The sequence below is a fragment of the Ictalurus furcatus genome, chromosome 18, assembly GCF_023375685.1.
Source record: "Ictalurus furcatus strain D&B chromosome 18, Billie_1.0, whole genome shotgun sequence".
Classification (NCBI taxonomy): domain Eukaryota; kingdom Metazoa; phylum Chordata; class Actinopteri; order Siluriformes; family Ictaluridae; genus Ictalurus; species Ictalurus furcatus.
The window spans coordinates 9,091,049-9,163,137 of record NC_071272.1 but is presented as its reverse complement, the minus strand read 5'-3'; the positions used below and the strand labels follow the sequence as shown (position 1 = coordinate 9,163,137).

At 39.2% G+C, this 72,089-nt stretch overlaps 1 protein-coding gene across 2 annotated transcripts; it reads right to left on the bottom strand.

Annotated features, from left to right (window-relative positions):
- Positions 1-16,293: 16,293 nt before the first annotated feature.
- On the bottom strand, positions 16,294-48,040 carry gabrg2 (gamma-aminobutyric acid type A receptor subunit gamma2). 2 transcript variants are annotated; one of them, XM_053648547.1, is made up of 9 exons: positions 47,869-48,040; positions 41,230-41,297; positions 34,752-34,972; positions 34,111-34,193; positions 32,541-32,678; positions 23,754-23,906; positions 22,418-22,623; positions 21,756-21,779; positions 16,294-17,893 (listed from the first exon to the last, which is right to left on the bottom strand). In XM_053648547.1, exons 2-9 carry the CDS (start codon positions 41,269-41,271, stop codon positions 17,612-17,614), a joined length of 1,149 nt encoding a protein of 382 aa, XP_053504522.1. In that variant the 5' UTR covers positions 41,272-41,297; positions 47,869-48,040; the 3' UTR covers positions 16,294-17,611. The 2 variants fall into 2 exon arrangements, with proteins under 2 accessions (XP_053504522.1, XP_053504523.1); XM_053648548.1 differs by lacking the exon at positions 21,756-21,779.
- Between the last annotated feature and the right edge of the window lie 24,049 nt (positions 48,041-72,089).

Sequence of the window (72,089 nt, the reverse complement as noted above, 5' to 3'; positions counted from 1 at the left end):
TTCCTTTTAAAGCAAACAGCAGCGTAGTTTTATCCCTCAGGCTGCTGACTGAGTGAATTTTAAACGAGCTGATCTGTATTCCGCAATGGAGAACCTCCTGGTCCGAGTTTGTTAATATTCACACCACCATCTGGAAGTCAGAGAGCGGGATTGGATGAGTGACGCGGAGTCAGCGAGGCCAGCTTCAGGGCCACGTACTTCTCCTCGCCTCTCATCAGGGGCAGAGCGATAAACTCAGTGCCGCGAGCCACAGCTGCTCCCAAATCAACATTCAGCCCGAGTCAAACGCATTACACCGGTAATAGCCGGGAGTGCTAACGATGGCTCGCCGTTTCACCACAGGTTTCCCGTCCAGCGCTGATGATTTATGGTGGATGGCGCCGTTCTACTCATGACTTGAAGTTCGCTCGAGTCTCGTCACATTGATCAACGTCAGCATCCAGACGTCAGCCATCCATTATCCTGCCACCGTTCTCCATCATTCCATTCAAAAACCAACATGGTGCTTGAAAGGAAAGGTCAAAACGACCGTAAAGAAAGAAAGGAAGGGAAAAAAATGGAACAAGTCCATATTAGATGAGAATGACACAAAAGTTCAAGGATGTAAAATCAAATTGTAATCCTAACCCTGTGTATGAGGAAAGAGTGGAAAGAGTTTTCTTGAAACCTGACATCAGTCACAGTAAAATGATCGAGTATGTCGAGCAGCGCTGGCTTTTTAAATATCATAAAAGGCATTTTAAATATGAATTAACTAGAGACTTCATTTCACTCTTTTACATTTTCAGCTCATTTCCATAGTGCACTAATCAATGTGTAGAAGACAATAACATCATACGTTCTGTGTAGAAGCCATCGAAATCTGACACGGTTTGATTTTCAAACATGTAATTAAGTATAATGCTTAATATTTAAAATATATATAAAACATTTGATTGATTTTCTTTTACATGAAATCCTTCATCTGTTCATGAAATCTAGCACTGGAACTTCCAAAAACCCAAAAACTGACGTCCTTGCTGGACTCCTAGGCTTTAGCCACGCCCCCAATAGTCATTTACTCCGCCCACATCTTCAGTGCACAATAAAACCAACATAACAGAATTCAGAGCTAAATGGTAACTTTTGCAAAAAAAAATTAATAAATAAAATAAGGTATAATAAATAAAACCAGAGTAAATCATGAAACTTCATGGTTTCTCAAGATGGTTGAACTTTTTGAAGGTATCAGTGATGTTCTAAACGAAAAGAATCAGGTGATACACTTCACCATTTAGCTAGCTAGATAAAGCCTTTATTTACATTGATTGTACGTAATGTAAGCTAGCTAGCTTGCTCCAAACCTCTAAACCTGTCCAAGAGCCTGGTTATAGAACAACGCTGACAGCAAGACAGGCTCAGTGCATTTAGCATTCGGCTAGCACACCACTCTAAACCTTCCAGACACACAAGCAGGAGGGATAAAAAGCAAAACGTCGCTCCTTAATCACCGCCAGTCTCACCGCTGCGTCGATCAATCAGACTGTGTGTGCTGGAGAAACCCCCGGGGGCATTCGACCTCAAACAACACCACTCTCATGCTGAAGAAATGCCACGAGAGTTAAAACAAAAGTCTATTTTCATTTCGTCACAATCCCGAGTCTCTCGCAAAAAAACATATACATAATAAAACTGAGAGAAATCCAAGTATTCCTCAAGCTCAGCTGGAAAAAGTGACAAGAATTCGGAACAAATATGTTTAAACAGTTTAAACCATATAGAAATAATTGGAGGTCATTTTCTGAAATATTGGAGCAATCTTCATCTATAAATGTAATATTTTTGTGATTTCGTTGATTATTGATCATCGAGCTTCAGTTTATTAACCATTCACTCAAAACGATCATTTTCTGTCTCTTCTATGTGCTTGATGAGAGAGCCTCCACACCTCCACATCATTTCACACCCTCATTCGTACGTCTTAAAGCTGAGGGAAATTCCTACGACTTTGATATGAGTTTTACTTTAAATATTTAGAGTTGTTTTTAGTGATGTTTTCCTATAATCATATACTAAATATAATCTTAGATCACCATGGATTTTTAAATAAAATAATACCATCAGCTAACAATATTTTAATAATCACTTACCACTTAAAAAATATAAAGAGTGGTAAGTGATCAATCAAATCATGTATGTTTTGTAATATGCAAATGAATGCATGCTAATGATCTGTTGCCTCATTTGCATATTTTTACACATGGCTGTTAGTTCCTCTCCAGTGCAACAGGTTTCAGTTTGTTTCATTGTTGTATGAATGAAAGAAAATAGAAGTCCATAAGTGTGTGTCTTTAATCTAGATTAAATTTAATGTTCTAGATGAATGAGAAGTTGTAATAAACCCTCCAACATATTGTTCAGGTTCACGTTCAACAGCACAGGAGTGGAAATAAACCTACAAAACCCTAAATTTTTATACAACCTGTCACGTTTTGAAGGCTCTGAAAGCAGGACCATCTGTACTGAGAAATTATGAAATTGACACTCAAAGCTGGAAAAAGACTCGACTAACACCAGGACCTCTCACGTCTTTTTATAGGACAGAAAACAGGAACGTCGGTCTCTCAGAGTCTCTCAAAGACATCTTCAGCTTTAAAGAGAAGTGACCAAACTCAGAGAGAAATCATGCTGGTAATTGGGTGAAGACTGAAATTGATCTGTGTGTTTTCACTGCAGCTTTGAAAGATGTAATTTATCGCCCTTTTGAAATGACACATGAGAAAAGTTCTCAAATCGTTGCGATCGATACTCGTTCTTCTAGTGTAGAACTTTATGTGTAAAGGCTGTGTGAGGTTTCTTCCCTTTGTGCAAAACTAAAATAAAGTTTGTTCATCTAACAAAAAAAAGTTCTCTGCCAAGGTTCATTCATCTCCCTGTGTCATGGTTGTTTTTTTTTCCCCAATCACAGCGACACATCAATCTGGTTCAGAAGCAGGAGAAACGTAGGGAAAGTGCAGGTGGTAGAGGGTAAACACAGGCAGGATGGAAACATCTCAGTCTTAATAAGACAGAAGAGTGAGAAAGTGGCGAGTGAAATGTTCCTGCTGCTCCACACGTCAATCACCGCTCAGCCCTGACTCCCGAGAGGAGAGACACGACGCTTCGCTGGGTTTTCTGTCACGGCATCGAGTTTGTCAGGACTGACGGACGTTCGTTCCTCTCCAGTGCCGTTCTAAACCAGTCCTGGTTTAACCCTTTCCTGTCCCATTCCTCTCACAAGTCCATGACCTTCTGCTTCACTCATCCACTTCATTCCATGAAATTTCAGTCTTTACACCACAGCGCTATTGAGTTCTGGATCGTGATTGGTCAAAAGGTGTTGATTAATTCTCTATAACAGCGGCTCTGACAGTAGCGGAGCTTCACCTCACAGGTTTATTTTTAATTAATGCGCTCGTTCTGATACGTTGTCGTTTCTATAGTAACAGCTCATTCACAGCTCAAAGGAGACGTTTATTTAACATTAAAATTCATGAAAGGAGTCTAAAGCTGTAACTTGACATTTTCCGACATCTTCCGGACAGAGGAGTTTAGAGAGGCTGGTGAGGGAAGGACTGTTTATAGCATCTATAACGTAAGTGATAACAGGAACTAGTTTTTTTCACTGACGTTCCACTCCATTAAATGCAACTATAAATGGAAATAAAGTACGACGTTCTATTTTTTGATCAATAAAAGCCTGGAATTGTTGGTAAATCGCTGTGGTACAGTATAAGAGGAATAAAACACTTGTGGATGTGCTGTTACTGTATAATATAACAGTGAGATCACTTCATCACATCAGTAAATGGAATAGAAAAAGTTTATTCCTATTTTAGCTCAGAAAAACTTCACCAACGTGAGAAAGCGAGAATCAATTTACAATAAATGTCCAGCAGGTACTGTTATGGACTTTGACAGTTACATCTTATTACATTTGACAGCAAAGAAGAAAAAAAAAATGCTATCTGTGTCTTCCGTCTGTATTTTCTAGCCCTTAGGTTTAAAGCTGAGTGTTTGTGTTTGAAGGCGGTGGTCTAGACGCTATTGATAAACCCTGTCTCGAGAAAAGTCTCAGAGGTGTGAATTGCATGCAGGTGATTTTAATATGAATTTAATCTGAATTTGGAGCTCAGAAGATCCACTTTAATCAGCCATGTTACCCGACTCTGAATACCAGGAACTTTCCCCATAAATATTGATGCCATTTTTCGGTCATTGTCTCTAAGGAATAATCAATCCTGGATCAAAACCCAAATAATTGAATGAGTCTGAAAGTCTGAGTAACAGGATTGAAAGTGGACTTATATGTGATGAATCCCAAACTAAAACCAAAACTCTAACTAAAGTTTTATGGAGCGGGTTTTAGAGGTACGGTTAGGTACACTTTGACTCTTCGGCTTCACAGGACCTGCAATTTAAAGGTGAATGGTTTCTGAAAAGATAATGAGAATATGACTCTGACTGTGTGCAGGAATTTCCTGTTACAACAGCAGGTATGAGATCACTGATGTTAACGTCAAAGACTGATCTTTAAAACTGAGCCGGCTTTGAAGAGGAAGCTGGTGACAGCTGATGAATTCAAGACTGATGAGTTCCTCCAGAGCTCGAGAGGAGAAAACACCCTCAGGATTTTTACCAAGTGAAGCTGTGACAGATTCCAGAGGGTGAGCAAATTCCATGATGACGTTTTGCTTAGTGATGCCGAGCTGGTCACGTGTTACAGACTCAGACTCGTTTCAGGGCAAAGTTGCAAATAGAGGCTAAAAAGTCAGTAGGAATTGGCAGATGACATCATAGACTAATTTGCATATTCACTGAATCATCATGATCATTTGCATTTTGAAGCGTGTCATTAGACATTATATTAGAACAGAAAAGAATTGATTATGAATGATTCTAGAATTTCTATCAAGAACGCGGACATTAAAGGGAATAATGGTGATCAGTGATTGGTTGTTGGGAATAATGGTGAATAAAGTTGGCATTACTGTGCTGGTCACTGCATGTGGCTTTAAATATTAAAATATATACCTATTAATAATTTAGCAAAACATATAACATCTTCCAATTCTGTACTCTTCCAGGTGATGATATATTCCATTAAAAGCACATGCACTGTGTTACAGACTCGCTTGGTGCTGTATTCTGAGTTGTTTTTTAAAAGAAGAGTTCAGTGATATTTAGTGAAGGTGATGGTGTTGAGTTCCTCCGGATCGAGCCTCTGGTGAAGAAATCTCACCCTCAGGATTTCCAACAAAGTGAAGCTTGCAAAGTAAGCTGGAAAATTACATCACACTCTCCACTCCCACGACATCTAGAGCAGACCACTAAGTTCTCACTCCACACTTCACTTTCCTCCTGAAAATTTACTCCTAATTTCATCATTGCTGATTCCCATTCGCTAGTTAAATCCCCTCAAGTGTTAGCTAACATCCAGGGAGATTCAAATCATCCTTCATCCGAGGTTATTAACATTCTTTCTAATGCAGTGTTCTATAGACTTAAAGGTTCTCCAGTTGTCCCTCTCAGAGAACCCTTAAAGGCTTGTCATGTTACAGTAAAACCGCAAAGAAGCGTAAACTCCTCTGTCCTGAAGAAAACTTACAGCTTTACCTCTGACAATGGAGACTCCTTCCATAAATGCTAAATAAACATTTTCTTTCTTCAAGAGAACTTCACCAGATCAACAACGGAGCATCGGCTGCACGTGTCCCTGTGAATGAGCCGTTACTATAGAAACAATAACGTATTAGAATGAGCGTGTTAATAAAATCCTGCGCTACTGTCAGAGCCGCTGTTCTAAAAATAGACAAACAAAGAGCTAGTGAAATAATTCCTGAAGGAGAAGTTATGTGCGGCCTTGCTGTAGATGTGCGAGCTGAAATGTAGCTGAAGGTGACGAGAGAAAGGCAGAAAAACTTGGTGTGGCGGCTGTGAGGATTTCTGCTATTTTTCCTCATGAATAAGTTGACCTTAAATCCCGCTCTGCAGATCAGAGAGTTACGTAAGAGAATAAAAGAGAAATGAGGAGGCGATCTGAGTGAACAGAGGCACATCTGTCCACTTTCTACAGTCTGATTGCGTTTTCCGTCTGTAATAGTGTCCTGGTTCTGAGACTGCGGTTCTGTAATGTTTATAAACGTTCCTGCAAGATCCAAAAGTGAACAAAGTGTTTCCATAGTGTTTGTTTTGTTTTGTTTGTTTTTGAGTTGCAATCAGAGTAAAAACTCATACATTTGGTTTGTTTGTTTTCATAATGTTACATTTTTATTTATTTTTATTATTTTTAAAAATAATTTAATTTTTTAAAAATTTTATTCATACTCACTGTTTTAAATTCTTCTTAATGTTATTTTTTGCCTTCTTGTGTTCCTTCTAATGTTATATTATTTCTATTATTATTTTTTCATATAGGCTATTTATACTTACAATTTTTTATTTCTTATTAATGTTGCATTATATTTCGTCATCTTGGTCTTATTCATTTTATTTTTGTCAGATTAATTTTACACTGGTTATTTTTTTGTCTTGGGACATTTTTACATAATCTTACGTTTTTATTTTATTTATGTTTATTATTGTTTGTTTATTTATTTAATACTTACTAGTTTTATTTATTATTCACGGTACATTTCTTGTCTATCTAGTGTTACATTATAATTTTTGTCTTCTTATTGCTGGATTTTTTTTTTTTTTTGGCCTCTTATTGTTACATTTTATTTAGTTTTTTGTCCTAATAATGTTACATTTGTAATTCTTGTTGTATTAATATTGCTTGTTATTTTTGTCTTCATGTTATGGTTATTTTTTTGTCTTATTAATGTTACAGTTTTATTTTGTGTGTGTGTGTGTGTGTGTGTGTGTGTGTGTGTGTGTGATTTTACAGTACATTGCTGAATGATTAGAAGAGCTAAAGCTCCACATGCTGCAGTTTTCACACCGTCACAGCAGCAGCTCAGCTGTCAGTGAGGACTCGAGCTGCTTCAGGGAGCAACAGGCCACAGAACAGGACACGGATGAAACAAACACACACTTCCTCACGGTCAAGCAGCCATCGGTGTGAACCCGCAGTACCTCACGTCTCCTCACCAGACCTGAGTGTGTGTGTGTGTGTGTGTGCGTGTGTGTGTGTGTGTTTGTGAGACGCTTCTGTAGCACAAAGGCCACAGAGATACACGCTGCTGCTGATTGTAAAACACAACCAGAGCAGAATAAAGTCACGTCCTGGAGTCTGAGAGAGCTACAGAGAAATGTGTTTATTCCAGCCGTGTTCAAAAAATTTATATCTCACACCGAAAACTCATCATCTTCCATTAAATAGTTAAAAAATAATAATAATACAGTGCTATATATATACTGTATATACTGTACACACACACACACACACACACACACACATACACACACACAGTACTGTGCAATAGTCTTAAGCACATATAAAAACGTGCCTAAGACAAGACGTCTTCAAATATAATGAAATGAAAAATGTTCTTCCTTTTAAAAAACACCATAAAAAGCAGTAAACAGTAAATAAAAATTAAAAAAACAAAGTTAGTATATGGTGTGAGGTCAGCAGTCTCAGGTACACTGTGTGCAGTTTTATAAGGAAACTAGCAGTAAGTTTTCCTCAGCATGTTGGAGATGTTTGGATCTGACACTACAGTCTGATCTTGTCTTTCCTCTCTGTATTAAAAATGTTGGAGTTTCTTTCCGTTCCTCATAAATTACATTTTAATCTGCTTAAGTAGAAGCGTTTCTGCAGTGATATAAATTCTGAGGATGTTAAACTGTACAAATGAGAGATATTATGAATTTAATATTACTGCAGGACTCACTGCAGAAAATCTGCTTTGCTTCTTTGTTATTTTAATTTTTTTTTTGCATGTAGTTAAAATGGAACTGAAGCGTATGGCCTCCAGTTTAGCATCATGGCGTATAAATAATCTGTTTTTATCCTCTATCAGGCAATATAGAGCTCACTTTTATCCATATGTGCAAAATAAAAATGTTGTAGATCAGATTCAGATTGTTAAAAAGGTCACAAACTATTTTATAACTGTTACTAGTAGTATAATGTTATGCTCGTTATATAATTCGGTGTGAGACGCGGATTAAACTTGCAGCCGTTGGTTATTTTTATTGTTATACATAGTTCAAGACAATTATGTTAAATTTGCGACCAAAAAGTAGAACAAAACAGAACAAACCCAGATTTTTAAAACTATTCATTTATGATTTAAAAAGACACTTAACTTGTTATGCTGATAGAAACATACGCTACGCGCTTTGTGTTGATTGTAGTTGTAATATTTGTTGTTTATGTTGGATCATGTGACTGATTAGCTGGTGATGGTGAAAGACTGTATATCACAGCATTTACACACAACTGGTTGTGACAGAGATGAAGTGTCTGTGAAACGATATAGAGAGATTATTGAAAGCCGTGCTGGAGCTAACGCTCTCAAAATGTCATGTTTTATCGATTTCTCCTGAGGCTTCAGCTCAACAACGCTACGACACTGACAACCTGCCGTGACAAACACTTCAACTTTATTTTATTGCTATTATTATATTACTTAAACTACACATTTTGTCAACCTGAACATTTAATATAATTGTAATATAATTGTTTTCTTGTTTTAAAAAAAATGTTTAAATTAGTGTATTAATGTGTTTTCTTGTCATTTAGTAGGAGTGATACAAACAGGACTAAAATTGCCAGATGCAGCGCCTCACTCATTTTCATTCACACCGGCGACGTGTTTGTCTCGTCTCATTGCTCTGCAGATTCGATTTGTGTTCCTGCAGCCACCACAGCAAGAGAAAGAGCAAGTGAGAGCGAGAGCGAGAGACAGATACAGTGAGAGAGAGATGGAACCTCATCTTATTTTCAGCTGAAGGAGGTGAAGCTTTTTCTGTCACTCGGGGTTCGAGAGTTCACCAATCGTCCCTGGGCTCGATGTGGCACTTTATCCAGAAACGATTTTGCGATGCAGTTGTTGTAAGAGTGTGTTAGTGTGAGTGTGTTAGTGTGAGTGTGTCAGTGTGAGTGTGTCAGTGTGTGTGTGTGAGTGTGTCAGTGTGAGTGTGTCAGTGTGTCAGTGTGTGTATGTGTGTGTGTGTGTATGAGTGTGTCAGTGTGAGTGTGTCAGTGTGTGTGTGTGAGTGTGTGTGAGTGCGTCAGTGTGTGTGTGTCAGTGTGTGTGTGAGTGTGTTAATGTGAGTGTGTCAGTGTGAGTGTGTCAGTGTGTGTGTTAGTGTGAGTGTGTCAGTGTGTGAGTGTGTCATTGTGAGTGTGTCAGTGTGAGTGTGTTAGTGTGAGTGTGTCAGTGTGAGTGTGTCAGTGTGTGTGTGTGAGTGTGTCAGTGTGAGTGTGTCAGTGTGTCAGTGTGTGTATGTGTGTGTGTGTGTATGAGTGTGTCAGTGTGAGTGTGTCAGTGTGTGTGTGTGAGTGTGTGTGAGTGCGTCAGTGTGTGTGTGTCAGTGTGTGTGTGAGTGTGTTAGTGTGAGTGTGTCAGTGTGAGTGTGTCAGTGTGAGTGTGTCAGTGTGAGTGTCAGTGTGTGTGTCAGTGTGTGTGTCAGTGTGTGTGTCAGTGTGTGTGTCAGTGTGTCAGTGTGAGTGTCACTGTGTGTGTGTCAGTCTGTGTGTGTCAGTGTGTCAGTGTGAGTGTGTCACTGTGTGTGTGTGTCAGTGTGTGTGTGTGAGTGTGTGTGAGTGTGTCAGTGTGAGTGTGTCAGTGTGTGTGTGAGTGTGTCAGTGTGTGTGTCAGTGTGTGTGTCAGTGTGTCAGTGTGAGTGTGTCACTGTGTGTGTGTGTCAGTCTGTGTGTGTCAGTGTGTCAGTGTGAGTGTGTCACTGTGTGTGTGTGTCAGTGTGTGTGTGTGAGTGTGTCAGTGTGAGTGTGTGTGAGTGTGTCAGTGTGAGTGTGTCAGTGTGTGTGTGTGAGTGTGTCAGTGTGAGTGTGTCAGTGTGAGTGTGTCAGTGTGAATGTGTCAGTGTGTGTGAATGTGTCAGTGTGTGTGTGTCAGTGTGTGTGTGAATGTGTCAGTGTGTGTGTGTCAGTGTGTGTGTGAGTGTGTTAGTGTGAGTGTGTCAGTGTGTGTGAGTGTGAGTGTGTGAGTGTGAGTGTGTCAGCTCTGTTTCCGAGCCAGTGGTTATTCAGTATTTATTGTCAGGTTACTGATCAGAAGGTCAGGGTCAGGGTTAGGGTTAACCAAACTGCCAATGTTGGGCCCTTGAGCAAGGCTCCTTAACTCTTTCTGCTCCATGGCTGAACCTGCACTCTGACCCCAGCTTCATGATAAAAAAAGTATTTCACTGTGCTGTAATTATATGTGACAAATAAAGAGGACAAGTGAATAAATAAAGGGGAATAAAGGGGAAGGGGGAATAAAGGGGAATAAAGGGGACTACAGGGGAAGGGGGAATAAAGGGGACTAAAAGGGAAGGGGGAATAAAGGGGACTAAAGGGGAAGGGGGAATAAAGGGGACTAAAGGGGAAGGGGAAATAAAGGGGACTAAAGGGGAAGGGGGAATAAAGGGGACTAAAGGGGAAGGGGAAATAAAGGGGACTAAAGGGGAAGGGGGAATAAAGGTGACTAAAGGGGAAGGGGGAATAAAGGGGACTAAAGGGGAAGCGGGAATACAGGGAAATAAAGGGAATAAAAGGGAAGGGGGAATAAAGGGGACTAAAGGGGAAGGGGGAATAAAGGGGACTAAAGGGGAAGGGGGAATAAAGGTGACTAAAGGGGAAGGGGGAATAAAGGGGACTAAAGGGGAAGGGGGAATAAAGGTGACTAAAGGGGAAGGGGGAATAAAGGGGACTAAAGGGGAAGGGGGAATAAAGGTGACTAAAGGGGAAGGGGGAATAAAGGGGACTAAAGGGGAAGGGGGAATAAAGGTGACTAAAGGGGAAGGGGGAATAAAGGGGACTAAAGGGGAAGGGGGAATAAAGGGAAATAAAGGGAATAAAAGGGAAGGGGGAATAAAGGGGACTAAAGGGGAAGGGGGAATAAAGGGGACTAAAGGGGAAGGGGGAATAAAGGGAAATAAAGGGAATAAAAGGGAAGGGGGAATAAAGGGGACTAAAGGGGAAGGGGGAATAAAGGGGACTAAAGGGGAAGGGGGAATAAAGGTGACTAAAGGGGAAGGGGGAATAAAGGGGACTAAAGGGGAAGGGGGAATAAAGGTGACTAAAGGGGAAGGGGGAATAAAGGGGACTAAAGGGGAAGGGGGAATAAAGGGAAATAAAGGGAATAAAAGGGAAGGGGGAATAAAGGGGACTAAAGGGGAAGGGGGAATAAAGGGGACTAAAGGGGAAGGGGGAATAAAGGTGACTAAAGGGGAAGGGGGAATAAAGGGGACTAAAGGGGAAGGGGGAATAAAGGTGACTAAAGGGGAAGGGGGAATAAAGGGGACTAAAGGGGAAGGGGGAATAAAGGGAAATAAAGGGAATAAAAGGGAAGGGGGAATAAAGGGGACTAAAGGGGAAGGGGGAATAAAGGGGACTAAAGGGGAAGGGGGAATAAAGGGAAATAAAGGGAATAAAAGGGAAGGGGGAATAAAGGGGACTAAAGGGGAAGGGGGAATAAAGGGAAATAAAGGGAATAAAAGGGAAGGGGGAATAAAGGGGACTAAAGGGGAAGGGGGAATAAAGGGAAATAAAGGGAATAAAAGGGAAGGGGGAATAAAGGGGACTAAAGGGGAAGGGGGAATAAAGGGGACTAAAGGGGAAGGGGGAATAAAGGGGAATAAAGGGGAAGGGGGAATAAAGGGGACTAAAGGGGACTAAAGGGGACTAAAGGGGAAGGGGGAATAAAGGGGAATAAAGGGGACTAAAGGGGACTAAAGGGGAAGGGGGAATAAAGGGGAATAAAGGGGACTAAAGGGGAAGGGGGAATAAAGGGGAATAAAGGGAATAAAGGGGAAGGGGGAATAAAGGGGATTAAAGGGGAAGGGGGAATAAAGGGGAATAAAGGGAATAAAGGGGAAGAGGGGAATAAAGGGGAATAAAGGGGAAGGGGGAATAAAGGGGAATAAAGGGGACTAAAGGGGAACGGGGAATAAAGGGGAATAAAGGGAATAAAGGGGAAGGGGGAATAAAGGGGACTAAAGGGGAAGGGGGAATAAAGGGGAATAAAGGGAATAAAGGGGAAGAGGGGAATAAAGGGGAATAAAGGGGAAGGGGGAATAAAGGGGATTAAAGGGGAAGGGGGAATAAAGGGGAATAAAGGGAATAAAGGGGAAGAGGGGAATAAAGGGGAATAAAAGGGAAGGGGGAATAAAGGGGAATAAAGGGGTCTAAAGGGGAACGGGGAATAAAGGGGAATAAAGGGAATAAGGGGGAATAAAGGGGACTAAAGGGGAAAGGGGAATAAAGGGAATAAAGGGGAAGAGGGGAATAAAGGGGAATAAAGGGGAAGGGGGAATAAAGGGGAATAAAGGGGACTAAAGGGGAATGGGGAATAAAGGGGAATAAAGGGGACTAAAGGGTAAGGGGGAATAAAGGGGAATAAAGGGAATAAAGGGGAAGGGGGAATAAAGGGGAATGAAGGGAATAAAGTCGAAGAAGGGAATAAAGGGAAATAAAGGGGAATAAAGGGGAAGTGGGGGATAAAGGGGAAGGGGGAATAAAAAGGAAAGAGGAATAAAGGAATAAAGGCACATTTATAATGGAGGGTTACTGTAGGAAGACTTACTGTGGGGATAGTTACTAGGGGAACAGTTACTAGGGGGAGGGTTACTAGGGGGAGGTGATGTTACAATGGGGAGGATTACTAGGGGAAGAGCTACTAGGGCAGGGTTACTAGGGGAAGAGTTACTAGGGGAGGGTTACTAGGGGGAGGTGACGTTACAATGGGGAGGGTTACTAGGGGAAGAGCTACTAGGGCAGGGTTCGTAGGGGAAGAGTTACTAACGGAGGGTTACTTAGGGGAGGGTTACTAGGGGGAGGGTTACTAGGGGAAGAGCTACTAGAGGAGGGTTACTAGGGGAGGGTTACTATGGGAGGGTTTGATTGACAGCAGAAGACTTACTTCACGTAAAGAATGTCATCTCGGATGCCTGGCCACTGACAGATGTTCAATATTACACAGCTAAAACTCATTTCAGTTCCACGAGCAGTCATTGTTAGCATTCCACTTTGTTCTTGTCAGTTCTCCTCACTGACCTCAGAGATCTGGAGCGCATCACCTCAGGCGTAACTCAGATAAATCGAGCTCACTGAGACATTTGCATCTCAATACAGTGAAGGAGTCATGTTGTAGTTTACTGGTTCACTGCGAGTCACATCTCTGCTTCTGTTAACATCACACAAGCAGAAATATTACACGACGCTGAATTCTGTCGTTCTGCTCTGGAGCCTCAGCTGCAGGGAAATCCCACTTTCTGCCTCATTTAGCTTTGTGTTCGGATAACCGCGCATGCCAATTTGACATGTTCAATCTGGATAATTCAAGGACAAACACCTGGGAAAAATCTACACACGCCTTCATGGTGGTTTGCTGCCTGTACAGTCACTACAATAAAAACAGAAATAAAGTTTTAAAAGGGCTGCATGTCAAATCACAAGCTATGACCGTGTACGTAAATGTGACTTAATTGTAAAACAGAGGAATTTGAAATAAATCTATAATTACAGCTAGCAAGAATATTTCCCCAAACACATAAGACAATACATTAGTCTTTAAACAAGAGGAAAAAAGATCAAACTAATTTCATCCTGTTAGACATCAAAGGTCTTACTACACTATAATCAAACAAATCAAATAATGAATTAATTTGGTTAGTTATCTTAGCTAGCACGTTTGACCCTCGGATGTTTTCAGTGTCTTAATCTTAATCTTATTAAATTAAATCTTGTCAAACTTTTAATCTTACTGAATTAATTTGATGTAAAGCACCTTGACAGTTGGACTTTTAAAAAATAAGATTTTTAAATTAAACCGAATTCATTTTTTAAAAATACATTTTAAAACGATTCGGATGAAACAAATCCTTGATAAGTGCCATAATAAATAAAAAATGAGACCAAGACATCCTCACAATAATTCCATACATGTGTTTATTTTCTTGTGTTAATATTTATAATAATTACGCTTCAGTTCAGAAAATCCATCCGTAGCTGAAATCGAAAAGTCTCTATTTTTCGTCCACGGCTACTCTCAATCCTCTTTAACATGTCCTCTTTGATGTCTCCGTGTCTCCATGTTGGTCGATTCTCCTTCGCCTTTGTAACCATTGTCAGTAAATGACGTTATCAGCTCGAGTAACAGTTCGTTAATGAAAACGGACTTGATATAAGCGTGCACAAATTACCCAGAATCCACTGTAGCAACCTATCAGCTTTTCAAAATAAAATACTTTTAAAATGATCACATTTGAGTTCATCAAATAGCGTGAGTTCAGGTTGGGTTTTTATTCCTCCGAGTCCTACGTGTTGTTCTGCTAGCTAGTTAGCAAGGTAGCTAATTAGCACAGCAGCTAGTTAGCAAAGGAAATACACTGTATTACCAAATACACTGTACTGTACCAGTAACACTGTTCAGGTACACACTTCTGTTTTGCTTTGCAAGGGAAAGTCAATAACGGCTTCATGTTAAAAACATTACGAAAAGGACCTTCGTGGTCCTTCCTGACATCACAAATACTGTCCCATTGGCTGAAATTCATCACATGGTTTCCTACAATGTTTAAATAAAAGTCCTGTCATACTGACGCGAGATGGAAAAATTTTATTCATTTCGATAAAATAGCTAACATTTAGGACGTGCCATTGATGTATGCTAGCTCAACATAAATCAAACGCTAGCTAATATCATAGTAAAATAAGGAAATATATACAGCTAGCTAACAAAAAAGCAACACATCTGGCTAGCCTGGTAGTTAGCTGCTATCACGAGTATTCAATAAAATACACACAGAACTGAAATCAACTTTGTAACCATTACGGTTCTCGAGTCCTTTTTGTAAAGATGATGTCAGGAAGGATGGCCACGCCCACAGGTTCCATATACAAACGAGAAAAAGTTCCTCCCAGACATCAAGAGCTGGAAATAAATAAAAAGTAAATGAGTTGTAAATATGAAATGCGTTCATGAGATCCAGACAATAAATTTGTTTTTCATTTTTCATTCACTTCATAATCGTTAATGGAAAACTGTTAAATATTTTCACTTTTTTTTTGAACGGTGCATGCAATAGATAATAAATAAATCACTACATTGTACAGTATTAAATATTTACATCCTTTGTACAGATCGTTGATTTTTACCAGCGGTCGTAAAACACGACAGCTAACGAACAGAAATAAATATTGAATAAATAAATTTCACATTTGATTTTTTTTGTGTGTAACTCTAAAATGATTGGTTACGCCACTTCAGAATAATCATGAATAATGTCCAAAGTGGGCACTTTGACTTGCTAATGACATCACTTCCTGTTTATTCAAAGGAATTCTGGGAACTCTAGACTAGACATGCAAATCTAAATACTTCACCGAGTCCCTGATAGAAGTGACAGAAGTGCTGTGTCGAAGCCCCGCCCCCAAAAATGTGTTGCTACAGCCTTCGCTTTGCTCACGACGACGCGACAATCAAATAAACACAACAACAAAGCCGGAAAACAGGTGTCTTACTTCATAATGCATTTGATATTTGATATGAATGTAAGAGTGATTAAAGCTATGAGCACTAGCCCTGCCTTTCATCATAGCCCCACCCACTTCTTTCATCTTAAACCAATCAGAAATTCAGCAGCTTTTCTCACTCATCTCAGAGTGCAACAGCAAAATAACATTAAAATGGGCCTTGTTCCAATCCTGCTCTCAGCGCACAGTCGCCGACTTCCCCTAGGTCAAATCCCCACTGCCATCTTAAGGGCTTTTAACCAATCAAATGTAATTTGTTAAATAAGACCAGGTCTCATCAGTCAAGTGGACTTCCCATTATCTAGTGGACAACATATCTTGGACAATATCATGGTCTAAACAATATCTCCCACTATATAGTGGACTACATCTAACACAATCTAGTGCACTAGCGCTCCCTCAATCTAGTGGACTACATTTCCCATACTCCAATGATATGCAAATAGTATTCCACTATCTAGTGACAAACCAAAGTTGAAGAGGCCAAGGTCAAGTAGACTAAATACCCCTATCCCCTCTTTAGTGGACTAGATCCCCTAATAACTAGCACTCAAGCACACTGGATCTCCCATCTAGTGGACTACATCTCCTACAATCTAGTGGACTATATCTACAAATTAGTGGACTGACTCATATCTACCATTTCTACCTGACTAGATCTCCCATTTTCTGGTGGACCACAACTGACACCAACTAGTTTACAACTCCCACTGTCTAGTCTACATCTCTCACTATCTAGTGGACTACACCTTCCACAATTCCAGTTAATAACCGTCACTGATATCTCCCACTACCTAGGGGACTAGGCAATCACAATCTAGAAGACTACAAATCCCAAAAATGTACCGAACTTGATCGTGTTCTACTATCTAGTGAACTGCATGTAGTGGACTACATCTCCCAAAATCCAGTGAAATTTAGTCCATAACTATCACTGAAATCATCCAGTATCTAGGGGACTAGATCAGCCACAATGTAGAGGACTACACATTCCAATATCTAGTGTACCTGATCTTCCATACTCTAGTGGACTCCATCAAACTATTTGTTTACATCTTGTTACTGAAATCTCTTATTATCCAGGGCTCTAAATAACCATCAATCTAGCGGACTTGCCCTGCCATTTTCTACCTGATTAGTTCTCCCAATATCCAGTAGACTACATCTCCCTCAGTCTAGTCGGATTTAGTCTATAAACATCATAGAGATATGCTACTACCTAGTGTACTACATCTAGTGAACGACACCTCCCACAATCCCATGCTATTTAGTCAATAACCATCATCACTCACAATCTAGGGGTCTAGAACTCATAATCTAGACGATAGCTTCCTCTTGTCTGCATCTCCCATTATCTCTTTTACTACAGTCCACATTTTAGTGGACTACACCTCCCTACAACTCCACTGTTTCTACTCCATAACCATCATTGATATCCCTCACTATCTAGGGGACTAGATTGCCCACAATATAGATGACTACACATCCCAATATCTAGTGGACTTGATCTATCATTATCGGCGCAAACCTTCTGACAATCTAGTGGACTACACCTCCCAGGACTGCAGTGTTTCTAGTCTTTAACCATTAGGGGACTAGATCACCAACAATCTAGAGGATTACACATCCAATAATCTAGAGGATTACATCCCACTATCTAGTGTTTTTAGTCCTGTAGAAGAAGTGCACAGTAGTGTAACACAGGTAAGGGGAAGTCGACAAGGGCACAGTGAATCAGGACGGAGGCGACAAGGAAATGTTAGCAATAAAGACTGTATTAAAAAAGCAGCGTTTGTACGATTAGCCTTATACTATATGACTAGCATTATGTAGTATGATTAGCATTACGCTATAGGATTAGCGGTATGTTGTATGATTAGCATTGTATGTTTAGCATTACATTGTATGGATAGCAATGTGCTGCAGGCGTAGCGGCAGCGCTCACAGGTACAGGTATGACACCCAGTATACGAGGTTGAAGAGGCCGAAGGCGGTGGGGAAGAAGATGCGTGCGTACGAGTCGATCTTGGAGACCCGGATGTGCAGGCGACCGTGACGCCATGCCCCGGAACGACAATCCTCAAAGCAGCAGAAGAAGCTTGTGCAGTCTTTCCCGTCCAGACACTCATAGCCGAACTCCTCGTCGCGCTCCTGCATGTGCGCGGCGTTGTTCATCTGGATCGCCGTAGCCGAGCGGGGACGAATATCCACCGTCGGGTTCTGCTTCATTGGGGACAAAAGGCCAACGATGTCCATTTATACACAAGCACATATACGACTTATATTAACACTAATGCTGAGAGAACTCATGCTAGTGCTGGGCAATGGTAATCACAAAATTTATTTTGTAATGCAAAAAAAAACTCCAAAAAACAAACAAACTCATGTATAGCTAATGTTAGCATTAATCTTAGCTGAACAATCAGCATAACACCAGCTTTAAGCTAACGCTCTGGTTTATCTCATTTGATCTGTCCAGCAGAAGGTTCTTGCTAAAACGCCAGTTAATGTTAGATCTACCAGGAGCGCAGTTGCTTAACATGCTAACTAACATTAAATAACCTACTGTAGCGACAGCTATAAATTGGGCCTAAATTCTGAACTGATTTAACTGTGCAGTGAAACTCTCAGTGTTTACAATAATGAACTCCAATAATAAACTCCAGCGTGCTGCAGATAAAGTTGAAGATGGTCAATAAATCTCTGTGGCCTTACAGTGCTATAATGAACTCTCAGCTGTAACCTCGCTTCACTCTCGCTAATCGCAGGACGTGACTTCGTCCGTTTCGCTGGTCCGCACCGTCACCTTCTCTGACATCTAAACCAGATGCTTTGTTTTCTTTAATCTCCTACACACACTTCCAGAGGGTTCCTCTGACCAAGTGCGTCTTTCTGTAGGTTTACACTCAGTTCACAGAGCTGACCTTTAAAACTCAGATGCAATGCATCATGGGTAAAGCTATCTGTGTGCTGGTATCACGTCCTCGCTCCGCAATAACATTGTAATAAAACTGTATGATATTATTGCTACACTCGATCCTATAATTATCACAAAAATGGGTTTAAAAGTTTGAATATAGTTTCTATATTCAATAATAGCAATAATAGCTGTTTATGAATATGGAAATTACAATCTTAAAAAAAACACCCTTTTTATTTGGTAAACTGATGCTGCGTGGCTCTCATTTGCATACTTGAACCTGATTGGCTCATATTTAATGACGCTTAAAATAAAAGTGTGATTAAATATTGCTAGTCTGTTAGTCACAATACTATACTTATACTATACTATACTTATACTACAACCCCAATTCCAAAAAAGTTGGGACGCTCTAAGGTCATTCTGAATTTGATGGCCGCAACACGTCTAAAAATTTGGGACAGGGCAACAAAAGGCTGGAAAAGTAAGTGTTAGGAAAAAGAAACAGCTGGAGGAACATTTTGTGATTAATTAGGTTAACAGGTCAGTAAGATGATTGGGTATAAAAAGAGTATCTTAGAGAGGCGGAGTCTCTCAGAAGTAAAGATGGGATGGAATCTGGATGGAAGCAGATGTTGATATATAAGATACCCTGTTTATACCCAATCATCTTACTGACCTGCTGAATTGGAGTTGTATATATATACTCTGTATTATACAACACTATATTCTGTACTAAACTGTATTCTACTATATTACACCGTACTGTACTGTACTATATTTTACTATAATATACAAAACTATACTGTACTATCCTAAACTGTACAACACTACACTATACTGCAATATACTGTACTATACTACACTATACTATACCCTATTGTATTACGCTGTACTATATTTTATATATATATATATATATATATATATATATATATATATATATATATATATTCTATATTATATTACATTATATACTGTACTATACTGTATTGTACTGTGTTATACCACAATGCTATGCTATACTATATTCTACTATAACATATTATACTATACAACACTACTATATTGTACTATACTACAGGTTAGTTTGCTACTTGCTTAGTGACTTGGAAGTTTGTGATTAGCGTATTAGCCATATAAGCTAGTCACTTTCCGTCTTATATCATTTTAGCTCGTTAATGTTAACAACTTCTAACACAAATACGCTACACTAATAATTTTGCACCACGCTTGTCTCGACATATGTTTGCTCGACACATGTTTGAGTGAAAAGAATCGATGCTACGATCAAATCAGGCTAATATAATATAATAATAATATAATGATCAAATCAGGCTAATATAATATAATAATAATATAATGATCAAATCAGGCTAATATAATATAATAATAATATAATGATCAAATCAGGCTAATATAATATAATAATAATATAATGAGCAAATCAGGCTAATATAAAGAACTTAATGGGACAGATTTTAATTTGTTAAGTTCTGATCAAAGACGCTGCTTTTCTCAGGTTTTACACTCATTTACATTCACACCAGCATGGTGAAGACTGAACACAAAACTTATCTCTTAGTCTTTAGGAATGTGTTTTGCCCAGCACTAGTTCCATTAAGGGTGCTTATAGGCCCTTATAAACAAAGTGCACTAGTTTCGGTTTAAGTTGCAGCCTAATTGCTTTGCTCAGGGTGACTCGGGTCATGTGACTCCATTCTCAAACAGCGTGTGCAGGAAAGCAGAAGGAAATAAAGAGCAATAAACACAACCTGCAGCTTTAACGGCGTGAAATGAGACAACACCGAGAGTGGAGAGTAAAAACATCTCTCTCTCTCTTTCATTTTTTATTCTAAATATTTCATATACTGTTTTTTTTAAGTTATTCTCCTTGTTTATTACCATGTTCCACATTTCCCCGCAAATTATTTACGGCACACACCTGGTTTTTAAAGTAGACCTTAAATATTTTTTGAGCTTTTTTAAGGCTTTAAACAAATAATTATTCTCTAGAGATGAAGAGAGAGTTAAAAAAAAGGTTTAGAAAAGTCTTATCAAAAACATATTTAAAAAATATTTTGTAAATCTGATTATATTAGGCTTAAAATGATTTTTTAAAAGTATTCGAGCTAAAAATATTTTTTTTTAATGTCGGAAGAATTAATTAAGTTTTAGAACACAAAATTGAAATCTCAATTAAAAATTTACTTCAGCCTGAAAATTATTTCATGTTAGCAAGTACAAATAACTTTGTTTTTACTTTTATAACTTAAAATTAAAGGAAAATTGCTTAATGACTATTTTAAAAGTTAAAATTATTGCCGAAAGATGCAAAAAATTAAAAAAAATAAATAAATAAAATAAAAAAACCTTAAATATTACTATTGAAAGATTGAAAGATAAAACAATTCACAGAAAAATATTTGGATTTTTAAAGGGTAAAAAGCTACAGTAAACAGAGTCATTTAAAAAAAAAAAACAAAAAAAAACAAATAAAAACACTTTTTTGAAAGCTGATGGGCTTTTCTTTTTTTCACTTTATTTAAATGTCTTTTTTTTTTACCTTATTATTATTATTATTATTATTATTATTATTACTATTCAGTCTCCTCTTGACCTGAAAGATATTTAATTACAGACTTGTGAAACTCTTTTTAAGACTTTTTAAAGCACGTTCAGGCTAAAGTGTGTTAGTGAAGTTGTCTTTTTCAGGCTGTTAAAGCTCTGCTGACTCCTTAAACAGTGTCAGGTTAAAGCATCACACACACACACACACACACACAAACACACACGCGAGCGCGCACACACACACACACACACACACACGGGCAGGTCAGTCAAGGAAAAGAGAAAGCCGCCATCTTTAATTAGCAAAACAACTGAGCTCGAACAGGAGAGGGAATTGAAGGTGTGTGTGTTGTGGTGTTTTAGAGGCCGCCTTCTTAGCGCAAGACATTTAGCAGTTATTAGCAGTAGCATGATGCTAATCATGCTTGTGAAAGGAAATATTATAGGTTAGCTTGAACAGAGACAGTGCACACACGAATACACACACACACACACACACACACACACACACACACACACATACACACACACATACACACACACATACACACACACACACACACACATGCAAAACTCGTACACAAGCAAAAATACCTTTGAGGAAAACAGCCGGAGGAGCTTTTGGTCCAAACAGGAAGAACAAAAAGAACACGTCGAATTAACAAAAAAAAAGAGAAGAAAAAAACAAAAAAGAACTCAAAACAAAATTAACTTACTGTACACACACACACACACACACACACACACACACACACACACACACACACAGCACAGACACTAATACGTTTAAAACACTTAAAACATTTCAAACATTTAAAACACACACGCAGGAGGAACATCTGAGAGTCGATCTGAAGATTTTACTCCAAAATCGACTCAAAATTGTTCAAAATTAAACATCCACAACGTCGCCTAGCAATGACATGAAAGGGTTTAGTGTGTGAAGGAAATATTTGAAAGCAGAAAATTATTTTTCCCCTCTAAAATTATTTCTATCTTTCTATTTTATTTCTATTTTTTTTTAAGTTCAAAGAATAGAGTAAAGACTAAAAGAGTTCAAGCTGAAAATAAAAATAATTTGGAATAAAAAAAGGAAAAATGTAAAAAAAAAAAAAAAAAAGAAAAGAAAAAATCGGTTTAAGGTTGTGGACGTTTCATTTTGCTCATTTCAAATTTTATGTTACTTTGAAGACCAACATGTTTTAATAAACGTATCTTAACTTATCTAGTCGTAAAACCCTGCGTCATTTCCTCACCGGGTTTTTCTTCTTCTTGTCTTTGTTCTTGCTCGGTTTGCGGTTGCTCACGAAGTAGTGCAGCGTCCCGTACTCGATCAGTGCCGCGAACACGAAGATGAAGCACACGGACACGAACAGGTCCATGGCCGTCACGTACGACACTTTGGGCAGCGACTTCCTGGCGATGGTGCTGAGCGTTGTCATGGTGAGCACTGTGGTGATTCCTGCACGGAAAGAAGGATAGAGTTAGCACACTTGCTAATGCTTGCTAATGCTAATGCTAATGTATTAGCATAATGTGAGCACGAGCTACACTAGCACAACTGAACTGCTGTCTGTGACCAGCCGTGCTAGCTTCTGCTCAGCAATGAGGTTAGCAAAAGTTTTATTACATCACACACAAGCATTTCTCTAGATGTTCATATTTTAACAAAATTAAATAAAAGACAGCATGTTGCTAATTGCAAGCCCAGAAATGTCTTCTGACGGCAAGCATAGAGAAGAACATCCACGAATTCCTCAGCTCCTCTTGGTAATATTCCGGCTAATCTGCACCTGAGTTAAACGCTGATGGAACCCTGCTGTACTGTATAATTAATGCCTCATTAAGGTATGCATGAGGAACCAGATCTCTGTGTGGCAGGGGAGCATTCACCGAGAAGAACCATCTGCTCCATCACTGAGAGGATCGAGAGCTCTGGGGCTCGAGACCTCTGCTGATATTTTATGAAGAAGAAGAAGAGTGTAATTAGCGAGAACCTTTGCTAATGAATTCGTAGAGAAGTTGGCTCGTTCGTTGATCAGAATCAATCGCTTTCCTCGAGTGCAGTGAGATTACAAATACAGAGAAGAACCAAATATCAGTATTTTTAATCTTGGTTTTCCAAACTTTAAATAAATTTGATACTCATTATAATTCAAGGAATGAACAAGATTACTTCAGTATAGTCTGGTCACTGTGCCATTCTGGACAGGAGCTGCAGTCTGATTGGCTGCCATGTGGGGCAGTGGGGGTGTGAACTGAAGTCCTTCTAGTAAAGGCTGTCCACTCGGCGGCCATCTTGGAAATCATCCCATTCAGTTGCTTCAGTCGTTTTTTGATATTCTCCCTAGTTTTAGTCTTTTGTTCCCACCCACCAGTCAGCTCTCTCCTATCAAATGGCAGCTACCAGTCGGGGAGGATGAAGGTGAGGGTTTTACCTATTTCCTCCGAGACACATGAAGCTAACAGCCTTAGCTTGAGGTTGCCATGTTTTGTTAAAAGTTTCAAATGTTATAAATTGTATTTAATAATAAAATCAAAATAACCAAAATATGCATTAACGATATATACAGAACAAATATATCTTGGTACCTAAGGATGTGCGAGCAGGGACAGCGTCCTTGTTGATCCAGAAGGAGACCCAGGAGAGGACGACGATCAGGGTGCAGGGGATGTAGGTCTGGATGGTGAAGTAGCCCATTCTCCTGCTCAGGTCGAAGAAGACGGTCAGCACCACATAGTCACCTACAAATAAAGAAATAACTGTTTGTCACGTCATTCCAGTTAGCATGTGATCATTTATGCTAAAATACTCAATGTAGAACAGTAGCTACTGTGGCTTATAATTTAGTTCATGCTAACAGAGACTACAGGCTCCGCCCACCTACCAGCACCTTCATTATACTTGAAGACTCGTTGCAGTTACATAGCAAAAAAAACAACAACAACAAAAAAAACACAACGAGATGTAATTAATGTATTCCTTTAAAAAGGTTAACAGGAAGATTCACGTCTTGACCTGAAATTCTTCATTACGCTGGTGCAGTTTGTAGTTTGTAGAGAACATCCTAAGTAGAACCTGAGCGCTCTACAGACTCGCCTCGGACACAATATTCTGTTTAAAGTTTAGAAGAACTTTTTTTTATCTAAAGAGGCCAGCAGGTCAGTGTACTGGAGAACATCTGAAGTTCTGCTCCGTGCTCTATTGACGATCCTGTGCCTGGAGCGCAAGGTGGTGCCAATAATCTACAATCATCTCAGCCTTCATCGCTCATCTCAGGAAGACTTTTATCTGAAACAATTCATGAGGGGGAAGAAGACAATCAGAGTTCAGAGCTGGGGGTTAGAGTTCCTGCTCTGGGTCTCAACAGTGGCTCTTACACTGGGATTTTAACTCCTGATGTTCTGGTCACTGCAGCAGAAATGGATCAAACTAGTTGAGACAGAGGGAGTTTTTGCACTACACATTTAGAAACAAGAACCAGATGGAACCCAAATGGTACCAGATGGAACTTGGAGTGTTTGGGTCATTCATATTGCAAAAGAAACTCTAAAAACTCAAAAACTCTAAGAACTTCAAAGGGGTCAATTTCATATAACAAAGAGAAAACTAACGTTATTAATGAGGTGGAATTCGGTGAGGTGAGTATTGAATTTTTTATTTTGTGTTTATCTAAATCAAATGACGCAACACAAGTAACCAATCAGCAATAAACGGTTCCGCTGGCCCCTCCCCCAAGTTACGAATTTCAGCAGGAACTAAAAACTCATCCGGTTGGAGAACGCTCTAAATTTCCCCCAGCGTGTTTTTCCTCAATCCTCACATCACTGGAAGTGAAGTGCCCTCACAGTGGCTATATGAACACACACATTATACTTTTATTCTGGCTTTTATTCTGCTGACTGAGCATCACTGCGCACCAAGGAATCTTCACCTCACCACTAACGAAGCTCTTCAGAAACATTTAATCCACAGACGAACTGTTAGACCTCAGACGGAGCAGATTCAGCAGAAATGAAAGGCCCAGAGTCCTTCAGCCATTATTAATAATGCTACCGTAGGGATCTGCCACACCTCGCTCTTCCCAGCACTCATTAGCTCCTGGCAGGAAGTGAGTGTCGGATAAATGGCTATCGACAAAAAACCCTCTATTAGGAGCTCGGCGTGTCAGGGAGGGTTTGATAGCGAGCTTGGGAAGTGGAGACATGATGATGCTAAGTGAGAACCTGAAGAACATGAAAAGAACACTTCAAGTTTAGCGAGGAATCGCAGTCTTCAGCGTTATAGTTCTGAATTTATTGTCCACAGAAAGAAAACGAAATTTTCACCTCAACGATCTTTTCTTCCTCTTACACTACAGCAAGTGACCAATGATTACGATTACAATCCTGTTCTGACTTACCTTATAGCAGTTATAAACATCAAACTTAATAAACAGTATAAACTGATAGGAAGTGACATTTAATCAGTATTAGATCAATTAGAGGCTATTAACATATAAGGAAGGAGTCTCCAGTGTGAGCGCTGTGGAACAGTCAGAGGTAAAGCTGTAGGTTTGAGTTTACAGACAGTCTTCAGGGTGGACTATGAGCTTTATAGATCGCTGATATCATCACTTTTTTTAATGAAGTAACACTAAACATTAACGACGTCACCTTTCATGGATTTTCCACTTCAGGGAAAGCAATGGAAAATGGCAGCGTTTTGATGTTCTGAAAGACAAAATGTCTCCGTCTGCAGCTCCTCCGGCATCTTTTCCGGCGCTAAAATGAAATATTGATCAGGACTCTCTGCTGCTCTGCCGTCGCCTTCCTGCAGACGGAGGGCTGAGTGAAGGAAAGAGTCGGGCTGCTTTTCTCTCCAAAACACATCAAACATCAAAGCTGCTCCGTGTTGTGTGGTTTTTTTTTTTAATGAGAAAGCAACCGGCACAACACCTAAAAGCCCGGAGATCTCATCTGTCAGCCGGCTTCCTCCTAATGGAACAAATGGTGGCAGTGATAAAAAAATGAATAATACATCACAAACCTTTCATCTTCACACGCCCACGGCATCTCAGAGTTCTCTGCTGGGAACTTTTCTTTTATTTCTTTTCTTTTTTTTTATTTTTCAGTTGCAAAGTGTTTGTGAAGCCTCTCAAGGCCATGAAAGGAAAGTGCTGGAAATCACTCCGGGTGTCAGTGTGAAGCGTTAAGGCCCGTTCACACCGGGGCATTTTTCGGTACGTCGAGGAGTTCGTTTGTTTGGGGTTTTTTTTTTGACGCGCCACGTTAAAAACTGCCCGACCAATGAGATTCACGCTTTTGTTCACGTGCTCAGAGCCTCTGAATTTACATAAAAGTACGACTTGATTGCGCTCAATACAAAACTGTTTGAAGAAGAAGCAGGAGAAGAAGATGCAAGGGCGTAGATGAATGTTGAGCTGCTGATGTCTTTGGTGTCTGAACGCCAAGAGCTTTATGTTAAATGCCACAGTGACTACACGAATGTTGATCAGAGGGAGTTGTTGTGGCAAGGAATATTGTATATTTGTATATATATTTATATACACAGATATAATTGCATGTAACTTTAATGAATGAGTAGCAGATGAGAACTTCATGACTCATTTATGATGATGTGGCTATTTTTTTGACGACACTGAAATGCAAGCATATATATATATATATATTCTAAGTGCTCCTACACTAGACTACACTAGGTATTTCTGCTTTTCAATAAGCGCCATCTACTGTCCGGGAGTGATTCCGCACTTTCATTCAGCACGTCACCTGCGTTTAATGCCTGAGTGAGAACACAAAAAGACACGGCAAAAAACAGGCCTGTCCCTTTGTGAACAGGCCTTTAGAAGGACATCGAGTAAACAGTTAGCGTGTTTGTGGGTTCTGAACTCGGGATCAAAAGGTTTAATGGAAAAAGTTCTGAGGAAAATGAAACATCCACAACGCCGTCTGGGATCAGCAAAGACAGGGGCTAATGTGGCTAATCAGAAACGGTCTGGCGCAGTAACCACGTTAGCACTCTATTAAAAATGTAATATATTCAATTAAACACTGCTTTATAACGGATTTGGGAAACGTGTAACATTCTGAGCTCTAACTGCAAATCTACTTATTGTATTTTTTATTTAATTCATGTAGCATCTAGTTATCATCCAACTCATCCTGCCAGAAGCTAATCCTCTTGTAGTGATGTCAGGATAATCAGGAAATAGAAATACAGATAGAGGAGCATGTTTACCTTCATTACAAATGCTACAGCCTATGAATATGCATGAATATGCAAATTAGGAATACCTACACCATCCCAAACACCCTAATACTGCGAATATTAGCTAACGTAGCTCACGTCAGTCACACAAGTGAGACTTCAGCCTTCATCTTTATTTTAATTAACAGCAGACAAAAATGTCAAAATATAGCATTAGGTTACCATGACAACCATGTAACATTAGCTACTTCAGTGAGCTAGCTTAGCACACGTTGCACACACTTTTTTTTTACACAGAATCACTGAGAAAGTCTCTGTTTTGTGTATTTAATATATATATATATATATATATATATATATATATATATAATAAAAGTTTGTGCCTAATATTCAATAACAAATTCAAAAATATTCAAAAATAATAACAAACTTGTATTATATAATATATATATATATATATATATATATATATATATATAAATAATAATAATAATAAAAGTTTGTGCCTAATATTCAAAAAATATAAAATTTTTCCTTTTCATCGTTAAATCTATTTTTGCAGAAGTATCATCAAATGTTTGTTTTTTTAACTCAACACCATTTTACTAGCCATGCTAATTGCACTGTGTATCGTAGAAATGTCTACTTCTCAGAGAGGGAAAGAAAAAAAGAGAAGGAAAAAGGAAAATAAGAGAAACAGAGGGGGAAAAGGGGAGGAGAAAGAGAAAAAAAATGATGCACATGAATAAATAAAAATCAAAACCCATGCAAACCAAAAAGGAATGGATACTTGGGACAAATACATCGTAATAAAAAAATACAAAGAAAATAAATGAATAAATAAAGAAATAAAATCCCCTTGACACCGAGACCGAAGCGGCTTGTGTAATCCAAACAGGACAGAATTTTTCTGTACGTTATTTATTTACGTCTTGTCTTTATTCTACTAGCGTGATGTGACGTCTCTGCAGTCGGATTGAAGAGGCAGTGAGATATTGAGCACAGCATTCTAATCATGATCTCACATCTTCCTCTTGCCAGCACTGTGGTGGTGGAAATCTCCCCCGGAATAATCTCCTTCCCCGATAGAGTTACGGAACGTAATAATAACTCGTCTGCGCGGCTCGTTTATCATCCAGCTCGGTTTCAAACCTGCGGGACTCTCAGGGGGCGAATGGGATTAAGCAAATAACACTCGCTCCCGCCTCCTTCCTCCACCGCCTCAACCACATTACACCCGTAAATAAGAATTTTCTCTCCAATTTGCAGCGAGGAGCAGGGGCTTACGGGACGGAGCAAAGTGCTGAAACATCGCTCCTGACGCCGCAAGTCACTTACCGCTGCCGGGGAATAAACTCAGCGACATATCATTGCCAAACTCAAAGAGCTAACCGGATAACACGGAGAACGTCACGCTTAATCCACCACCTCGGATCTTATTAACCACTTCTTCTGACTTTAAATGGTTGAAATAAATTTGCTAGCAGTGTACAAGTTTAGAGGTTTAAAACTAACTTCCTGCATTCTTCTTCTCATCCGTCTGATACAGCACTGTGTGTTTAGGATATACGTTTATACGATCATTCCCACAAGAAACCAACAGGAACGCTAATGGAGTTTTTACTGCTGAGCAGCAAAGCATTTTACTGTACTATAAAAACTACAGAACTAATTTATCAATAACACGGCGAGTTTTTAAAAACGCTATAAAGGCGATAAAAGATCAGCATCACTCAGAGGGATTCGACTCCAGAGCCAACAAATTAAACAGCTCTGAAAGGAAAGATGTTTATCCAGATTAAAAACATGTAGAACACCATCATCAGTCCCACTGTAGACACGGTCCAAATCCATTAGAAACACGACTCGGAGAATTAATCAAGATGACAAGGAGAACTCTGATGGAGAACTGGAGAGATCCACAGCTCAGATGGAAGAAGCTGTTCCCAGGACAACCACAGACTGACCACTCCACACAGCTGTGGAAACATGTGGAAAAAAGTTCTCTGGTCAGATATGCCTGACATAAAGCACTATGTGTGGTGGAAACCCAACACTTAAAATACCATCCCCACTGTGAAGCATAGTGGTGGAAGCATCATGTTGTGGAGAAGCTTCTCATCAGCAGGGACAGAGTTGGAAGCCGGATGGATGGAGCCAAATCCAGGACTATCCTAGAAGAAAAACTGCAAGCGATTTGTGACTGGAGGCGGAGCTTCAGCTTCCAACAGGACAAGCACATTGCCAAAGCTACACTGGAGCGGATCAACACCAAGAACCAGCCAAGTAAACGCCCAGACCTCAATCTGACTGAGAATCTGTGGCAAGACTGCAAGAGTACTGAACACTCTCCATCCAATCTGACAGAGCTCGAGTGATTTAACCAAGAGGTACGGACGGAAACATCAGGATCCAGATGTGCGAAGCTGTCCATTTCAGTTCCATGTGGATAGTTCCCAAACACCATCACTAACATCTTCAGCATCCAGCTGTGACTGCAACATAAACACTTCCTGCTGCTTTCAGATCTCTTGTCACGGTGAGGAGAAGAAAAGGTGTTAGAACGTTAGAAAGACGATGACATCAAACGAACTGCACAGTAATGAGGACCCGAAGGACACGCTGATTGTTTTGGTTGCCATAGTGATCGTCTTTCTGAGAGAAACTGGAGTGAGAAGACAAAATAGTCAAGACTGAAATAAAGGGATTAGTGTGTCACATATCAGCTGAAATGAGATGCTGTGGGTATGGATTATTAATCAGCACTGAGCTTGTGAAACAAAAATGAATAGAAAAAAAAACATTCTCTATAGAGTGCCGAGCATAAGTATTCACCCCCTGGAAATTTTGTACTGAAATGTGCATAAAACAAATATATGCCAAAGAACTCATAATCTTGGTTTGCAGGGGAGAAAATCTATATAGTTTACTAAATAATTTACAAATTAAACACACAAAAATTGTGTGTATAAGTATTCACGACCCCCCCCCCCTCCTCCCAATTAGTGTGGTACCCCAATCTCAATATAAATACACCTGTCCCTGCAAGAACCCAGAGTTTGTTACCTAGACAAACAGCATCATGACGAGCAAGGAGTGATACTTTGACTGGGACAAAATTCTGGAAAGGTATCAATCAGGGTTAAATCCATTATTAAAGAATGGAAAGAATAAAACACAACCGCGACTCTACCTAGAGGAGACCGTCCACCAAAAGTCAGTGAGCTGGTAAAGAGGGGATAAGACAGAAAATTAACCAAGAGGACATGGAGAACTCTGAAGGAGCTGGAGAGATCCACAGCTCAGATGGGGGAAGTTGTTTACAGCTCAACCACAGACTGGACACCCCACACAGCTGAACGTTATGGAAGAGTGTTGAGAAGAAAGTGAAAAGAGATGTACGAAATCCTGGAGACTCAGAAGTTTGGAGACTCAGTGAACATGGGGAAAAGTTTCTCTTGGCTGATGAGACCAAAGTGCTCTGGCCTTGGCACAAAGTGCTATGTTTAGTGGAAACCCAACACTGAGAACACCATCCCCACTGTGAAGCATGGTGGTGTTAGCATTATATTGAGTGTTACCCTTAGCCTCTTGGATGCTAAGATACAGTCTGTTCTGTTCAGTAGAACAACTCTCCTGTAATAAGGGTTCTTTATTTAGGAGAAACGTGTGTGGGTCTCAGTTTGTGATGAAAAAGAAGTAGAAGAAGATGTAGAAGATGAGGTTGAAGAAGAACACGAAGAGAAAGAAGAAGAAAAAAGAATATTATAACCTAAATATTAAAGGTTATGATTTTGACCTTTTTATTGATTGATCGATTGATTTTAAAAAACTTTATGTAAAAAACATGATAGTTGTTGATTTTTTGAGACTGTCTAAGCACTGATTCTTTTCCCCACTGTTATCTCTCTCTCTCTCTCTCTCTCCCCCCTTGATCCTCTGTAAGCTGACAGATGGCCATGTGTGACCCGTAATCGAAGGGTTAAATTTCTATTATTCTCCTCCAGATGTGTCCATACTGCTGTCCTCTCATTTCTCCACACATCTACAAACATCTGGCTCTTTATCTGATCAATGTCTCCGTCTGATCACACTCCTCAGCAGAAAAATACCATTACAGTAGAGAGAGAGAGAGAGAGAGAGAGAGAGAGCAAGAGAGAGAGAGTGTGTGTGTATGTGTGTGTGTGCGCGTGTATTTTAAGAGATTTAGAGAGCAGATGGCATGGCCGTGTCCTCGTCCTCTCTCTTACTGTCACTATGTAATTATTTCTCCGTAAACAGGGCAGTGATTGATGTGGAAGTTATCCCATGCCACTGTAGACGGAACAAAGAGAAGGAGTATAAACTATATTAGCGTAAATGTTTGTGTAAATGAGTGTATTATCTTCTGAAGCACATCTGGATACGAGATCAAAGACCTGATGTGGTAAAGATGCATGCTGATATTTAAACGTTAGTACCATTTACTGTGGTTGTGTTTGTCATCATATACTGTGGTTGTATAAAAACATACATAGGCCACACCCCTTTACTGTGACTGACAGGTACAGAGGTCACGCCTAATTTATTATGACAGACAGATAATTAGGCAACGTTTACTTTACAATGACCAAGAGATACAGAGGCCTCACATACTTTACAGCTGCTGGCTGGTACAAAGGCCAGAAGCCATGCCTCCTCCTTGATGACTGACAGGTACAAAGGCCTCCTTCACGTCTACAAAATGGATCTCCAAGGTTTCACTACATGATTAAGGGTTCTTAACCTCCTAAAAACATCCTATTTGAATAGGGAAACCCTCAGTTGTAAGGTTCTAAAAAGAACCTTTAAGTGTTCCCCAGAGGAGCAACCAAAATACCTTATGGGTTCTAAAATTTCTTAAACAAGTGCATAATCTTTATTTAGTGTGCAAATCTAATATGCCTGGAAGCTACAAGAAATGGACAGAATGACCCCCGACTTGATAAGACATGGACACACAATGTGGAACCAGGGTTCTGTGGGTTCTGCGTCAGATGAAGTGAGAGAGAGAACTCTCTCCTCTTCCCATCAATCTTCTACTCAAACATGATCTCACTCCATCGAGCTTCACCTTTCCTTTTTGAGGCACTCAGGCTGTGTGTGTTACAATAATGGTGTGTGTGTGTTAGGATAATGGATATAATGACCTGAAAAGGTGCTGATGATATCCGAGATGTTCCTGAGACCCACGAAGGAGAACTGATACAGTCTCCAGGAGCGGATGTCTCCGACCTCGACAGAACTCCGCTTCCACTTATAAATGATCTCCTCCTTTGGGTATCCGTCTGCAGAAATGAAAGACCAGAAACACACAATGAAATCAAGATGGACTCTTTGGATTAAAAAAAAAATGCTAGAACATTTACTAGAAACTCTTTTGAAATGTTTTCAAAAAAACAAACAAACCCCACCCCCCCCCCGAATACGCTGCGTCATGTTTTCCCCAGAAGATTCCACTAAAGATTCCACATGAACGACCCACACGTGTGGAATTCACCACTTCAGAAGGCGTGACGCCATGTTGATGATAATACTTTGAATTAGCGATCAATTCTAAGTGTAATTATAGCATAACACTAATAAAAAAAACACCTTTTTGTGGTTGCCTAGCAACAGAGTTCTTGGCACCTGAACAGCAAGCAGAGTGTTTACAGACTGGGACAAAAGTGCAGACGCATTGCTCATCAGACCTATTAGGCATTATCAGATCCGTTAGCCCCACCCTTTCTGATCTGTGGGCGGGGACAAGTTAGTGCGTCACAACCCGCTTCATTTGTTTATCTTCTTAACTGTTTGTGTTTCTCTGTGTGAACTACAACATGAATAAGTGTGTAATTTAAGAACCGAATTTGAGACGCAGCCTTAATTCATTATATATAAATGTTTACTACTGCGTTTCTTTTCATGTATTAATTTTTTATCTATAAATTTCATTTATTGTAATGTAAAGTACAACTGAGCCTAGCATTTCCGCTTAAGCTGTAATATTTGTATTTTAGGATGGTAATTGTGTTGTGTTGTCTGTGATATGTGTGTGTGCATTGAATGTGTGTGTGTGTGTGTGTTGTCACCAAACGGCATGAAAAATTCCTCATACGTTTGAATTTATACGGCGAATAAAAATGATTGTGATTCTGATTTCGTCCACTTGATGGATGCCTCAAATCTCTGATGGATTTTCGAGTCACTTGTTGTTGTTTGTATCTGTCTGAGGTGTGACTAGGGGAAGCCGGCTGGATCGGAACCAGGCCGATCTCCATCACCACAATTTTTTTTTTGAGAAAATCGATCAGAAAGCGTTCTGTGGAGCACTTCGCCGTGGTACCCTGTGTGCTCCCTGGTAGTCTCATTAACATGAAAAAGGTATTCGCTCACCTCTCCTACGTTACGAGAGAGAAACAGAGAGAGAGAGAGAGAGAGAGAGAGAGAGAGTAAGCAAGAGTGAGAGAATTTTCTATAACAGCCTGAGCCTGATGGTCCGAAAGGCAGGTAATAAGGGAATAAAGTGACATTTTCATCATTACTCGTCTTGAAAAAATGCCAGAAAGCAGAGAGAGAGAGAAGGAGAGAGAGACAGAGAGACAGACATATCCAACGTTCTCCTATCAGCATGCTAAAGAGCCGGGTTTTTGGCACAGAAGGAAAGAGCGGCAGAGAAAGCGTAAAGAAATAGAGGAATGTTAGAGGAACAGAGGAGCAACATATGGCCGCACTTACAGCTCGAGAACTCCAGGGGACAGGAATGCTCATCCATGGGAAAGTTATTCAGTTTAAGCTGGCACTCGGCATCGATGGTCAACCTACGGACAGAAATAACTGGCATGATTACATCGCTAACACAGGCCAAGATTTGTTTCACATTACAGCACACACACACACACACACACACACACATTTCCAATCTGCAGCTTTGGATCATTCCCATTATGTGGGCAAAAAAGACGGAATTAACAAACAAGGCATGAAAGCTGCATTTGGCGTTTAGCATTAGCATGAAACTTCAATTAATTCATCATATAACTGGATAAATACCAAAAAACATGACCATCCCTGTTTCCACTCGAAACCATTAGCGTATTTCTGAAGTATAAATATGAATCGGTAAATAGATGGATGCACTAATGTGCTGCATTGTTAACAAGTTTTTTCATGGACGCAGTTCTGGACTGATTACGTTATTCTGTTTGAATGAAAAGCTCTAACCTCCCACCATGCTGTATTTTCCTGATGATATGTGACCGAGGAGTATGACTCACATCTCTGTAAATTCTCTAAAGTCTTGCATGTTGCAAACTGAAAACTTATAACCGGTTCATGCCTCATCCAGAAAATACGGTTACACAAACTACTGGTTTTACCTCAGCGTGTACAGGATCCGCCCATCGTTCCAAATCCGGAGCATGCGATTGGGTGTGGTGATCCAGTGGGCGTCGGCCTTCTTGGAGTTCCGGAAGAAGGTGTCAGGGATCCAGATCTTTCCTACCATGTTGCTGTTGAGACGCAGGACCTTCATGGTGCTGTTGAACTTCAGGCGTCTGTCGTACCAGGTCTGAGCGAAGAAGATGTCGATGGTGTATTCCTGTCGAGGGAGGGGCAGTGAGGGACATCAAGGGCACTTCAAGTGAGCGTGGGCTTTGCTTGCAGGACAAGGCTGCATTCCATCCATTACTGATCTAAACACAGCCTTGTCGACTTATGTGCTGTGCTGGTACTTTATCAGCTCTTGGGAAGTTTGTTAGAGGAAACATAATTAAGTCGATAAACAGTAACTGTAGGATATTTACCCAGAATGCAATGCACTTTCATTCATCAGTTTAGCCTGTCAGGTTGCTAATGAGCTAGCTGACCAAGCTAATTAGCATCTCTGTATGATTAAAGTATGAAAATATTTAATGCAGCAAACAAGTTAATCTGATAAAACTTTAGTACTAGCTAGTTAACAAGCTAGCTTATTAGTATACTAGTTGGTATTTTAAGTAAAAATATTGAACTTAATAATTTAATACTATAACGTTCACTGCTTTCTGACCGAGTGTAATGTAGCTAGCTCCATTCATCATACCTGACAGAATGCTGTTACTTTAACACTGTTAATAAGCTAATTAGCATGTGAAATTCACACATGAAAATAAATGAACCAAACAAACTGTGAAAATTAACGAATAACGGAAAAAAAACAATCACACGGTCATGTGACTTCTCTATAAGGTTGTCAAGGAAATTTATATTTCACTATATTTTACCAGTAAATCATCTCCACAGTACTGATCCAAAACTCACGTGTTTAAAGTGTTCACAGCAGTACGCAATCACGCTCTAGTCCAAAGTGCATGTTTACGCTCAGACCTAAAACGCAGAAAATGGTGAGTGGAAGTCTGAATGTGAAGCTGAGGTGTGAGCCTGACCTCATATCTTTCATTACATGCACGTTAATGTTCTTTAGGTAGTTCTGACAGCGTTTTAACTCACTCTAAGAACATCAGTGATGGAGCTGGGGAGGATTTGAGGCTCTGGAGGGAGTGATTACAGGAATTATTGGTGCAGCATTTATCCAAATCGAAACTCTGCACTGTACATGGACGTTTATGAGCAGTTAATATTACACGGGATCAAAGCTTAAACTCACACCTTAATTAAAAAACGGGCTTCATTTATCTCGCTGGATGCAAACAGGTTTATTCATAAATCGTTCACAATAGTGTTTACGCAGGGAACTCTAGGTATTACTGAAAATCGTGTTCATTCGGAAAGATGATGGCATCCTACAGTTCTGCATAGATTTTATATTATACATTTTATATATGGGTTACACTGTCAAGTTCAAATCACTTATTTATTTAAATTACAAATAAATCAAGGAAGACAAATAAGACTAGGCACTCAAGAAGGACAAAAGTAATGGCGCCCCCAAAAACGGATGAAGCCGCACTTTTCAAAAATGTGCTGCACTGCGTTCCTCCAAGATTTAGCACATGCCGTGTTTAGGAGGTGCTCTTTCACCATTTAGTCATTTTCTGCTCTTTCATTGAGTTTTGTAGGCATGGCTAAATGGAAATGTGCAATGAACACACGTGGTATTTCATGGCTAATTGGCGTTTATGGACACGCACACACAAAACTACAAAGAAAATCAGCAAAACACCTACAAGGAATTTTTAATTCGGTTTGGCCACAGGAACATTTACACACAAATCAGGCCCAATGCTCTCCTTTTTTAAAATAAAACAGGAATTTTTCATCAGATTTAGTACTTATGCTATAATTATGGACTTTAGCATGCTGCTGCTTGTAAAAAAAAAAAATGTGTGAGCAATTGTTTTTTATTGGTTTTATATAAAGGAGGTCAATTACAGATTGTCCAGATTCTTCACATGAAACATAACAAAAAAGCGGACCCCCCTTCCCCCACCAACCCCCCAGCACAGTGCCCCTAGTCCAAGCCACTGATCCTTACACAATGACAATCAAAACAAATTCCTTATTTTCTCACATCGGGTATATATATATATAAGAAGCTGGAAAGGTTACATGAAAATATGCCATAGAGAATAATTGTAAGAACAGAAAAAAACCCTTGCAGATTACAGTATGTAAACCATAGGATAAGTAAAGTAAATACACAGAACAGAGGTGTAAAAGTCCTAATTATATCTAATTTTTAATTTTTAATCTTGAAGCCTTTCTGTCAGTTCATGTGCAGTAGCTTTCCATGCCTCAAGAGTTGAAGCTCTGGCCTTATTCTTAAAGTTCCAGCATTACTATGTCGTGAAACTGAAGTAACCAATGTCGCACAGATAAAATATGAGGAGGAAGCCATCTTTGTGCAATCTTATTGGCAGATGTTAGACCTGCTGGCCAAATCTTCTTTCGTCTCTCTGTTAAACCTAAATTTGAGTTGTCATTAATAAGTAGAGCATCTGGTTGCATTGGGATTTGTATTCCTCTCATATCAGACAATGTGTGTAGATGAAATCTTCTCCCAGAACTCATAAACCTTCTCACATTCCCACACCATACGCATAAATGTTCCCACTTGTTGGTAAGGACAAAAACTACAGTGGGGAGTGCCGGTATAGTCCAGTATAACCTATGGCAATTGTTCTAAATCTTTACACAAACATTAATGTTAGATTGTGAAACCTGTGGTGCTGTAACTAAATCACCTTCTAAGAGAAATGGACCAGATATTTTGGATCAGAGGATATTTTTGTCAAAACTTAAATCACAGTATTCTTCCCAAAGCAAAAACCCCAAGAAGAGAATTCAAACCCAGACGTATAGGTTATTACTGCACGGGGCAGAACTTTGTGCTGAAATCCGGATTTATGAAGCAGAACCTGGTGTGTGAACAGACCCCCACAAGAGAAAAAGAAACGAGGGAGATTTTTTAAGCCGTCCAGAGTTTTGTCCATATTTATCGAGCCTGTGAAAACGGCCATCTTGACTCCCTGAACCTGAAAATTAAATGTTAAACGGGGCAGTTAATGGGCTCGGGCATTTTCTCACGATGTTCTCTAACTCGCTAACTCCCTCGGGTCGGTCATTATCTCTAGCGTAACATTCGGCTCTTCTGGGTTCTCTGCTCAAAACTGCATCATGACTTTGAGCAGATTAAACAGCCAAAGGCACACGGTCCAGCTGAACATTTTATTACTCCACCAGTTTATTTATTTATTTATTTATTTATTTAAATCCTTTTATTGCTTTGTGGAACATCAGACCGCTGTGGTTTTTCAAAAATGTCGTTTCCTCAGTAGTTCTTTAGTTGGGAGTGTTTACCTCTGAACCCTGTTTTGAGGGTTTATTACCAAATGAACCCTCAAAGAACCCTTGAAGAACCCATTTTTTCTAAGAGTGTATAAAGACAGGTAAATGTTAAACTCTTGACAGGTTCTAGATATTATGGAAAAAATTATAAGCAATAATTTGGAGTGTTGCATATTTACCCAGTTTAATGCACACACTCGCAGAAAAAAAAGGGTTCTTTAAGGGTTCTTGTAGTGTTGTTAGCTTCCAATTGTTTCTTAGTTTACAATTAATTAAGGGTTCTTCTTTTCCAATTAAATATTCTTATCTTACAATTAAGGGTTATCTTCCAGTTAATTAATGGCTCTTCACTTTCAATTTATGGTTCCAAGCTTCTCATTAATTTTGGATTTTTAGCTTTCAATTAAGGGTTCTTCCCTTCCAGTTAAAGGTTCTTATCTTCCCATTTATTAAGGGTTCTAAGTTACCAAGTTAAGTATTAGTTAAGTATTATTAGCATCCCAAAAATGGAACCCTTTCTGACAGGAAAACTTTGCGGTTGGGTTCTTAAAAGCCCTTAAGTGTTATGAGCATAGCAGAAACCATACATTTTTCCTCGAGCCTCAAAACAACATAAAAATCCCAAATCTGCAGCACAGTTCTGTGTGTGTGTGTGTGTGTGTGTGTGTGTGTGTGTGTGTGTGTGTGTTCAGCACAGAGTTTTTTTCCTGTTTTACCCTTTTTTTTTTTTTGTTTTTTTTTTCATTTTCCATTTGCAACCCTGATAGAACCACTGTACATCAGACCCACAGTGCGGGGCGGAGAACCTGGCTGTTTGCACTGCCTTCTGTACGGCGCTCAGAGCATCAAAGGAAATGAAACTTGCTTCAGACGAGGCTGAAAAAATCCCTCAGAGACTCCGAAGACACAAAAATGCTCACATCAAAAGACATCAAGCGGTGAGGACCATGCAGGATACGCCCTTCACCAGCGTGCGCACACACACACACACACACACACACACACACACACAGTCCTCTTTGTGAATTCGTAAAGCTGAACATTCGGAGGTGATAATGGAAGAAATGTTAATGTTAATGTTAATGTGATGCCACTGGGACTCGGTTTAAGATGAAAGCAGTGTTTACATCATCTTTATTCATTAAACACTAAGCTGCTAAACTCAAATTTCATTCACATCACAGCTGTAGCGCTGCTCACACTTTCACCACATGACTGCAGGTTTTATTTTATACACAATTTCAGTCCTATTTTAGAGCCGAAATGCATTAGTCTTGGTCTAATGCTAACATGTACACTTCATGCTACTTTTATGGAAATAATGAAGTACAATAAAACTTACCTACAAAGCAATTAGCCAAAGCTACCTGTTATACAATGCTATATTTGAGCAGACAGTAACCAGGTGAGTTCAATTACGCTTCAAAGAAACCATTTTAATTGTTTTAAGAAAATACGGTTTTAAAAGTGAAGTGAAGTGAAATATAGTCATTTTGTTTCTTCTAGTTTCGATTATAAAATGCTGATTATTACACTGTTATGTAAAAATTGTTATAATATATGCCATATTTCCATATTTAAAGTGGTATTATTTCATTTGAATTAAATATTAGGTAGTTAATTAAGAAGGAGACAAGGTACTAACGATTGTGCTACAGCAATGCAACAGCAAGTGACTTATCACTGATCAAATGATTTTTAAAAAAAAATACAAACTGTTTATGATATATCAACAAATGTAAACCATTGTCTGGAGAAAATTTCTCATACTGGCAATCCGACAAAAAATGTTTATGTTAAAATTGCATTTGATTACAATTAACGCACTACCTAATAAAAAGTTTAGCTTCGTTGCTGCTAATCTGTTTTACTCTGAACATTTAGTGCTAATGCTGAAGCAGGAATATCAGGAACAGGAACAGTCAGGGTTTAATAATAAATATTCAATTAATTCAATTAATTAAGAAAAGAATTACTAATTGTTGAAATAGAAACAATGACATACAGTTTAAACAATATTTAAGTCAATTATTTTACATATGAACCTACAGTTACATGAATGGTGTATGTATTTCAAAAACAACAGAATTAGCGGCTGAGAGATGCTAGCGTGACTAGTTTTGGTCACAATTATAACATATAAGCTAACAATTAAAGGTCGTATAAAAATTGTAATTAACAGTTTAACTTTGAAGAATAATTCACAAAATTCCAACTTTACAACAAACATCTTACTGAGACTGTACATATCGTTTCTTATTTCATTATTTCACATTATAATATTGTTTTTGGAATTTACCAGAAGGAAAAAAAAACAAGCGAACAAACCAACACAAATCATAAAAAGCCTGTATTTTTGTCATAAAAACCTAAAACTCACAGACCGAATATAACGTCATGTTTGTATTCAGAGAGATTTAATATTAGTGAAAGGTTTTGTTTTATGTAGTGAAACTACATACATTTATGTTTAAAACGCATATAATTGCGGATGCTAATTTTAACGATGATATAATAAGAGTGAAAATGCCCACGTTTAATTTAAACACAGAATAAAACCCTGAACAACTTAATTTTCTCCCTGAAAGTGGCGTTTAATCTAATTATAGAGACCGCTAGAAACTAGCGGTGTCTCTTTGTGCTATTTATATCCAGCAGTTTAATTCCTGTTCTCCGCCTCCAAAATAGAAACGAGCTGAGTGGATTATGAAAGTCGAGTCTCAGTTAGTCGGGCGTGAGTCATGAGATAAAATCGATTCAAACCCGAGAAAGTAATAAACATCCCGAACGTTCCATATATAGAGCCCTGAGGCATGCCTTTAAAACCTGTCTGTGTTTCTGTTCATCATATCGATGCAGATCGAGCACGCTGTTTCTATTAGCGTTTCACCGCCGAACGCCTGACTGTGTACAGTACAAAAACGCCAACATCAAAGCACAATGGCTTATTTAATTGAATGTAAAGCTAATTCCCCCTGAGAGGAAGACGGGAGACGTTAACCACACTTTAATTGGCATCCAGATTACTGTGCTAGGGTTTTTTTTTAACACCTCAGGGAAATCACTTACCATGTTGATTGCGTTTACAGGGCCGATGCTATTAACAAACATGTCCGTGTGGATCACAGTGGGTTTGACTGAAAAGAGAGAAAGAGAGAGAGAGAGAGAAACACACAGTTGTTATACATAAACCATTGAGAACATGTTTAACACCTTCACCAGTTTTGCTTACTACTGAACTACTTCAACTTACTATTCAACTACTGAAATTTATTAAAAATGTACTGTATATAAATCATATTTTATTTTAAATAACATATTTAATATGTAAATCAAAATAAATGAAAAAAATGGTTAAATATTTACCTTTAACAACACATTTATTCACTTGAGTGATATTTAAAATAGTTCAAATATACTGTATAGTTTAAGTGGTGTTTATCATTATGAAGTAGTATTTTCTATTCAGTATTATAGTTTATTTTAATAACTAAAATAGTAATATACAGTATTTCACAAAAGTGAGTACACCCCTCACATTTTTGTAAATATTTGATTATATCTTTTCATGTGACAACACTGAAGAAATGACACTTTGCTACAATGTAAAGTAGTGAGTGTACAGCTTGTGTAACAGTGTAAATTTGCTGTCCCCTCAAAATAACTCAACACACAGACATTAATGTCTAAACCGCTGGCAACAAAAGTGAGTACACCCCTAAGTGAAAATGTTCCAAATTGGGCCGAATTAGCCATTTTCCCTCCCCGGTGTCATGTGACTTGTTGGTGTTACAAGGTCTCAAGTGTGAATGGGGAGCAGGTGTGTTAAATTTGGTGTCATCGCTCTCACACTCCTTCATACTGGTCACTGGAAGTTCAACATGACACCTCATGGCAAAGAACTCTCTGAGGATCTGAAAAAAAGAATTGTTGCTCTACATAAAGATGGCCTAGGCTATAAGATTGCCAAGACCCTGACAGTAAGCTGCAGCACGATGGCCAAGACCATACAGCTGTTTAACAGGACAGGTTCCACTCAGAACAGGCCTCGCCATGGTCGACCAAAGAAGTTGAATGCACGTGCTCAGCGTCATATCCAGAGGTTGTCTTTGGGAAATAGACGTATGAGTGCTGCCAGCATTGCTGCAGAGGTTGAAGGGGTGGGGGGTCAGCCTGTCAGTGCTCAGACCATACACCGCACACTGCATCAAATTGGTCTGCATGGCTGTCGTCCCAGAAGGAAGCCTCTTCTAAAGATGATGCATAAGAAAGCCCGCAAACAGTTTGCTGCAGACAAGCAGACTAAGGACATGGATTACTGGAACCATATCCTGTGGTCTGATGAGACCAAGATAAACGTATTTGGTTCAGATGGTGTCAAGCGTGTGTGGCGGCAACCAGGTGAGGAGTACAAAGACAAGTGTGTCTTGCCTACAGTCAAGCATGGTGGTGGGAGTGTCATGGTCTGGGGCTGCATGAGTGCTGCCGGCACTGGGGAGCTACAGTTCATTGAGGGAACCATGAATGCCAACATGTACTGTGACATACTGAAGCAGAGCATGATCCTCTCCCTTCGGAGACTGAGCCGCAGGGCAGTATTCCAGCATGATAACGACCCCAAACACACCTCCAAGACGACCACTGCTTTGCTAAAGAAGCTGAGGGTGAAGGTGATGGACTAAACCCTATTGAGCATCTGTGGGGCATCCTCAAACGGAAGGTGGAGGAGCACAAGGTCTCTAACATCCACCAGCTCTGTGATGTCATCATGGAGAAGTGGAAGAGGACTCCAGTGGCAACCTGTGAAGCTCTGGTGAACTCCATGCCCAAGAGGGTTAAGGCAGTGCTGGAAAATAATGGTGGCCACAAAAAATATTGACTCTTTGGGCCCAAATTGTACATTTTCAAATTTACACTGTTACACAAGCTGTACACTCACTATTTTACATTGTAGCAAAGTGTCATTTCTTCAGTGTTGTCACATGAAAAGATATAATCAAATATTTACAAAAATGTGAGGGGTGTACTCACTTTTGTGACATACTGTATATATATATATATATATATATACAGTATATATATATATATATATACCCTTTTAGTCAATACCTCTGCTACCCCTCTTTGCCAAGATAACAGCTCTGTGTCTTCTCTTATAAATCCTAATGAGGTTGGAGAATACATGGCGAGGGATCTGAGATCATTCCTTCATACAGAATCTCTACAGATTTTGAGGTCCATGCTTGTGGACTCTCCGCTTCAGTTCAGCCCACAGGTTTTCTATGGGGTTCAGGTCAGGGGACTGGGATGGCCATGGCAGGACCTTGATTTTGTGGTCAGGAAACCATTTTTGTGTTGATTTTGATGTATGTTTTGGATCATTGTCCTGCTGGAAGATCCAACTACGGCCCATTTCCTGGCAGAGGCAGTCAGGTTTTCATTTAATATCTGTTGATATTTGATAGAGTCCATGATGTCATGTATCCTAACAAAATGTCCAGGTCCTCTGGCAGAAAAACAGCCCCAAAACATTAAAGAGCCACCACCATATTTAACCGTGGGCATGATGTACTTTTCCATATGGCTACCTCTCTGTGTGTACCAAAACCACCTCTGGTGTTTATTGACAAAAAGCTCTATATAGGTGTCATCTGACCATAGAACCCGATCCCATTTGAAGTTCCAGTAGTGTCTGGCAAACTGAAGACGCTCGAGTTTGTTTTCGGATGAGAGTAGAGGCTTTTTTCTTGAAACCCTTCCAAACAACTTGTGGTGATTTAGGTGACTTCAGATTGTAGTTTTGGAGACTTTCTGACCCCAAGACCCTACAAACTTCTGCAATTCTCCAGCTGTGATCCTTGGAGAGTTTTTGGCCACTTGACCCATCCTCTTCACAGTGCGTTGAGACGATATAGACACACGCCCGATTCCAGGTTAATTTATAACATTTCCATTTGACTGGAACTTCTTAATTATTGCCCTGATGGTGGAAATGGAAATTTTCAGTGCTTGTGCTATTTTCTTATAGCCACTTCCCATTTTGTGAAGCTCAACAACCATTTGCTGCACGTCACAGCTATATTCCTTGGTCTTACACATTGTTATGAATGACTAAGGGAATTTGGTCTGTGTGTTACCTCATATTTCAATTTCCTGTTCCTAGTCACCCAGGTGTACTAAACAAAACATCGACAATCACAGCCTTCTTTGCTTTTGTTATTGTAATAATTTTTGCCACAGTAAATTTCTCTCCTGGGTATTGTGGGCATTTTCAATACAAACTCCATTATAACTTTCAGTCATAAACAGCTGATCAGATACTGATTTATATTTCTCTATCGATAATTTCATTTCTCATACTCGACGTTACATCAATTACATTTCAGCGCTTTCTTAAACGCGACATGACAGTTCAGCTGGCACACCGTGAACATTTCGATGTACTGGATAAATCCCTTGTTATAAGGGAGAGCGGTGACATTATGGAGGATGTCAACGTTGATATGGCGGCTGGTTGGGGCAGATTGGTGTCACAGCGAGTGCACATCTTCATCATTCTCCTGCAGTCCACTCGCTTCAACATCACATCACAAATCCACAAAAGCAGCCAAGCAGAACCATGCAGGATACGGTATATAGGACATGTAGTGGAAAGAAGGACATGCCTCTGCTTCATACAATATCAGTGTATTCATCAACGCTCACGGCGTCCGCTATTGTCTTTTTCCCGTGTTGTAAGTGATCTATACGTTGTTTTTGTGTAGATTGTGTGTTATATCCGAAAATATCCTTCTATTAGCCCTACTAACTTCCAAAATAGCATGGAATTAATAGATAATTCAGCAGACAACAGAGAAAGTGGACTGAAGTACTGTTTAAAAAGCTTGTCTTATTACAGCATGATGTTTACCTGGATTATAATAACGCACAGTGTATTACTGATGCAGAATCAAAATATACGTATATTATAAATAAAAAAAACGCCACTGTTCATTCATTATATTCATTATACACCGACAACGAGGCTTATTCAGAGTCGATGACTTAAGTTCAAAAGTTACCTCGATATTTACACGTGGAAAGTTCCTCGTATTCAGAGTCGGGTTACGCATCACATCTGCTTAAGACTATTTTCTGTGATTGAGTTCTGGATTGTGATTGTTCAGAAGGTGCTGATTAATTCTCTATAACAGTGGCTCTGACAGTAGCGCAGCTGCACGTCGCAGGTTTATATTAATATTAATGCGCACGTTCTTATAAATACACACACGTTATCGTCTCTATAGCAACAGCTCATTCACAGGCAGGACGCTCGCCATAAACAGATCAAATGAACTGTGGAGGTAAAGTTTTCTTAAAATAAGGAGACGTTTATTTATGTGACTTGTATAGAAGCAGTTTCCAGTGTTAGTGCTTTGTAACAGTCAGAGGTAAAGCTGTAACTTTAAGTTTTTTCTTCTTTCCTCCTTCAGGACAGAGGATTGAGGGAACGAATGTTTATAGCTGGAACATGTTACGTAAGTCAGAAGCATTACACGTAACTATAAACCTATGTAAAGTATGACCATTCATTAATAAATAAATAAATAAATTAGTCATAAGCAAACTTCTATGGTGTAAGAGGAATAAAATATTTTGGGACATGCTGTTATAGAAAAATAATCAGTGGTAATATCCCTGTGTTTACATGCTGGAACAAAAACACGAATCAGGACGAGTATAAAATTATATCCAGTGTGTTACTCTTTCACTTGCTAGAATGTTCTTTGAACATTCTCTAACAATGGGTTCTAATGAACACACACACACACACACACACACACACACACACACACACACACTAACTACATTTCCTCTAGAGCTCTCAGTGATAAAAACATTTACATTCACACTGTACATGATAAAGTGTGTCAGACAAAACTTTCTGGAGGCAGAGCATTCCCTAAAGGATTGTGGTTCTCGCTGCACACACCACACACACACACACACACACACACACACACACACACACACACACGCACACTAGACCGCAGTTGCATAAATATTGCATGAGGCACACAATTGACTTGAGCCGGATTATACCGCAGTCCACGCTCTTCTACTTCAAGTGCTTCAGGCAGCAGGAGAATTAAAAATAAAGAACAGAAGAGTCAAACATAGAACCCTGAGGCTCTCCCGTACTAAAATCCTCCCGCACTCACTGGGAGCTTGACCTGTGAACCACTGTTCGAACAGAGCACACTGAACTGTGGAACGTTTCTAACACCACCATTTAAACGCGAGTCCTTCAGCTTCATGCCGGTTCTCCCAGGAGAGGATCATGACATCATCATGTCGGCTGCCAGATGTGGTGAAAATGTGGACTGTTGCTATGCTAACACGTCCTAAACGTGTTGTCGTGACACTGTGGGAGTTACAGTTCAATCGTTTGCTTGCATACAGCAAGGGGACTAAAAATAGAGCATTCCTGCAAGCTGTGAAATTTATAGAACGGAATTATAGACCGATGTGTCAGGATTGTGTATATTATAACAGCGTGCAGGGTTCGCTGTCAAGTCTGCGCTAATATCTGACAGACAGATAGACAGAGCCGAAGTATATTTATTTATATTTATCAGGGGTGGAACCGAATATGAATACGAAACAGACACACACAAAAATGAAGAGGAGGCACGCATTTCGGGTTTTTCTTTTCTGTAGGAAGGTTCACAGGGTGCGTGGTTGACCTGATACAGGTCACACACAGGATGTGTGATACAGGATACAGGATACACATCTGATACACAAGGTGTGTATCAGGTGTGTGGGGGGTTTTTATTTACTGGTATGAGACTCAAGGGACAAACACATGCATTAACATGAAGATCAACATGAAGAGATGGTGCTGTGTCACACATTTACATCATCAGTTCCTTCATCGTTAGTAGCTGCCTGGTCAGGGTCACACTGGATTAACTAGGGCTACTAGTTTGTTTAAATTTTAGGGAATATTCCTTCCTTCCTTCATTCATTCATTCATTCATTTATTCATTCATTCATCATCAGAGAGCACTTTCTCCTGGTCAGGGTCACAGTGGATCCGGAGTCTATCCTGTGAACACTGGGCACAATTTGGAGAAAAATCTACATGGACATGGGTGGAGCATGTGAAACTCCACCCAGGCAGAATTTTGGGAAATAGAACCAACTAAACTGGTTAAAAATATTGCATGCAGTTACAGACAAAAATAATAATTGTGTGAGCGAGGTTTCAGAAACAAACCCACGCACATCTCTAGATAAGATCAGGCATGAACTGGGCTGATGTAGCTGAGGTTGAGGAACAGTCCGTGCCTGGATTGTGGTTAAGGCCCCACCCATTCGAGATAGTGGCATGTTACACCACTAATATACACCTTTGTTCAGAACCTGGAGGTTTTGTTTAGCGTTGAACACGCTGGAGCAAAACATACTACATTTTACTTCATTATATAAAAGTAAAAAAACATCTCTGGTACAGTGAAAACCCTTCACACAGTCCAGTTTTGACATTTTCTACTGTATAATTGTGAAATCTACAGACTCTCCTAAACATCTGTACATTCTGAAGTCCCCAAAAAGTGAAAAGAGAGATACTCAAGTTAAAAGATTTCATTTGGGTTCGACTAAAACATGGCACGTCCTGAAGACGCGGAGAACAAACTATCAGAATGATGAATAAACGCTCACCTCCTATATCCGGCCTCAGCTTGTTGTCATAGCCGTCTAGTAAACTGTTGAGGATGTGTGTGACGTCACTCTCGTACACCTTCGGGGTCAACACCCAGGTTTTGTTCGTCACTTCGTCGTCATCGTTTTCTGTCTGGAGGGAACTGGAGGTGAAAAAGAGAAGGAGAAAAAAAAAGAGAGTGAGGTGTGGCGGAACGAAAAAACAGAATCGGACATTTCTGACGTCGCTCAAGAACACTACACTCTGAAGAACGAGGAGCTGTCCACGGTTAGAGATGAATTCCAGAAAATGTTACTAATTTTGGCATGAAAGTCATTAAACACTCAAACACCAGCTGAACTCACTGATCACACTGATCTAAGACTAATGGGTGTGGCCTAATATTCTAATATTCTAATGAGCATGCTGGACTGACGGCTCTGTCTCTGAGACACCGCCTCGCCGGTAACTAAACACAACAGGACAGAATCAGGAGTCCATGTAGCTCGCTAAGTTAGCTTTCACTCGCAGTTTTATTTTTCCTCATTGAATATTTCGCATTTTGGTAAATATACACTGATTTCTGGAGCTTATTTTGTTCGTAAAATCTCAGCAAAATGAATTATAACATCGTGGAAAATATTGCAATATGATATGATATATTATATATGATGCTATATGATTGTTGCTGTAACCTTAGCCAACCTGGACTAAATAAAACATAAAAAAACAAGAATAAAATGATTAAATAAGGCACATTTTAACATAATGGAGGCACTCAGAAAAGTGTATTGTGATGCCATTTGATCATGATATCAGATGCAGATGTTACTGAACCTTTGTCTATTTATGTTAGTTTTTTAGTATTTTATATAAACTGACCATTGATCAACATCACTTCGCCTAAATGTTGAACTCAACACACACTAAATCAGCACAGAAAGCTATTTCACGTCTCATTTTTTCATCCAGAGCTCATGAATTCTCAGGGACCGAGCAGACCTTGGCATCGCAGAGCCGTAACCATGGAAGCCCACTCCACTGCTTTCTCAAGGATAAATTGTCTTTTCGGTCCCGGAGAGTCAAGAGAGAACAACACAGAGGACAACACAAAGCTTTTTCCTGCACGGTATTCTGGGAAAATAACATCATCATCATCCCGTGACCTGCCTGAGAGTCTACTCTGAGAGACTCTGAGTGCTCAAAGGTTCTCTTAAGTCCATTACATCTTCATGGCCAGACTCCAGGTCTGTTCTTTTAGCAGACGAAAAAAAGAAAAAAAATGTTCTTACTCTAATGAATCATCTAAAGCAGGAAACAGGCGCCACAGTTATGGTGTTAGTTACAGGAAGGTTAAGACACGCTTCAGATCCACGAGAGTGAATATAAGAAATAACAATTAGTACTACAATAAAGCATTAATGCCGTAAGAGTGTTTGTTCTATATTCACACCAGAGCGCTGCTGAGTTCTGGATCGTGATTGGTCAGAAGGTGTTGATTAACTCTCTAGAACAGCAGCTCTGACAGTAGTGCAGTTTTATATGAATGCACTTGTTCTAATACGTTATCGTTTCTATAGTAACGGCTCATTCACAGGGAGGTGTGCAGCGGACACTCCACTGATAATAAACAGATTATAAAACCGTAGATGTGGTGAAGTTTTCTTAAAGTAAGGAGATGTTTATGTAACACATATGGAAGGAGTCTCCAGTGTCAGTGCTGTGTAACAGTCAGAGGTGAAGCTGTAACTTTACGTTTTCCCACATCTTCAGCACAGAGGAGTTTACACTTCTTTACTGTTTCATGGTAATCTTTTTCTTTCATGTAATCTACAAGAGAGAGAATAAAGAGAGAGAATAAAGAGAGGGAATAAAGAGAGAGAATAAAGAGAGAGAATAGAGAGAGGGAATAAAGAAAGAGAATAGAGAGAGAGAATAAAGAGAGAGAATAGAGAGAGGGAATAAAGAGAGAGAATAGAGAGAGGGAATAAAGAGAGAGAATAGAGAGAGGGAATAAAGAAAGAGAATAGAGAGAGAGAATAAAGAGAGAAAATAGAGAGAGTGAATAAAGAGAGAGAATAGAGAGAGGGAATAAAGAGAGAGAATAGAGAGAGGGAATAAAGAGAGAGAATAGAGAGAGGGAATAAAGAAAGAGAATAGAGAGATAATAAAGAGAGAGAGAATAAAGAGAGGGAATAAAGAGAGGGAATAAAGAGAGAGAATAAAGAGAGGGATGGTGAGGGAAGGACTGTTTGTAGCTGCTATAACATTAGTGATAAACAGGAACTTGTTCCATTAACATTAAATGTCACTACAAATAGATAAAAGTATGATGTATGGTTCTTTAGTAAATAAAATTGTAATCATTGGTAATCTGCTGTAGTATAAGAGGAATAAAACACTTGTGGACATGCTGTTATAGGAAAATAATCAACTTGCAGCTTTACTACTGTCAGAATGAATCACGATCCAGAATCAGGACTGCTCTGATGCAACCGCGTGATAAAGAAGGCAATAATTACTGCTTTCATTTCTGTTTTAATATTCCAGCGTCTCCTCATCCCGTCTTTGCACATGATTATATTTTAAAGTTTGAAATTCCCTCCTCCGTCACTCTCCTGATGCACAAGGTCCTGGTGGTTAATGAAAAAGTTCAAAGCTTTAGTGAGCACTTTTCAGCTGAATACATCAACATGTTCTGTGTAACTGATCTGCAGCAGCGGCAGGCCAGAGTGTCGCCTCTTTAACACAACATTTCAAATCCCATTAAAGCAGCCCTCCATGATGAGAATACAGCTAATTCTGACTGAGCGCTGAGGTGAGTAACTTCACGTTTGACACATCAGAGCATGCTAAAGCTAAGCTTTTATTCACTGATACATATACTAGCATGCTAGAGTGAAGTACACCTGGTGTCAAGGTACCACAATATTACTGCTGGTTCAGCATAACGGTTATGCTAACACAGTGCAACACTGCTTATGCTTATGCGATTACTATACTCTGGGTTAGCATGTTTTTTAATGAGCCCCTATGTTTGAAAAATCTTGTAGTAAATTTCAACTGATGCACTGCATCCTGAGACATCTAGTGTTTAACACCTTCATTCCCAGAGTCCAATATTTCCAGGATCCAATATTTATACGTTCTTGTGTTTCCAGGGTCCTATATTTATAAGTTCTTGTGTTTCCAGGGTCCTATATTTATAAATTCATATTTTTCCAGGGTCCTATATTTATAAGTTCTTGTGTTTCCAGGTTCCTATATTTCCAGGGTCCTATATTTATAAGTTCTTATATTTCCAGGGTCCTACATTTATAAGTTCTTGTGTTTCCAGGTTCCTATATTATCAGTGTCCTATATTTATAAATTCATATTTTTCCAGGTTCCTATATTTCCAGTGTCCTATATTTATAAATTCATATTTTTCCAGGGTCCTATTTTTATAAGTTCTTATGTTTCCAGGTTCCTATATTTCCAGGGTCCTTTATTTATAAGTTATTTTATTTCCAGGGTCCTATATTTCCAGGGTCCTACATTTATAAGTTATTGTGTTTCCAGGTTCCTATATTTCCAGGGTTCTATATTTATATGTTCTTGTGTTTCCAGGTTCCTATATTTATAAGTTCTTGTGTTTCCAGGGTCCTATAGTTCCAGGGTCCTATATTTATAAATTCATATTTCTCCAGGGTCCTATATTTATAGGTTCTTGTGTTTCCAGGTTCCTATATTTATAAGTTCTTATATTTCCACTGTCCTATATTTCCAGGGTCCTATATTTATAAGTTATTTTATTTCCAGGGTCCTATATTTCCAGGGTCCTATATTTATAAGTTCTTGTGTTTCAAGGTTCCTATATTTCCAGGTTCCTATATTTATAAATTCATATTTCTCCAGGGTCCTATATTTATAGGTTCTTGTGTTTCCAGGTTCCTATATTTATAAGTTCTTATATTTCCACTGTCCTATATTTCCAGGGTCCTATATTTATAAGTTCTTGTGTTTCCAGGTTCCTATATTTCCAGGGTTCTATATTTATAAGTTCTTGTGTTTCCAGGTCCCTATATTTCCAGGGTTCTATATTTATAAGTGCTTATATTTCCACTGTCCTATATTTCCAGGGTCCTATATTTATAAGTTCTTGTGTTTACAGATTTCCATATTTCCAGGATCCTATATTTATAAGTTCTTGTGTTTCCAGGTCCCTATATTTATAAGTTCTTATATTTCCACTGTCCTATATTTCCAGGGTCCTATATTTATAAGTTCTTGTGTTTACAGATTTCCATATTTCCAGGATCCTATATTTATAAGTTCTTGTGTTTCCAGGTCCCTATATTTCCAGGGTCCTATGTTCCAAGACCCTTATACACACATGGACATATAGGTTCCTTGTTCCCAGGGCCATACATCACTAGGGCCCAATGTTCCCAGGATCTTCTTCTCCAAGGGTCCTGTGTTCTCATGAACCTATATTTCCATATATTATATTTATATGGTGTTGTGTTGTCAGATCTGCGTTTCCAAGGCTCCATTTTCCCAGAGTGCTTTGTTCCTAGGGTTCTATATTCCCAGGTTATTGTGTCTTCATGTTCCAGGGGTCCTATGTTCATAGATCTCCATGTCCCCAGGGTCAAGGGGTCTCAAGGGGCCAACATTGCTTGGGTCCTCTATGTTCCCAGGATCCTGTGTTTTCAGGGTCTTCAGGATAGACTAAAGATTGCCGTGAGATTGCTGTGGTCAGTACCATATGAATTCCCTAAAGATTCTATTTACTGAAATCTGTACCCAAGATCCATTCATTATTCAGTGGAGAACTTCACTTGGATAGTATAGATTTAAAGTTATAAAAACTTGTTATAAAAAGATGATGATGGGTTCCCTTTTGAGTCTGGTTCCTCTCAAGGTTTCTTCCTCATGTCATCTCAGGCACTTTTTCATTAGGGATAATTCTGAATCCGTTTCCTGATTTCTGTGAAAATGTCCACTGTTAAAAGTGTTCTATAAAAAGAAAATGATTTGACTTGTATTGCGATGTGCCCAGGATCTTGTTCTCCATGTGCCCTGTAATCCCAGGGAACTATATTTCCAGAAACGTATGTTTCTAGGATGTTGTGTTCCTAAGTTCCTAAATTCCGTGTAATGTGTTTCACAGCTTTCTGAGCTCAGGGTCCCCAGAGACCCCCGGCCCTACGTTTCCAGGTCCATATTTTCCAAGGGCTACATATCACCAGGGACCTATATTCACAGATCTCTATATTCTCAAGTATTTTACACACATTTCTGATGTGCAGACATCATGCATGCCATAATCCCCCTTTCCCTCTCCTAATCTTTGAAATATATCTTACAATAGAAATAGTCTTTTGGATTACACCCACATTGCCTGCACTTACACTTTGCAGAAATGTATTATGTTTCATTCAGATTATTTGCTATAAAACAAGATGTTGGTGGATTATTTCAAACTAGTACAATCTGGCAAACCCTGTCATTAACGATCCTTGAATCTTCACAGGGTGAGAAAAAAAATCTGCCCATATGGATGGATACCTATTATTGTTTGTTGCAGTACACATTTTTGACTACTAGGTGCAATAATAACTATGCAAGCAAATCAACTGAAAGTCTGTCCATCTACCAAGTAACACCATATTTGATTGAAATAGTTGGTGGCTCAAAAAAAAGTAATGAGTATTCCAATGGAATTTAAAATGAAGTTGTGAATGTGGACTTTATGAAGATTAATATTTGTTGAGAGAAATGGTGGAACTCAGCCCCACCTGCCCCATATGGACGAGCCTCCACTGCTGCATATACAGCACAGCACACGCCCTATAGCACATGTCCTAAGTAACTTATAAACCTTAATGATTGTTTTGTTTTCTAGTCTGATCGAGCTTAAAGATGCTGTTCCACCTCTTCTCTTCACTATTCATGAATCTAATCATGAATGGTTTTACACCCGAGCTCACGCTTAAACCCAGCTTTATCACTTAATCACCGCTAGTTATATTAGCATGTTTAGCATGTTTAACCGAAGCTTTCCTGCTCGGGTTTTGTTTTTGTCAGTGATGGAGGTGTTTATTGTACGTTTCTTTGCGATATTATTCCCCGGCTCTGTCTCTCCGACATGCCAGGATGCTTCACCTCCCACACACTTGCAACATTTCTGCTTTATTTTGCTCAGGTTTCATTCCTAGCGTCACTTTGTGCATTATTTTGTGAAGTGGGCGTGTTATTTGTCCTTTTGACTCCACAGCAGGTGGCTCTGCACAGCATTTCGCACAACAATACAACTTCAAAACATGTTTTATCTCTATGTTTAATTTCATAAACCCAAAAGAACCCATGACGGGTTCAACTCTCCGACAAATCAGGCCTCATAAACAAGTACTTTCTGTAAAGTAGTGGCATTTTGACGGATTTTCCTTTAATCAGTTTTCGTTGATGCTACAGGACAGCATTTCTTAAAAGAACCTTTTGTGGAACCTTTATATTTAAGCATTTCGTTGCTTTAATAAAATATCAAAGTATCTTGTTAATAAATGTGTACTCGTCCTGACAGAGCAAAAATATCCTTTAAATAAGTTTAAAATAAGTTAAAACAAACCAAATAAACCAACAAAACATTTATGTGATCATTTTAAAAAGAGGCAAAAACAAAAATGCACATGGGAACTTCAAACATATATATGTGGTCAGTAAAAAAACAATACAAACAAAACAAAAAAAAACAAACAATCAAATAACTGACCTAAAAAATCAACCAAAAGAAAACCCTAACCACAGTGGTGGCTTAGCGGTTAAAGCTCTGGGTTACTGATGAGAAGGTTGTGGGTTCAAGTCCTTTGCAAGGCCCTTAACCCTCTCTGCTGCAGTGGCGCTGTATCATGCCTGACCCTGCGCTCTGACCCCAACTTCCTGACAGGCTGTGGTATGCGAAAAAAACAATTTCACTGTGCTAATTAGACATTAGAATATACTTTCTAATGTATATGTGATCAATAAAGACTCATTATCATTAACAACAACATGGGCATGGGTAACAAAAAAAGAAAAAATCTAACTGTGTGTTCTGTATAAAAATGAATAAAAGCCCGTCAGTTTAAATGTTCCATGTTCCCTGATAAACAGCCGTCATTACATAATGAGCGACCATTTGCTGACTGTTTAGTCATATTTCCATTATCATATCCAGAATGCTAATGATTAGCCATGTTCATTTTAAACGCTACACTCGGCCTGCTGTTAGCAAAAATAACAATCCAGTCATCTCGCTGCGCTTTAGCAGCTGCCTTTTCTTTAACTCATATAGATTTAAATTCTTAATCACACCGTGATTTTACTTTATTTTGTGCCCTGGTCCCAGCCACGTGTATTTCTGAGGTTTTAAAAAAATAAATATATATTTCCATTAGCATAACTCTCATGCTAAGTGTGTTACAAGTACCCAACGTTTAATTCTGCCATCAGATCATCCAGAAACTTTCAACATTTCACGATTAAGCAGTGATTGAGTTTGGGTGATGTTTTCTTCACACGCTTGCTGGTGTTAGGTAAATCCATTCTGCCTGACTGCAGTCTGATCGCTGTGTGTGTGTGTGTGTGTGTGTGTGTGTGTGTGTGTGTTTACTCAAACTGAAACAGGAAACACGTCATGTCCTCGACACTTTCACGGCAGAAGAGACGAGACTGCTGAGCACCATGACCTCGGAGAGCCTACAATTCCCTGATCACATGACCTCTAAACACAGCCTGTTAAGCTCCGCTAAACGAGATTAGCTCAATCAGAAACGTTGGACTAATGTCACACTGAACTACACAGAAGGTCACATCAAGTTCTGATGCTTCGGCTAGGAAAGATTCGAGGAAATACTTAAAAAATGAAATGACACAACATGGCTGCTATAGCGTAAGTGACAACAGAAAGTAACTAATTATAAATGAATAAAAAGTATGATGTGTCCTTCAATAAATAAATGACTGTAATTGTTGGTGAATTGCTGTGGTAATAATTTATGTGGTAAATAAGAGAAATAAAACACGTGCAGTTGTAGGAAACTTCCGGGTGGTAACAGTAACTCCGCTTCATCGCATTGTTGATTATTTTACTGTAACAGTACAACACACACAATGTTTATTATTCAACGCATGTTTACTGACTGTCTATATTTGTGTTAATCATCATCTTTTCATAGGAAATATTACATAAATTCACTAATTCATGATATTTTCGCTCGATAGTTTTCAGACCTGCTAAGAGGAGACTGTAATACAGTATAATGGAATATAATCCACGAGCTCGTCTCGCAGTCACTCTTTCACTCTGACCTGGAAGTCAAAGCTCGATCACCTCCGTGATGGTATAAAGGTATACAGGAATAAAGATGCACTCTGGAGGTTCTGCTCTTTAAGCCGCCCCGCAGCGTGATATCAAAGTCATCTGCAGTCTTTTGAGCAGCAGAGCTTTAATCCCTGCCTCGATGCTGAAGATGAAATAAAATGCCGGGGTGTTGCGCTGCATGTCGCGCTCTCGCTAACTCACAGGAGGTTTTGATCTGAGCAGAAATGTCACGCTGACCTGCTGGTTCCCTACAGATTCCAAAGTTCTCCTACCTGCAGGTTTCAGGCTTGCTGCCGTGCCCCAGTTAAGATAAACTTACCACTAAAGTTTAAACCAACTTTTAAAAAATGTGGTGCTAAGGCCTTAAAGGACCTTAAAGCAACATCTCTTGGGGGAAAAATAGTGTGTTAGAAATGCTTCAGAAAATGCCTCGAAAAAACAAACAAAGTACACTATATTTCCAAAAGTATGTGCACCCCTGACCATCTCATTCCAGATTTATTCCCCCTTCGCTGTTATAATGCGCTCCACTCTTCTGCGAAGGCTTTCCACTATATTTTGGTGCGTGGCCGTGGGGATTCGTGTTCATTCAGCTACAAGAGCGTTACTGAGGTTGAGATCAGGTGCTGATGTTGATGTGAGGAAACTCCAGTTCATCCCAAAGGTGTTCAGTGGGGTTGAGGTCAGGGCTCTGTGCAGGACACTCAAGTTCTTCTACCTTCTTCCAACCTTCACACACTACGTCGTCATGGAGCTCGCTTTGTGCACAGGGGCATCATCATGTGGGAACAGTGTTTGGGATTCTTAGTTCCAGTGAAGGGAAACTGTAAAGCTACAGCATACAGAGTTTGGGGAAGAAGCACATATGGGTGTGATGGTCAGGGGTCCACATACTTTTGGTCATGTAGTGTATGTGTCCTAAAAATCATATTATATGCAAGGAGAAAAAAAAGGTAAAATCTAGGATTAGTAAGATTTCTTTGGTTCCCAATGGGGAAATGATGTGAAGAACCTTGCAGAAAAGGGCTCGTACTTGTGTCAGGAGTTGGCCAAAGTTTTATCATAAACTAGAATTTATTTTTTGGAGGTCTGTAGGTGGTTTACTTGGGTTAGTAGATGCACTCATCCAAAAAAAAAAAACACCTTTCTGATCAAAAACCCTAAAAGATCTTCAGTTCAAGAAATCAGGTGAGAAAACGCCAAGAATACATTTCAGGAAATTCTCGGCAAGAAGGGGGTCTACTTTGAAGATGCTAAAATACTAAATTATTTTGATTTATTTTGGATTTTTTATCACAACATAATCCCCATAGCTCCATTTGTGTTACTCCAGAGTTTTGATGACTTTATTATTATTCTAAAATGGGGAAAAAAATGTAAACTTTTGACCGGTAGTGTATGTATATATTATAAATACATGATAATATATATATATATATATATATATATATATATATATATATATATATATATATATATATATATATAATATGTATATAAAATTGCAGGAACTCATCATCAATTATATGATTTATGATTGGCTTAATCAATCGAAGTTCACATTAATTCATCTCCTAATTGAAAATCTACGCAGAATTGTAGAACACCGTCATTATTTCGCACAAACACGATTTTCATGAACACCCCATTTCTTGTGCAAAGTTCCCTCTAAACGATTTACGAATAAATTCATTCATATCCAGTCTGATAATTGATGAGGCCCAATGTGAATAATTAAAAAAATTAAATCTGTGGATGCCACACTTTCCCTGAGGAAGGAAGAAAAAATATACGCCTGTTTCTTCTGTTCATCCTCGAGGCTGCCATGTGGACGGACGAGTGTCTGCTGGACTCTCTGTATGCCCGTAAGATCCACCTATAGAGCCGACAGGCTGAATCTCAATGAATTTATTCTGATTTTTTTGTTACATGTGGGTATTAAAGTGTCAGCTTTGCCGAGCTATGAGAACCGAGAACCGTCAGAACAAAACCGTATTAGAACGAGCGCATTATCTGGCTACCATCAGTGCTGCTGTTCATTAATAAAAAATTCATCAACACCTTCTGATTCCAGAAGTCAATAGCACTGTGACCAAATAGTTATCATTACGAGTAAATGAAGCTGGAAACTCTAAAATAACATGTATTCACATATCATCATCATCTTCATCATCTTCACCATCATCATCATCATCACATCACAAATGTTATTCTGAGATGACGGACTTTCTTCTTTGATATCGACATAATAAAGCTTTGACTTCTCAAAATAACAACAAGGTTAGCCTGAGATCTCAGAACTGAATGTTGTTTTCCCGAGATATAAAGGAAATAAGACTTAAAACAAGTTTTATTTCTAAAGCACTTTTAACATTGTCCCAGAGCAGCTTTACAGAGATATATAAATTCATGAAATAGATTATAAATATATGAATTTATCCCTAATGTGCAGCCAGAGGCAACAGTGGTGAGGAAACACTCCCTGAGACGATATGAGGAAGAAACCTTGAGAGGAACCAGACTCAAAAGGGAACCCGTCCTCATCTGGGTGACACCGGATCGTGCGATTATAAATAAATACACCCCTTCTATAAAAGTGCTAATACTACATGCTCAAATAGTGCAGTTGTGTAACCAGGAAATTCATTACAGTTTTTACATGAAGTCTGTTTTGTTGAACTTCTCCACTGTTCACTGCTGGAGACTTGAGTGTAAAACTGTTTGTGGTCATTGTAGTCCTAAAGCCATCATAGCATAACTGTTCATATCAATTGAGGTCCAAAGCATCTTTATGATTTATAAGTGGTATCATCCTCAGTAATCTGAAATCGTATGTGTAACTATAATATGTTGTATATTATTATTATTAGTAGTAGTAGTAGTAGTAGTAGTAGTATGTTAAAAAATATAATAAACATCTTTAATAAAATAATTTACATCATTTTAATTTTATAATTCGTTAAAAATATATACTTAAAATGATTTCAAATTCCAACATTAAAAGTGCTGAAGTGTTCTACACAGGAAATTTCATCCCAGAAAAACCAGCTGAAGAACCCTTTAGGGTGCTAGATTAAAACGTCTTCTAGCGGTCCTTATCCTGGTCAAATCCTTCTTAATCCCATCATTCAGTTAACCAGAAAAGAGCAGTATGAACGTTTGAACAGAACCGGCTGAGAAGTTGTGGATCATTTTTCTTCAGTTCTCGTGGTTATATTTTCTCAGTTAAAATAATGCGACCTTACAGGCTGCGTGTGAATACTGCTAATACTTCCTACTGTTCTCTCAGACTCCTTTCAAAATTATTCAATGTTTTTTTTTCAATTATTTAAAAAAAAAATCCCCCAGACTGAACAGAGTAAGTAAAACATACAAATCTGTGAGGTTTGTTTACTTCCTGTCATTTATAATTCAGTCACTCCAGGATTTTGTGATTGCATAAATTAATGCTAAATCAAGCAAACGCCGCAATTTTCGCAGGAGTGTGCAATTTTTAAAAATTAGAGCAGATTTTCCACAGATTCGGGCCGAGACGCGTCATGTGACATCATCACAACGCGCATTCAGCCGAAACCCTCTTCCATTCAAGTGCGTTGAACATGAGTACAGCTAAAAGCTCTCAACTGCCAGCAAACATTACTGTGAAAGAGTGCACAAGACAATTTCGTGCAATTGCGATTTCGCTGATTCGAGCAGTTTTCCGCAGATAAGCACAAAAAAACCTCCGCAAATTGCATCACAAATTTTGTAAAGTGCCGCAGTAAAAAAACAAGCGTTTTTGGCCGCAACAAATCACAAAATATCAACTGATAATTAGAACATCTATTTCATTTCTCTGTGTTCAGTGTGTAATCCTGTACATTTGGTTTATTTCTTTTTAAACTGTATATTTCTGTTGTTTATTTTCCTATAAATCACAACCAGCAGTGAAAATCAATGAGCTCTGATGTCATCAGTGTGCGCCTCCTGTTTTCTGCCATGTTTAAATTTATACAGTTTACAAAATGGTCGATTTATCGAAACGATTCAAGCTAAATTCTTTCCTGATTCTTTTAAACAAGGACTTTGTGAAATTAGCCATGCATATATGTAAATTATGTATATATTCATATGAAAAGGTACTAAATTAAATATGCATACAAATGTATACAATATGCATACAAAGCTATTTAGGAATCAGATTGCAGTACTAAAGTACCAATACTGTATGGGGAAGAATAGACAGCTAACATCCTTCCACTTGTTCTACATGGAGCAGCAGACAAAAGGATGTAAGATGAGCATTTAATGAAAATGTATGAAGAGACGGAGATGGAGAGATGCTGTCTGAGGCCCTGTTTCTGCTGCTAGTCCATCTGTAATTCAGTTAAAAATATTAGCAAATAAAAGTAGGACTCTCTCTCTCTCTCTCTCGCTCTCTCTCTCTCTCTCTCTGTTCCTCACACACACACACACACACACACACACACACACATACACAGAGGCCTGTTTCCTGTTTCCTTATGCAACACGGAGGCTTTAATTTCTCTATTTGTAAAATCAGAGCACCAGAGTTTACTCGTGCATGTGTGTCTGCAGCCGAGCTGAACTGGACCACAACATCACAGCTTCATAACAACATCATCACATCACACTCTGAACTGGAACAAAGCATCATCACAGCATCACATTACTACATCACATCACCATCACAGCATCACTCCATCACCACATCACCATCACAGCATCACTCCATCACCACATCACCATCACAGCATCACTCCATCACCACAGCATCACTCCATCACAATCACAGCATCACTCAATAACCACAGCATCACCACATCACCATCACAGCATCACTCCATCACCACATCACCATCACAGCATCACTACATCACCACATCACCATCAGAGCATCACTCCATCACCACATCACCATCACAGCATTACCATCAGATAATCACTCCATCACCACAACACCACATCACCATCACAGAATCACCACGTCACCATCAGAGCATTACTCCATCACCACAGCATCACTCCATCACAATCACATCACTCCATAACCACAGCATCACCACATCACCATCACAGCATCACTCCATCACTACATCACCATCAGAGCATCAATCCATCACCACATCACCATCACAGCATCACTCCATTACCACATCACCATCAGAGCATCACTCCATTACCACATCACCATCAGAGCATCACTCCATCACCACATCACCACATCACCATCACAGCATCACTCCATCACCACATCACCATCAGAGCATCACTCCATTACCACAGCATCACTCCATCACCACATCAAAATCAGAGCATCACTCCATTACCACAGCATCATTCCACAACTACATCATCATAGACATCATAACAACATTATCACCACATCATCATAGCAGCATCATGACCACATGTTATAATGGCATCACCATACCACATCAGGGAGCATCAAAGCATCATCACCTCATCACCACATCATCATCACTACACGCTGCCACCGGCGCCATATTGCCGAGGTGAAGCTGTAAAAGTGCACGAGGTAACAACCCCAGCAGGGAATTCTCATGATCCTGTTCTTCAGTGCTGCGGTGTGTTATGGAATGTGTTTAACGTCACATCCTCCCGTGTGTCATCAACCCGACTAAACGTTTTACACCACGGCTGTAATTCAGCTCGAATACATGCTTTATTTAAAATAAAAACAAAAACATTATTCTCACCGCTTACCTGGAGATGAGCTGAGTGCAGAAGAACAGCCTGAGGAAGAGCTCAGGGAGAGCCATGGCACGCAGACGCGGAGAAACCATCATCATCATCATCATCCTCATCCTCTTCATCATATTCTTCTTCAGCACCACATCACCATCACCATGACTATCTACACACTGCACACACACACACACTGCACACGGACGCGTTTCCTGCCCTTCCTCTTCCTCCTCTTCCTCCCTCAGTCTGTGTTCACCTCACTGCCGCTCTTCTGCGTGAAACATCGCCGCGATCCGACACCGAAAATGGCGGAAATGATGCGAGGAAACGCAGCCGCGACGCTCCCGGAACACTCCAGTGTGCAGGATCAGTGTGTGTGTGTGTGTGTGTGTGAATGCAGACTTAATTGTAGTGAAAGCGGAAGGAGGGGGGTGGACGGGACGGATGCGCGCGCTCCCGGAGCTCAAGTAAGGAAAAAACAGATAGGACACGTGCGCGCACCCGTCAATCCTTGTGCGTACGTGCGCGCACACTGATCTCTCTCTCTTTCTCTCTTTCTCTCTCTGTGTGTGTGAATCAAGAGACTTTTTAATTTGTAATTTATTTGTCACACTGGATTTACTGCGATTTAAAATCTCACAGAATAAACACAAGCTAAAATAATAATAAACTAATAATAATAATAATAACATCAACATCATCATCAACATTATCATCATCATCACCATCATCATCTTCTTCTTCTTCCTCTTCTTCAACATCATCCTCATCACCAACATCATCATCATCACCAAAATCGTCATTATCATCACCATCGTCATTATCATCACCATTGTCATCATCATCTTCCTCTTCTTCAACATCATCATCAGCATCATCTTCTTCTTCTTTTTCTTCATCATCATCATCATCACCATCATCATCATAACCAACATCATCATCACCTTCTTCTTCTTCGTCATCATCATCACCATCATCATCATAACCAACATCATCATCATCTTCATCATCATCTTCTTCTTCTTCATCATCATGATCATCAACATCACCATCATCATCATCATAATTGTCTTTATTTTATACATTTTTTTATTTGATATCCAAAATCTCAAAGTGCTTTTGACAAAGCAGAAAATATTCCACAATCATAAACAATCTGTATATAAGGCTAAAAGAAAACAAAAAGTTAAATATTACCATAAAAAGCACAGCTGTAAAAACATTGACAGTTATACTGCTGTTTAATAAGCTTTTTTTTTTTTTTTTTAATAACCCCAGAAATATGGCGTACAGGAGGCGGGGCACTGGTCCCGCCTCCTGTAACTGGTCCCTGGTCCCTGGACCCTGAGTCACTTCACATCGGGACACTGGTGACTCAACTTCTGATGACACGACTATGTACTCACGTTTTAAAACATCAATAAAAATTAAAAACTTACAAATATTTACGTTTTATATGTTATATAATTAAATATATTGTTAGCTTAATCACATGCGTCAGACAGGATCGTACACTAGTGAGTAGATTTCTTTTAAATCATTCAACACTTAAAAGTTGTTATACTCAAATAGACCTTATATAGAAAATCTATATAGAAAGTTAAAAATCGCTAATGTAAATAATCATTTGAGAACTACAACAACGATAACAAGCTGCTGAAATTTGTAGATGAAGTCGTCTGAGAGTTCATCCGCCGTTTGTTTGGAGCTGAGAGGCTTCAGGAAACATGACATCATTTCCAGTAAGGGAACATCGTGAGCATCGATGCGCTCTGGTTTTTGCAGTGCATTGTGGGATTATTTTAGGGAGCGAATGTTCCAATGCACTGGAGGGATTTAGTGATTGAGACAGAACTTAAAATGGCCGCCTCCCTAATCAGCTAATAACCTGACTACTGAACTAGGGAGCTGATTGAGACGCACCCTCTATTCACTAGTTAAGGTTTATTTATATTCAATTCAATTCAATTCAATTTTATTTGTATAGCGCTTTTTACAATAGACATTGTCTCAAAGCAGCTTTACAGAAATATCAACACGGTATACAGATATTAAAGGAGTGAATTTATCCCAACTGAGCAAGCCACTGAGTGGCGACGGTGGCAAGGAAAAACTTCCTAAGATGTTTTAAGAGGAAGAAACCTTGAGAGGAACCTGACTCAGAAGGGAACCCATCCTCATCTGGGTAACAACAGATAGTGTGAAAAAGTTCATTATGGATTTATATGAAGTCTGTATGGCCTTAGGAGCAGCCGTAGTCCCAGCAGTCTGGAATTAGAGAAGATTTGAGCTCCATCCAGAGGCAGAAAGGATCTGGATCTCTAGTATCTCCATAAATTCGTGTGGGGCTCGGCGAAAGGAGAGAGGGAGAAAAAAGATTATTATGACTGCGAAGTAGTAGAACAGAATCTAGTCAGGGTAGGCTTGAGTAAACAAATACGTTTTAAGCCTAGACTTAAACACTGAGACTGTGTCTGAGTCCCGAACACTAATAGGAAGACTGTTCCATAACTGTGGGGCTCTATAAGCGAAGGCTCTTCCCCCTGCTGTAGCCTTCACTATTCGAGGTATCGTCAAATAGCCTGCATCTTTTGATCTAAGTAGGCATGACGGATCATATAAAACTAAAAGGTCGCTTAGATATTGTGGCGCGAGACCGTTTAGTGCTTTATAGGCTAATAATAGTATTTTATAGTTAATGTGAGATTTCACTGGGAGCCAATGCAGTACTGATAAGATTGGGGTGATATGGTCGTATCTTCTGGTTCTAGTTAGGACTCTAGCAGCTGCATTCTGGACTAACTGGAGCTTATTTATATTCCTACTGGAACATCCAGACAGTAAGGCATTACAGTAATCTAATCTAGAGGTGACGAAAGCATGAACTAATATTTCTGCATCATGTAGTGACAATATGTTTCTTATCTTAGAAATATTTCTGAGATGACAGAAAGCTATCCTAGTAATATTATCTACATGAGCATCAAATGATAGGCTGGAGTCAATAATCACTCCAAGGTCTTTTACTGCTGCACATGATGAAACAGAAAGACCATCCAGAGTAACCATGTGATCAGAAAGATTACTTCTAGCTACACGTGGGCCCAATAAAAGTATTTCTGATTTATCAGAATTAAGTAAGATGAAGTTAATAAGCATCCAACGTCTAATGTCCTTTACACAATCCTCAACTTTACTAAGCTTCTGTCTGTCCTCTGGCTTCGCTGAAACATACAACTGTGTATCATCAGCATAACAGTGGAAGCTAATTCCATGTTTACGAATAATTTGTCCTAGGGGTAGCATATATAAAGTAAAAAGCAGTGGGCCTAAAACAGAACCCTGTGGAACTCCAAAAGTAACCTCAGTACGCATGGAGAAATCACCATTTACATCTACGAACTGATAACGATCGGTCAGATAAGACCTGAGCCAGGAGAGGACTGTTCCCTTAATACCAACAACATTTTCTAATCTATCAAGGAGAATAGTGTGATCTATAGTATCAAAAGCTGCACTAAGGTCGAGTAACACAAGCAGAGAGACACAACCCTGATCGTAGGTCAGTAGAAGGTCATTTACTACTTTAACTAATGCTGTCTCTGTGCTATGATGAGGTCTAAATCCTGACTGATACATTTCATGAATGTTATTCCTATCTAAGTACGAGCATAACTGTTTTGCTACAACCTTTTCTAAAATCTTAGAGATGAAGGGGAGATTTGATATTGGTCTATAGCTGGACAATTGAGACGGGTCAAGATCAGGTTTTTTAATCAAGGGTTTAATAACTGCTAATTTAAGTGATTTAGGTACATAGCCAGTGCTTAGGGAAGAATTGATTATATTTAAAAGTGGTTCAATTACTCCTGGACAAATCTGTTTAAACAAACATGTAGGTACGGGATCTAGTATGCAAGTTGATGAATTGGCTGAAGAGATTAATGTAGCTAGTTCGGTCTCTCTAAGCGGAGCAAAATACTCTAAACATTGATCTGATATTGCTACATTGTCATGTAATGGGTTTGTTACAGTACTGTCCGGTTTTAATTTAATGGCCTGTATTTCACGTCTAATATTTTCAACCTTATCAATGAAAAATTTCATGAAATCTTCACTGCTATGTAATGATTGAGTGTTTCTCTCTGTAGTGGTTTTATTCCTAGTTAATTTTGCTACTGTGTTGAAAAGGAATCTAGAATTGTTTTTGTTATCTCCTCTTAAGGTGGAGAAATAGATTTTTCTAGCATCGCCAAGAGATTTCCTATATTTCAGTAGGCTCTCCTTCCATGCTGTTTGAAATATCACCAGTTTGGTTTGACACCATTTATGTTCTAATTGTCGAGATGTCTGTTTTAAGGTTCGCGTTTGATCGTTATACCAGGGTGCTAATTTTTTTTCTCTAATTATTTTCCTTTTGAGTGGAGCCACTCTATCTAGCGTGTAGCGGAGTGTTGACTCCAAGCTTTCAGTCGCCTGATCGAGTTCTATGGGATCTGACGGTGATCCAAATCTAATTGATGTTTCTTCGAGGTTATTTATGAAGCTCGGTGCAGTAGCTGATGTGTAGGTACATTTTACACGGTAGCGAGGCGAGGTGGAAATATTATGATCAATATGTATTATGAACAAGATAAGATAATGGTCTGAGACAACTTCAGACTGCGGAAAAATTATAATATTTTCTATACTTAGTCCGTATGTTAGTATGAGGTCAAGAGTGTGACCACCATTATGAGTAGGCCCGATTACGTTCTGATTAATCCCTACTGCATCTAAGATGGACACAACCGCTAATCTTAGAGGGTCTTCCAGGTTATCAAAATGAATATTAAAGTCTCCGACGATTACTGCTTTATCTACAGACACAACCAGGTTTGAGACAAAGTCTGCAAATTCACTAAGAAAACTTATACTTGTACAAGAAAAAAAACACAAACTTTAACCGGTGCAAGAGCTGAACAATTCTCTGAATGTTCAATTCTAGGGTGGCTGTGGCTCAGGTGGTAGAGCAGGTTGTCCACTAATCATAGGGTTGACAGTTCGATTCCTGGCCCACATGACTCCACATACCGAAGTGTCCTTGGGCAAGACACTGAACCCCAAGTTGCTTGCGATGGCAAGTTAGCACCTTGCATGGCAGCTCTGCTACCATTGGTGTGTGTGTGTGTAAAGTGTAAAGCGCTTTGGATAAAAGCACTATATAAGTGCAGACAATTTACCATTTACTCTCTCGCTAGCTCTGCGTGCCTCCTGAGAAAAACACAGGCGTGTACATTAGCCGCTCGTCACAACACACAGGTGAAAATAATCCCTCGTTACCTGTAGGTTCTCCGCCCACAGATGAAGCTTGACCACGCCTCCTCTGCCACACTCACATTTCTACATCTGAGGGTTTCTACAGTGTTTCTAGCGAGGGACTGGTCTAATTTAATTATATGAATTAAGAAACATTCAAATTTAGGCCATGCCCACTTCATTTATGCAATCCAGGTACAGATACAGATAATGGCATTGCGAAACTCCCCAACTTGAAAGCTAATTTCACATCCCTCGTAAGCAAGTCTATAACATTCAGCACTGTATAAAACTTTAAGCTGCTTCACTAACAGTCTGAACAAACCAACAACGCTGACGTTAATCTTTTATTCTGGAACGTTTCATTTCATTTCCTTTCAAATTTTAAGTTAAATACGAAGTAAAATGACAGTTACAAATTTCAGGACGCTGGACAGCAGCAGAGCCGCTCACTGGAGATATTTACTGAGACTAAACCCTGTCCAAAATCAGAACACGAACAGAATAAACATTTTCAGTAAGTTAAATAGCCCCATATTGGTAGTGGTGGCTTGGTGGTTATGTCTCTGGGTTACTGATCAGAAGTTCGGGGGTTCAAGCCCCAGCACTGCCAAGCTGCCACTGTTGGGCCCTTGAGCAAGGCCCTTACCCCTCTCTGCTCCAGGGGCACTATATCATGGCTGTCCCTGCACTCTGACCCCAACTTCCTGACAGGCTGAGGTATGCGAAGAAAATAATTTCACTGTGCATATGTATATGTGCTCAATAAAGACTCATTATCATTATATAATTCATCATTTTATTAAAAATAATAATAATAAAAAAAAAGAACCTGTGCTCAAGATTGTGACATCCTGAATTGATTTATTATTGATTTATTATTGATTTATGTGAATTGTGATCATATATAAATGAACTAGAAATGTATAAAAAAAACTTAAACAAACCACCAAATTAAATATAGTGGCATGTAATTTCGGAAAAGGACTAGAAACCATGTTTCCCATCAGCCACTGCACCATGTCTCATTCACCTGTTTCAGGTTTAGCTCATTAGCACTGGTGTGTTTATATACTTTATGTACAGTCACATTCAGGACTGCGCTGGTGTCTTGTGTTGTTCATTCTGAAATATATCATACATTACAGTGTACTGTAATAAAGTATGGATTTTATATTTGATTAAAAATATTAATTAAAAACAGTTCATTTAATTTCACACAAAAAATAAACAGTACTCTGTTTCAGGATATAAATGTATGGTTTTCATCAATTAAATATTGATTTAGTTGTACATTTAATAATTTACCATACATCATTCAGTATAATTATGGTTTATTATTATTTATTTATTTATTTATTTATTTATTTATTTATTTATTTATTTGCTCTTGGTACAAGGTCTGTGCATGTTAGATATTTATGAATATTATGATATTCACAGATAAACAGTGTACAGTAGACCGGTTCTGCTCAGATACACAGCATCGTGCAGTTATCCCTAATTCCTCTATTGTTTGGAAATATTTGTTTGAAAATGAAGTTAAACTGGGCAGAAAATTATAACGAGGGCCTCAACACACATACATACACACACACACACGCACACACTCACACACACACAGGGAAGATCTCCATCAGCAGTATTACATCAGAATGAGTTGTGATTTATTGCATCAGCCACAGATGAGTGAGAAGAATCTCCCACACACAGGATTTTTGTAATAAACGATTGTATGCAGTCTTCTGTCTCTCTCTCTCTCTCTCTCTCTCTCTCTCTCTCTCTCTCTCTCTCACTTCTGCCTCACCTTGGGGGAAAAACACAAGAAAAAAAAGAAAAATGATTGTAATTCCTGTTCAGGGTCGAGACTGTCATGTGTGTTTCCGTGTTTCAGTTCAGCTGTAAAACATCAGGAAAGAGCAAGCCTACAGATAGACCTGGTTTACACACACACACAAATGAATTCATTTTCATCTTCATACACTACCAAGAAGCCCTAAAAGTAATGCGGTTTTACACTTTATAATGATTTGTTACTTTAGTAATAAATAAAGTGATGATGTTTTCATCTTATCCTGTTATATAAAATGTATACAGGGACGTTAGGAAGACAAAAAGTTTTATGGAAGGAAGTAGCAGAGATCGTTGGTGAATCTAGTGAGAGTATGTAGTTAGCTAATGTGATCTGAGAACGAAGCGGGGCGCGTAGCACGTACATCAAACAACCGATTTACAATTAGATTTCATTTGTGTTTAACTAGCGAGTCCCTCCAGGAGTTTGCGATTTTGGGATCGCAGAAATTAATGCAAAACCCAAGGAAACGCTGCAATTTTTTTAAATCAGCGCAGATTTTCGGAGATTTGGGCCGAGACGCGTCGTGATGGTGTCACAATCAGCCAAAGCGCTCTTCGATTCACGCGTCGAACATGAGTACTGCTGAAAGGTCTCATTTACATTTACCAACACGCATCACTGTGAAAGAGCATACAGAACTATTACGTGCAATCGTGATTTCGCCAGTTTGAGTAGTTCCCTTTCAAAGGGAACTTCGACACTGCATTTAGCATAACAGTATGGGAATGCCTTGCGTGCGTGACCGGTATCTGAAGCTTGTGTAAAATCATGCCTCTACTTATAGGTCTGCCATGATCAGGTGACGTGGCAATTAAGCGCGTTGCATGATATATATATATATATATATATATATATATATATATATATATATATATATATATATGGCATCTGTGAACCACGCCGCCAGCCTTATTATCTTCAGCGAGACTGCATGTCTGTTGTTTGTGTGACAAAAACGCTTCATTTCTACTCTATATTTTCTCAAAATCTCTGAACTTTTCTATCCCTTTTTTAGAGAAAAAGAAAAGAAACGAGAGGGAAGTAATGAGCGAGAAAGATTTCAGAAAGTGGGTTACGGCTTGCTCCCGTTTCATCACGGGGAATAGTGCACACTTTCTGGGTGAAGTGTCTAGGGGTGTAGCATGCGATGGCAGCTTTGAGAGGCTGCGCATGGTAACGCCTACATTAAACAGCTCGGCTCGCAACTCGCGCTCTTCTCGGAAGCCGGAGCGAGTTGGGTTTCAGAGCCTCGCGGATCTGGGCCGGCCGTTGCCGAGGCAGCTAGCCGTCTCAGGTTCGTGGCATCTCTATGCTCTAACTCTTGCTCTGTCTTCCGGGTTTGGCTCTCCGCTGGATTTTGGAGCTCGCGTCGCGACTCCTCCTTCCGCTATGGAAAGCAAAAAAGGGGGCAGGGGGGGGCTGTGAATTGCGTCTTCACTTCAGATAATAGAGGCTAGCGGCGTGGTTCACAGATGCCATATATATATAATGGGATGCGCTTAATTGCCACATCACCTGATCATGGCAGGCCTATAAGTAGAGGCATGATTTTACACAAGCTTCAGATACCGGTCACACACGCAAGGCGTTCCCATACTGTTATGCTAAATGCAACGTCTCGTTCCCTTCTCAGGGAACAGGGTTACATGCGTAACCCCGACGTTTTCCATTAAAAAAAAAGCACAAAAAACCGCAAGTTGCACCGCAAAAAACGTTTTTGGGCTGTAGTAATCATTAAAAAAAAATCCATGAAATCCTGTATGGACTGATTAGTTTGCTTTAGAGGATATATGTATGGTATAACTACTGCTGATTCTCACTGGAAGTAAACAAAAAAAAACACTGGACAAGCGACACCTACAAGAGACAACTTACAATGAGACGAAAGACTCCTCGTCTGTGATTGTGAATGCAGGGTTTGAGGTGGATTTGGTTGATGTCTGAGGTCTGAAACAGGAATAAACAGCTGGTGTGGAACAGCTTTTCATTTTGGCTTTAATGGAAACAAACTGCAGCGTTAACACACGCCATGTCTGAACTCATATGCAGATGGGACGAAGAAAAAAAACACTGATGAGGAAAAAGTGGCTACAGATTGGGATCTGTCTTCATTTTCCTCTTCCTGGTTTTCTTTTACACTCATGGAGCCCTGGAGAACCCACACGAGAAGTTCATCCTAATTTCCATCTGCGTTTCGTTTAACGTCAGCTATGTACTACATCAAGATCATAAAATCATAAAGCATGAAACCTTCACTATAAAAAGTTACAAGGGTGTGGATAAATCTAGCGTTCTACAGTTGTTACTCTGGGGGAACTCTTGAATGTTCTATATAATGAGAACCCTACAACTTATCAGTGTCTCCTCGTGAGATAGAGTTCCAGGTGGAATTGTTTTAGGAAGTCAAGAACCTTTATCTAGCCAAAGAACCCTTGAAGAACCAGAGTGTAGATGGTTTACTGTTTGAACTATTTAGTACAGTAATAAACTCCTAGGAAGAAAGTTTTCTTGAGCATCCTTAAATGTTCTTCAGTTCCCTCTGTGGAGCTAATACAACGTTCTACTACAAAGGAACCATTTAAACAAATGAATCCACAGCCATCCAAAGAACAGTCATGGAACCTTTTTTTTAAGAGGAAATGTAATTTAGGTCACAGGATAACATAATATTTTTATTTTTAATTAATTAATCAATTCCCGACTGATTCCTGACTGCAGCCCCCTGCTGGTGTGGAGACTCGTTTCCCGTCACTCACCATCCTCTCAATTCAATTCAATTACAGAAATAATTTATTTTAGTAATTAATGTTCTGTCCTAATCACTAGAAGGCCCTTATCTAATTTATCTAACGATTTTAATCATTTAAAAAATAATTTCTCCGTCCTGGTATGAATCTCCTCCTGATCTGATCTGATCTGATCTGTTCAGATGTGTTCTGGTCTACATCCATCATCAGAAAATCTAATAAACACACTCAGCACTCACAATTCGTCATGATAAACTGCATTATTGTGCAACTTGTGCACAAACA

What these genes read in the sequence shown, in the direction of transcription:
- gabrg2 (XM_053648547.1), bottom strand. Translation starts at nt 41,271, where the DNA reads ATGTTTGTTAATAGCATCGGCCCTGTAAACGCAATCAACATG. An exon ending in TCCCCTGGAGTTCTCGAGCT is followed by an intron (nt 32,679 to 34,110) that starts GTAAGTGCGGCC and finishes TCATTTCTGCAG; the next exon opens with ACGGATACCCAAAGGAGGAG. An exon ending in TCCGGCTGTTTTCCTCAAAG is followed by an intron (nt 17,894 to 21,755) that starts GTATTTTTGCTT and finishes TCCCCAATGAAG; the next exon opens with CAGAACCCGACGGTGGATAT.